This window comes from Cyprinus carpio, chromosome A3 (genome assembly GCF_018340385.1).
Source record: "Cyprinus carpio isolate SPL01 chromosome A3, ASM1834038v1, whole genome shotgun sequence".
Classification (NCBI taxonomy): Eukaryota; Metazoa; Chordata; class Actinopteri; order Cypriniformes; family Cyprinidae; genus Cyprinus; species Cyprinus carpio.
The window spans coordinates 27069558-27120049 of NC_056574.1; the positions used below are offsets into that span (position 1 = coordinate 27069558).

General features: G+C 36.8%; 3 protein-coding genes across 4 annotated transcripts; all 3 read left to right on the forward strand.

The window, feature by feature from the left end:
- Positions 1-16474: 16474 nt before the first annotated feature.
- LOC109054657 (integrin beta-3-like) lies at positions 16475-24022 on the forward strand. The gene is made up of 15 exons (XM_042727332.1): positions 16475-16632; positions 16841-16926; positions 17043-17244; positions 17677-17929; positions 18024-18186; positions 18366-18527; positions 18913-19008; positions 19120-19209; positions 19384-19518; positions 19934-20363; positions 21659-21881; positions 22105-22202; positions 22892-23011; positions 23222-23388; positions 23901-24022. Exons 1-15 carry the CDS (start codon positions 16572-16574, stop codon positions 23964-23966), a joined length of 2352 nt encoding a protein of 783 aa, XP_042583266.1. The 5' UTR covers positions 16475-16571; the 3' UTR covers positions 23967-24022.
- A 3713-nt stretch (positions 24023-27735) lies between these two features.
- LOC109053326 (tRNA N(3)-methylcytidine methyltransferase METTL2-like) lies at positions 27736-33033 on the forward strand. Of its 2 annotated transcripts, none has more exons than XM_042727361.1 (9): positions 27736-27934; positions 28601-28689; positions 28939-29165; positions 30123-30172; positions 30271-30331; positions 30434-30573; positions 31900-32006; positions 32414-32479; positions 32649-33033. In XM_042727361.1, exons 1-9 carry the CDS (start codon positions 27858-27860, stop codon positions 32846-32848), a joined length of 1017 nt encoding a protein of 338 aa, XP_042583295.1. In that variant the 5' UTR covers positions 27736-27857; the 3' UTR covers positions 32849-33033. The 2 variants fall into 2 exon arrangements, with proteins under 2 accessions (XP_042583295.1, XP_018926275.2); XM_019070730.2 differs by having other exon boundaries at positions 27774-27954.
- A 1159-nt stretch (positions 33034-34192) lies between these two features.
- LOC109053325 (serine/threonine-protein kinase tousled-like 2) lies at positions 34193-48464 on the forward strand. The gene is made up of 21 exons (XM_042727344.1): positions 34193-34273; positions 35151-35235; positions 37225-37296; positions 39337-39403; positions 39538-39581; positions 39704-39805; positions 40895-40999; positions 41087-41179; positions 41489-41599; positions 41754-41890; positions 42594-42746; positions 42835-42901; positions 42991-43088; positions 43181-43262; positions 43566-43657; positions 44328-44417; positions 44619-44788; positions 44909-45044; positions 45225-45336; positions 45452-45559; positions 46999-48464. Exons 2-21 carry the CDS (start codon positions 35155-35157, stop codon positions 47170-47172), a joined length of 2094 nt encoding a protein of 697 aa, XP_042583278.1. The 5' UTR covers positions 34193-34273; positions 35151-35154; the 3' UTR covers positions 47173-48464.
- Positions 48465-50492: the final 2028 nt, after the last annotated feature.

Below are 50492 nucleotides of genomic sequence, written 5' to 3' on the forward strand. Positions count from 1 at the left end.
GGATCTTCCATCAGGACAGTGATCCAAAACAAACATCAAAATCAATACAAAAATGTGTCACTGAGCACAAAATGAAGTTTCTGCCATGGCCATCCCAGTCCTCTGACCTGAACCCTAAAGTGGGAGGAGAACTGAAGAGTCTGAAGTCTGGATCCTTCAGTAATCTGAAGGATCTGGAGAGATTCTGTATGAAGGAATGTTCTCTGATCTCTTGTCAGGTGTTCTCCAAACTCATCAGGCATTATAAGAGAAAACTCGGGGCTGTTATCTTGAGAAAAGGACGTTGCAATCATTGTGGCCAATGTGAACTAGAGAAAAACATTTATTTCATAATGAGATTTCCCTCCACTTTCCATTGTTTTACTTCAATGATAGGTTATAATTTTGTGAATTTTTTAAATGAAAGATCAAAAAGATAAACGATGCAGATTTATTTTCACAGCCACCTTGGCTCATATTTACCAAGGGTGCCAATATTAGTGGAGGGCACTGTATGTGTTTTAAAATAGAGAACCCACCCAATTAGGCATTGTTCAGCACACTTCCTTGGAAAGCTGCTGTAAATGCAGTGAGTTTGTGTGTGTAGTCTTAAACAGGCAAAGCCAAGGGTTCAAAGCCTAGAGAAATGAATATGTGATAGTCCTTGCTTTCTGGTGTTCATGATTTAAAGGAATAGTTCACCCAAAAATGAAAATTTGCTGAAAAACTATTCAGGTCATCCAAAACAGATTTGGGGAAATTTAGCAGTACAACACTTGCTCACCAATGGATCCTCTGCAGTGAATGGGTGCCGTCAGAATGAGAGTCCAAACAGTTGATAAGAACATCACAATAATTTACAAGTAACCCATTAGTTAATAACTTGTGAAGTGAAAAGCTGCATGTTTTTAAAAAACAAACAAAACAAATTTATCAAGATGATTTTCACTTCAAACCGTTACCTGAGGGTGAGTCAATTTTCAAGAAATTTTATTTTTTTAGGGGTGAAATATTCCTTTAATACAGGGGTGTCAAGCTCAGTTCCTGGAGGGCCACAGCTCTGCAGAGTTTAGTTCCAACCCTGCTCCAGCATACATAACATGTACTTTTCAAATAAGCCTGAAGGACTGGATTAGCTGGGTCAGGTGTGTTTAATTAAGGTTGAAGCTAAACTCTGCAGGGCTGTAGCCCTCCAGGAGCTGAGTTTGACATCCCTGCTTTAATTGAACATTTAAATAATTTCTGATACAGGAGAGTCAGTCATCCAGCTGATTCAAAGTGTAATTTACATTTTAATTATTGGCACAATGCACATTAATATTTTTGTTGCTAAATTAGTAATTTGTCTTACCATTTGATTTAACCACTTGTGAATTGTTTTTTTTTTCATTACAAAAGTTGAATAAAAATAACATGAATTGCAGAATGCCTTGGCATTTTGATTGTCATATATTTTGCTTTATTGACAGCTGCACTCAAACTGGATGAACTGCACAGATTTATGATAAACCTGGTGATCGCCAGCATGATTCAGGATCCAAAGAGCATCTTGAGAGACACATTGTGTGTGTCACACATTTACTTATTGGATTAATAAAGTAGAAAGAGTAAAGACTCTGAAAATGATTCTCTTCGTTTTGCATCTTAATGTTTTTCCTAAAACATTTTTTTTATTTTTTTATTTCCAGGTTTAAATTTGATCTTGAATGCCTGATTGTCAGACTTTTGGACCCAGGGGCCAGTCATTGAATCAGTGAGTGCTTTGCTGCAAACAGTAGCAAACTTTTTGAGGCATGAGAGTTTAATAAAAGCGCTGCATATTCCCTTCAGCGTGCTCCCACTCTCCTGTTCTCTCACTCATTTCAATGCTCCTCTCCCAAAACGATCACACCCTCCCCACAGTAACACCTCAAACACTGTAATTAATCAAGACGTAATCGTAATCAGGAGGAAGAGCGGCTATTTTTAAAAGCCCTGTTACTGTGGGGGCATTGAGAAACAAGATGAGAGAGAGAGGAAAAACAAGACAGATTCATTTATTATGAGTGCGTTTGGCTCTGAGATATCACGTAAAACATTTAGCTCAATGTCTTCCATTTGAGCTGCTTATGTCTTCACACTTACTCTATTAAATTCTGAATGAGAAAAAAAAATCAATGAAAGGTGGTGATAAGAGGTATTTAGATACATGAGCCTTCCACTTCTAAAACAGTTTTGTCTTGCTCTTTATCTCATTTCATGATATCTCCATAGAGACAGTCTTCACTCTTTCACAAACACAATTGCCTTGAAAACTTAAAGCAGTAAATTCCAGCTCGTTTTTGCAGTAGTTTTTAACATGCAATTGTTACCTAACAGAGATATTTTTTGATCATTTGATCCCTTTTTTAGCCTACTGTACACTTTGTTACCATTTAAATAAAAAAATAATAGATCTACAGTGTTTTAAGTTTGAATGTTTGATTTATGTTTCATGCTTTCAGCAACTTACGATGCAAAACACATTTGGGTCAGCACAAACAACACTGTAATAAATTATTGTGCAGTTTAGTTGTTTACAGTTAATTTTTTTTTTAAGTTGATACAACTTGCAGTTTCTGAATTTGTTCATTCAACTTGACATTTTAAGTTTTCACATGTCTCCACTAGTTTGTAAGTTGACTGAACTAAAGTATTTGCTCCCTCAACCAAAAAATGTGTTGAATAAATTTAATATCGTTCCCAACATCACTTATCTCTGTATGATTTCAACATGTTTGAGAGTTTGTCCTTAACATTTGTTCATTTGCAAGGGACAATGAAGTCATTTATATGGAAAAAAAATATTATTTATTTTGTTGACTGTGCAATTGCAAGTAGAGAAAATATGCCACATTAAGTTCAATAAACTTACATTTTAATACAAATAACTTGAAAATGTAAGTTACCCTATTTTAACTAAACTTTGCAAATCCATTACTTGAAACAAATAGCTGGGTCAACTATTTAATGATGTCAACTGAACTTTTTAAGTTTTGCCCTTTTTACTATTTTGTAAATTAATTTAATTTTTAATTTATTTTTGTTTCATTTTTAGTTATGATAATATTTAGTACTTCAACTCATTTACATTAATTGCCAATGCAACATTTCAAATTTTCTAAGTTTTTTAAGTGTAAGAATCTTAATTATTTCTTTTTATGATTTTTTTTGCCATTTTGTCGGTTGTCACAACAGACTGTTTTGGATCACGACCCACCAGTTGAGATCCATTGCCTTAAGGTACCTCATCCTCCTTGCACAAATGTTTCAATGATTTATTGATATTAAGACTTTAAAAAGTGATGCATCATTTAATAAGTGCCAGGCGTCCCAGCAGGATCTCATGTTAGAGACTGAGGTCAACTTTAATCACTATAACACTGTGTTAGTATTTAGTACTGTTTAACTCAACACTAGTCAGTTTGTCTGTGTATTATGATAGATCAATGCAAGATACTGACAGCAAATGATGAGGCATTGAACTTTAAATGTTATTTACAGGCTTGTTTATAAAGCTTTAGATTCATGCCAAAATATGGATGTCACCGTTCCTTTCCTTATCAGTATCTCTAAAATAAATACCATAAAAACCCATTATTTGCTCACTCACTGTTCAGATCAGTGCTTAGGTGTAAACAGGTTTATGTATTATAACAGAAGATGACTAGCCATCATTCACTTAGTGTCAGTGACTTTTTGACACAGACATCTCTCTCTGACACACACACTCGCACACACACCCTGCGGCATGTGCCCAAATATACGGCCATTATCTCTTTTGGTTGCTATGGTAATCCTAGCCTGCGATTGCAGACTTTAGGTGGTGATGATACTGTGAGTGTGTATGTGTATGTGTGTATGTGCTTATATGTTGGTATTGGAATACTGAGTTAATTTAGGTTTACTATTTTAAAAAGTAATGATCTCCCTCATGTGCCTTCAAAAACAGAGACAACCCACACACTTAGCATGCATAAACATAAAAAATACACACACATAATCCACTATCATAATATCAGTTTTGTCCACTACAGACTTCTGTCAGTGAACGTGCCATTTTGACTTGAACACACGCTTGTTAAAGCAGTCAGCTGTGTCTGACACTGATGTCTGTGTGAAGTCTTTGTAAAGTCCAGAACTGAAAATAAATGTTTTTTTTACTTTGTTTTTTTTTTTTTTTTGCAGATAAGGTCGATCTTGATTGATTTATTAGGAATAACAAGTACTGAATTCATCCATGACTCTCTTTTATCTCATGTGAGCATCGTGTTCCAAGTTGGCGAGTTAAATCCTTAAATCCTTTGAGGATGTTTTTTTGGCTGGGTGTCTCACATTTTGTTCTGCTGAACTGATGTTGACCTCCATATTTTCTTCTTCACTTTTGCTTCCTAAGACATCAGGTCCCAGTGAAGGAAAAAAAAAACAATTTAAATTGCCCCCAGGAACTTTAACTCTTTATGAATTCAAGTTAGATTTTTTTTAAGCTTACTGTCTTACATTGTCTGCTTAGAGACTTTACTGTGCCTGACAGAGAGTATTCAGAGTATTGAACGATGGAGTCACTGCCTGTGACTGGTTTTCAGTGGTTCAGTTTTAGATGGACTAAAAGTGACCTTTATGGTCTTGGATATGCCTACAGTTCCCTTACAACACATCCTGGAAGCCTTGTAATGTTCTGTTGGCTGCCATAAGTACCTGATCATTGACACTTTGAAGAGACTTTGACGTATCTAAATTGCCCATTCAAGGAACCCATTAGTCCTGTGTAACCAGGTTTAAATATTCAGGGAAGAAGAAACCTGAACCCGGCGAACATTCAAACACTTAAAGTATAAAATGAACAACCAAACGAAAGTAGTGTAATGCGACCTGCCCCTCACAGACGACTGCCAGGTAAAAACATAAACCACATATAACATAAAGTCCAGGCTTGGTCCTCTCTCGTTCTTCACTGTTGTTACTTCTCCTTTTATCCTTCTGGAGCTCCTCCGTGGGACTCGAGACCAGTTAGTGTCCCAGGTGTCGCTCATTATCATTTACTCCACTGGCCTCACTCCTTTCCCACGGCTCTGGGCCCTGCCCCACTCGTCACATCCTGATTGAGAATTAGAGAAGTACAACCCTCTTCTGTACCCTGTTAACCATGATTAATGTCTTTGACTGTTCAATAGCATGAAGAACTTTTGATTCACATTCTATAATCTGTGACTGCTTTTTTATTCTTTCATACTTTTTTCAGTCAAAGGACCCAGAAACCCTGTGGAAGCAATTTTCCAATCCAAGCAGGAGAATGAGCATCTTTCAGATCACTTTTAAAACATTTTTTTAAGAACTGTATCTTTTTTTCTGTGCAATACTTGTAGAAATGTTCAGTAGCTTTCTGTAGCCAAGACCTTAAAGGATTAGTTCACTTCCAGATTAAAAATTTCCTGATAATTTCCTGATAACATGACACCATGTCATCCAAGATGTCTTTCTGTCTTCAGTCAAAAAGAAAGGTTTTGGTCACGTTGGAAAGGTCATGTGTGACGCAGGCGGAAGTACCGACCCGGTGTTTACAAAGCAAACGTGCAAAGAAAGTCAAACACCCTTTACAAAACAAGGTAAAACAACAATGTCGTGCGATTTTGAAGTTGGAGGAGAAAATGAAAGTTTTCACCCTACTCTACTTTTTTGAACCAGAGTACACAGACGAAGAGCTAACCACGCGTGACCTTTCCAACGTGATTATGTAATGTGTGCCAGTGAAATGTATCACTATTGAAAAATTAAGGGTCAGTATTTCTTTATTTGTTTGAAAAAATTTATACTTTTTTTAGCAAGGATGCAATAAATTGATCAAATGTGATCATGAAGATAGTTGCAATCTTACAAAAGATTTCTATTTCATACAAATGCTGTTTTTTTGAAGTTGAAACAGAATCTGTTACACAGTTTCTTTTCAACATACATAATATATAATAATAAGAAATGTTTCTTGAGCAGCAAATCAGCATATTAGAATGATTTCTGAAGGATCATGTGACACTGAAAACTGGAGTAATTATGCTGAAAATTCAGCTTCACATCACAGGAATAAACTACAATTTAAAATATATTACAATAGAAAACACAGTATTGCAATAGTCATACAATATTACTGTTTTACAGTATTTTTGATCAGATAAATGCAGCCTTGGTGAGAATAAGTGAGGTCTTTCAAAACATTTTATAATATTATCGACCCCAAATTTTCAGTAGTGTTCACTGGAGTAACTAGCACCAGTCTCTCCTACTGTATTATAAAGCAATCGTTCAACCTTTTTCTGGCTGAGCCACATACCTGTAGTAGACTATCAGACAGAACAGCCCCTATCATGAGATCTCAATAATTCTCTTATGAAGGATAGAGGTTGGGAGAAATAATTAGAGGAAAAAAGGTAGACCGATGGGGCCTGATTAGATCAATGCTAAAGAAACCGCAGATACCACTGGACCCAGTGACTCTGTCACACCATCCCTTCTGTGTCTCTTTTTTTTCCTCTTCCCCTCTCTGGCCTGTTGCTTAGTTACTGCCTAGTGTGCTGGAATTGTGTGTGAGATAGAGAGGTAGAGGGATAAGCCACAGTACACATGCTTGATCTGCGCCATTGTGTGCACATAGGTGTTTGCGTTTCAGTTCTCCTGACAATACTTCCTCAATAATCTCCATTACTCACCTGTGACTCCTCTTTCATTCATGCACTTTGTGTTTAGAAAGAAATGCCTAATAGATCGCCGGAGCTCTCGATCCGAGGGTCAGCATGGGCTGATAACACACAATGTGTGTTTGGATTGAGCTCTGCTGGAGAAACTGATCTTTGGGCGCATGAAGCGAGTGTGTGTGGTGTGTTATCCAGGTAGAGGGCTGATACGAGACAAAAAAGAAGCAGGAACCATTAATGCAGAAGGAAGAAGGCTGGTATTAGTGTGTGTGCGCAGAGCAAGTCTGAACTCTGCAGCAAGAGTTCTCCTTACAGAGCAAGTCTGTCTTAATTAAAGCATCATTATCTGCTGATCTCACTGAGACACGCTGCGTTCTTAAACTAGACTAAATAATACATAAAATATAAAAAACATATAAAGAAACTATATTTCTAGTCTTGTAGTCTTAATGTTTAATATATTTTCTACATATTCTATAAAGCTTGTTTGTTTGTGTTTGCATTATTAGCTCTGGGAAAATGTTGCCATGAATATAGCCATTGTTGCTGATATGGCGCTAAAACATAAATAAATAAATAAACTACCTCTGAAAAATTTTATTTTATTTTTTTTTAATAATTGAAGTCAGCGATGCCAAGTCTCTCACACAAACTCTAATAAAGTCAGAAACAAATGTGAGTGCGCACAGCACCATGCTGCGGGTCCTCTGGTTAGCACTAGACTGCTAATGCACTCGCTGGGAGATCTCAGCAAAGTACCATTTAGATTGAGAGGAGGTTTGAACCCCCCACAGATAACAAACAGTTGTAACAATAAAAACTTAGTTTTCTTCAGAATCAACTGCACTAATTGTACTAAATGAAACACATCGAGAATAGTGCATCTTATTTAATGTGCATATTTGTGAGCATGTCAGGCATGTTCAATTATGTGTGTCTTGTTGCATTGTTGAACTTCATCGCTTTCTGTGTGCAAGTGTATGAGCAGGAGGAAAAGGGAGTGAAGCCTGCTCGGTTGCTAGGGGACATCTTCACTTAAATTTTGTTGCTAGGCTGCCAATTCCCTCAGTTAAGTGGAAACATTTCCCCACTTTTCTGACCATTCACCCTGCAACCTTCTCTGTTTCTATCCATGTGTCTCATTCCTTTCCTCTATCTGTTTTTTCCAGCCAAAATAACCAACCATCTGTCACTATGCATAAAGGTTGCCTGTTGCTAAGGAGTGTGAAGATCCATCAATATCTAAGTATTTCGGTCATACGCTGGACTCATAGGAATAGCAATGTTAGATTAGTCTGCGTGTCTCAGGATGATGAATAATTGTGCGTTGTGAACTGCAAGAGAAAGCACAAAGGAAGTTAGTAATGTGTGAAGTCCAGTGAAACTGCGTGGGATATATGCAGCATGTAAATTTACACTCTTAAGCTTTCCTTATGTTAATCCATGCAATAAATGATGAGAAGCACAAAACGTGGCACTGCAGTCTTATTTATAGCAACAACTGGGCTAACTGCATTCTAAACAATAATCTAATTTGACCACATCATAATGCTGAAGGTTTTGGGGATTAAAGTCTGTCTGTAAGTGACCTTTGCACAAATTAATTAAACACTTTTGTTAAACCAGCAAATCATTATTTTTTCAGGCAGGCTGCCTGACAGGTAGAAAGCAGACATTTGCTTGAAAGCAGCTAATACTATAATCCTGTTATTATATTTTTGCGCCTCAATTAATTAAAATAGGCTTTTTTCTCTCTTTTGGCAAAGAAAGTGAAGAATCAATAGTGTGCGCAGAACAGCTCAACTTTCGCAGAAAAGTTTGCTCTGGATTTATCGACACTTTCTTCCTTTCTTAATTTATCCCCGTCTCTTATCTCCCACGGTTTTCTCTGTCATTGTGACATTTGCCAGCCACCGCCTGCACGCTCTCAACTCACATGGCAGCATCTCATGTGCTGTCCTCACTTTTTCAAATTATTGTCACAGTTTAACTGGACAGTACTGTACTCTGTGCAAATCAATGTTTGTTTCATAATTTTTGTGATATTTGGAGCTGCACTGGTCTTATCTCTTGGGAAACCAGATGTCAATTTCATCTGCTCAGACCCTAATTATGTGCAAGCTGGCCATTTGAAATAACATTGCTTTATTTCTCCTCTAAATGCAAGAATAAACTATATTCAATGAAAAAAAATGCTTGTCTATACAAAAAAAAAAAAAAAAAAAAAAAAATCAGTGTTGTCCAATGTTGTGGACATTACTTATATCCATGGGTATGGCCAAAAGAATACTAGAGCATTCTTCAAAATATCATCTTTTGTTTTCTGCAGAAAAAAAAAGGAAAACGTATTTTGAATGACACAAGGGAGAGTAAATGATTTAGTTTTGGGTGAATTATTCCTTTAAGATGTACACTGCAAAACTGACAGCCCAGCTAGCAATTTTGTTGTTCTAAGAATGTTCCGAAAACATTATATGTTCTGGGAATGTTTTCAGCGGCAAGTTTTATTTTAGTTCCCAGAATGTTCTGCTAAATTTAGAATAATATTCTCTAAAAACATTCTAAAAATGTTTATTGATAACATTATTAGAACATTATCCCCTAACATTCTAATTAAGATTTAAGCGGGAAACTTTCCATTGGATTTGGTTGAAAGTAAAAACCCAACCTTTGCCAACTTCATTAAATAACTCCCAAAAATAGTATTCCAACTTCACATATTTACTTTATTTCTGTCATACATTTACAAAAGATCTTATTGAGATTAACAGAGATTTAGATGTTGATGTCTGTATAAAAGTAATTGTTTGGTTTGATGTCACCATTATGGTAATCAGTGTTAGATTTAGTTGGGACAATTTGACAATTGACTTTTTAATGCATTTCTCTAGCTGCTGTTGATTGTTATTGCCAAAACAGCAAGAGAATATGTGATTAGATGATGCTGTTGCTTGCTGGTAATGAAGATATCATCACGTAGCAGTCTGATAATCTGGTTTCACACAGTCTTATCTATGGTATTAGTTGCACATTACTTATTATTATAGCAATGGTTTAACAGACTGAGACCCAGCAGAATTGAAATCAGATCGCTTAAAAAAAAAAAAAAAAAAACTACTTTGTCACAAACATCAAGAATCAGTATATGAGTCTCAACAATGGTGACATGCTTCATGCTGCAATGTATTCTGGGTGCATCTCGCAAAACTCCTCCATGGATCCAAAAAAAAACTGAGACATGAAGCATGTCACCATTCTCTAAAAACACACACAAATTCTTGATGTCTGTGTGTGTCCAAGCATTCAGTAGTTCAAAGTGATTTGCAAACAATTTGACTTATAAAGTATAGAAATAAATACAGATTATCTGATTAAGACTGTTGGATCTTATGCTGTTGAAATGCATTTACTAAAGTCACTAATATGAAATTAATAGAATAAATTAGACTCTAGATGATATCTTATTGACATCAGCAAGTAGTCAAAGTCACCTGATCACATTTTTGCTCCGTTTTTGCTGTAACAAACAGTTACAGCAGCCAAATGAACACTAACATTGAAAAGTTTGAGTCAAACTGCCTAACAACTGATCACCATAATGGTGATGTAAAACCAAACTATTATTTTCAATAAACCATCAACATCTAAACCTCTGTTAATCTCAATAAGACCTTTTGTAAATGAATGTCAGAAATAAAATAAAAAATCTGGTTTATAAGTGAAGCTGGTACTGCTGTTTTGGGAGTTATTTATGCTGGAGCTTGACATCATAAAAAGGTTGTGTTTTCACTTTCAAACAAAATGTGGCTTCTGAGCTATGTAAGTCCACATCTAGTGTGATGAGAAGCTTTATTAGAATGTTAGAGGGTAATGTTCTAACAATGTTATCAATGCACATTCTTAGAATGTTTTTAGAGAATGTTATATTACCTTTTAGCAGAACATTCTGGGAACTAATATAAAACTTTCCGCTGAAAACATTCCCACAAATTTCGAGATGGGAGGTGCTGTTTCTGCTTGATTTGACCATTAAAATAGCTTTTGATGGCGTAAGTTTAAATAAATATTAAGTAAATATAATCATTACATTATATTTTGACTTGATTAAACCAGTTAATATAGCTAGATGTTATATGAAGCTAGGTTTTAGGTGACCTACCTGTAGCAAAATATTTTTCCTGTGACAGCATACTTCTTTCACATAAATTAAAACCCGCCATCTATCACAATGAACATCATTTTAAAATGTATATGTCCTGTATAAGAAATTACAGTAAGACCAGTTGCTATTGTTTTCACTTCTACTTTACAACTGTATTATTAGTATTATTTTGGAGTACTTTAACCACATAAATGCTACTGTATCACATTTACTACATGAATTTCTTAGGCATCTAAATGATCAACATGATCAAAAACCTGTTGTATACAATCTACTACATGCTTTCTGTTGTCTGATAGAGTTTATACTTTTTTAAAGGATACATATCATGAAAATCTGACTTTTTTCATGTTTAAGTGCTATAATTGGGTCCCTGGTGCATCAACCAACCCAGGAAATGTGAAAAAGATTAACCCGGTAACTTTTTTTTGGCAAGCCTTTGGTAAGAAATATAGAGTGGGTTAGATTTCTCTCCCTTTGTGACGTGGCAAAGGGATCTTATTATAATAGCACCGCGCCTTAATCTGCACATTTCCACCCACGGCGCAGCCACTGTGTTTTCACAAGTGACAACGGTGTACCAGTTCTACCAGTTCAAACCTTTTAGTACTCACATGCTGTGTGACAGCCGCTTTCTGTGCGTGTGCTTTGGATGTGTGCACTCAGAAAACCCTATAGCAGAAGTTTAAACTAAAATGGCTTTTAAGCACATGATTTCAGCATGACAGACATAATAATCAAAATCAAACATATGTTTTATTATTATTTTTTCTGACATATGAGCTGTAAAGGCACAGCGCTATTCTGGAAAAGGGGGCAGGGAGCAGCAGCTCATTTGCATTTAAATATACTTTACTGCATTAAGCTAACTGAGACTTGTTATAGCACTTATATATCATTGCTCTTTTGTGGATTTTGATTACTTCCACTGTCCTCATTTGTAAGTCGCTTTGGATAAAAGCATCTGCTAAATGACTAAAAGTAAAATCTAAATGTAAAAATACATACACAAAAACAGTGTGTTTCTGCTTTCTCTAAAAAATAGACACTTTCAAAATGATATAATAAATGATCTGTGGGGTATTTTGAGCTGAAACTTCACAGACACATTCTGGGGACACCTGAGACTTATATTACATCTTGTAGAAAGGGGCATAATAGGTTACCTTTAACAAATAAAAGGCCTTGTCCTGGTACACATGTTTTTGCTGAGAAATGTTTACTGATTTTTTTTTTAAATCATGATAAAATATGAGTATCAAAATCTCTCAATCATCATCGTCTTGTATTGCATTACCCCCACAAAAGCTTTATTCATAAAACTAAGCATTTAAATATCATCTTAGGACATATTATTGGGAGACACAGAGTGACAACTGATATTTTTATGCATTTTATTTAAGTAGTCTGCTAAACATAAATATCAGCAGAGTGCATAGGTTTACTCAGTTTGGGCCTTTGAATAAGAATTATTTTTGTTTTATCCTTCTGGAGTATGATACACTTATGATATATGAGCCATAAAAGCTGGATGTATATTATATGATATTCACCAAATAAATAAATAAATAAATAAATAAAAATAAGAGAAAAGTTTTTGCACTTGGCTTCACTTCAGAAACGCTACAAAAGATGATGTCCATTGGAATAAACGCTGGGTCTGACTAGGTCTAAATGAGTTTGAAAGTCTTCCAAAAGCACTTTACTTTACAAATCATAGAGTTGCGTCCAGCTCAAGGCGTAGGCTTCTGGTGATTTGGGATGACATTTTTGACCATTGGATCCCATTGATTAGAAGACCCTCTCGAGCTCTGCTGACAGTGAACTGTCTCCGTGGAGACATCCAGGCTGATGGCGCGCGCTCTCGCTCCCGAGCCCCCCACCCACCCTCTTCCACATGGAGCACAAGCGCGCACCAAACCTGCGCGCAGGTCTCAGCTGAGTAGCATTTGCTTTACAAGTGCCTTGAGCGCTCATCGTGCTCGTTAAGACATCTATTGACTGCTAGTTGTGAGAGAATCAAGCACTATTTTGTCCAGTTCGCGTGTAGTTTGATGGTATGAACCATCAATTGATTTTAGGAGATACTTTTATTACTTTTTTCCCTTATGAAACTTACTCGATTCAACAGGCAGTTGCAGAAAGTGAGTTGATGCCATAAGAGGCTCGATTGTCTTCAGCTTCTGTTTTCTGCGTCTTCGCTCAGGATGAACGGAACGTTTTTTAACCACACGGTGTTTACGCACGGCGTTCTGCTCAACCGCAGTCAAGAGCTCGCGGGGACACTAGTTGATTGCTGCACGGGGAACGGGAGCGAGGTAACCGCAAGCGACGGTGGCGGGTCTTTAGTTCTCGCTCAGGAAGAACGCAAGCTGTTCGTTACGCGCGTGGTGCAGATCGCGGTGCTGTGCGTTCTTTCTCTCACGGTGATGTTCGGGATCTTCTTTCTCGGTTGCAACCTCATGATCAAGTCCGAAAGTATGATCAACTTTCTGGTCAAGGACCGGAGACCATCCAAAGACGTGGAGGCGGTGATGATCGGACTGAGTTAGCCGCGGGTGTCACCTGTAACCGGGCTGCGGGACCGCGTGACACCCGGTTGTCCTCAGACTGGGAGCCGAAGATATGCAACTTACATTTTCACTCCCTTTGCGTTCTGGAAAGAAAAGTCGAGGTGGAGGAACTGAAGCAAAGAGGACAGATAGAGCTACAGCTGCACGTTTACGAAATGAGAATGTATTTATTAATGTTTACGTAGCTTTTTGTATTTGAGGTAATTTTGCTTGTGATTTTTTACAGTGAAGTGTTTACACGTTTTTACCTCAGAAAAAAAAAATCAAAGTATGTATTGCATTATGTTTATTAAAGTCTGCAAATTATAGGCTGACGAAACGAAAATTGTAGCCTACTTTGGTGCAACTATTCTAAAAGTTGATTATCTAAAATACTTTTAACAAGTGATAAACTATAACTTGTGCTTTTTCGAAGTACCCGCACAAAATTGGTCGTAATGGAAAGTATATGAGCAATGTGTTGCCATGGTTACTTCCTTTGGATTAGAAAAATGTAGAGACATTACAAAACGGTATAACTTTTATTATTACTGAAAACCCTGTTGAAATTTATATGCTTGCATTAAAAAAAAAAATTACTAAAACCCTAAGATTCTTATATATTGACTCTCTTTTGGTGGTGAGGGGTTCTGACTTCCCCAGTCCCACCATCCTGATTTGTAGTACTAGACAATCACTTTCAAAAGCATGTTGATTTGTGAACGGTGACTTTTGCACCTTGAAATACAGCTTGAATTGTTTTGATTTTGAAGATGTCATCTATTTTTCTTCTATTTTAACTTGTGGCCGAGAGCACGTGAGGGGGGAGACGCTCATCTGGTGGCGCACTTGCACTTCCCCGATCACACCGGCTGACGTCTCTCCCTCTGCATGCGCGGTGCTCGGTGTGTCAGGCACTTTCTGGGTAAAGACCTCAATGCTGCATGGAGTATTTTATAATAAACTGTTTTGACTTGCAAACCTGAAGTTGTGCAGCATGCTGAATTGAATAAAGCTGTTTAAAACATTTCATTGCATTTCTTTATTTATCTTTAAAGGTCAGACATTCAGAACACAAATAACTGGCCAATTATGAAAAAAAAAAAAAAAATATATGAAAAAAAAGGTTGCATAAAAAAGCTAAATGGTTAAACGCATATATTGCATATTTGCTTCTTCATGCATCTTCAATAAGTTTTTGTTATTCAATGATGCATTTTATCTGTGGGAATCCTTTTTTCTCTTCATTTTTTAATTATAAATTGGACACATGGACATTAAGAAAACTCTGATTTTAGGAAAGAATAGCATGATAGTATTAAAAAAACAGTTAAAATTTTATAAGTCAGAGAAAAGAAATTAATATTTTTTTTAGCATTCTACAAAATTATAGTCTATATTCCTGAGGTAGAAGTATAGGCTATATGTAACCGATGATATATTTGCATTACATATGTGTACAAAAATGTATACAAAATGAAGATATTTTATGCATTATATAAAAGCAAAACTTGAGTGAGTTGTGGAGTATGATGCAACTTTGAAATGTTTACAGAAGGGCTGTGTTTAGACAGAGTCAAAAGTAATAATTCCATTGCCTAATTTTTCCTTTTAACTCTCTAAAGCAAATAACAAGGCTTATTCACTCGGCTTTGATGAGAAAAATGAGAAAAAAAAATATTCTTTGATCATAACTGATTTAAAATAATAATAATTATGCTGCATGCAAAACATCTCACCATCTAAGGCAGACTCGCTGTTCCTTTTACAAGAGATGTAAGCATATCAGACTAAAGCCACTATATAAATATAACAAAATTATAGTGTAGTGAACATTTTAAACATTTGCATTTTAAAGATCAGTCTTAATTATTCTCTGATTCATTTGGCGTACCATGCACACAGATACAAGTATCACGAAGACCACAGAATGAGTGATACACAACATTATACATCGTAAACATAAAGCAATATTTACATCTGTTAAACAAGCAAAGGTGAAGGAAGGAAAACAGGAAGAGGGAAGTGTGAGGAAGGCATATAGCATTATATTTCTGTATAGAGGAGATCTGAGAACTGTCTCAGACTTCTGTCTCCTGCTCAGCGCTGAGATATGAGTTTTACTGCCCTTTTATACTTTCCTCCATTTCCACTTCTTTTAATGGACTGTAAAAATGGAGATGAGTAGAGGGATGGAAAGAGAGAGAGGAAAAGAGAGAGATTCACAGAGCTAACCTGTTTCATAAAAGATTAAATTGTACAAGCAGTGAATCAGCTGTGCAGTGTCAGCGCTGGATGGTTATATAAAATAATTGGCCAAATAATAAAAAATTCAGGAGCATGCACACATGAATTAGTGCACAATTCAAAACATCTGTCTATGATTCTCTCCTTGTGTTTACTGAGTTTACTACTTTTCATTATTTTCTCTCTTTTATATATCTTATATATGAGTCACAATGTAAAAATCTAATTCATACTCCAAACATAATAATAATAATAATAATAATATATGTAATATGTTACATATTTTATAATACATGACCATGCTATACTTTTTTACTGCTTTTATTTACTGCTTTATCTGACAAGTTTTGAGCTAAAATCATGTAAAATTGTCACCCGATGCAGGAGAGAAATGCAGAAATTTACTGTGAATGCAGTCAACATAGTGGAGGTGAATGTTTGGAATGCTTTTCTGCAACATTAATATGACCACTAGATGGTACCAAACAGTTAGTTCAACTTTCATACATAATAAATGGATAAATAGAACAAACAAGCAGAATACATGTCCCACATTTAATAGGCTGTTGTGCCAAAAAGAATGATTTGTTTTGATGATTCTTTGTAAGGCAGTGACTTGTATAAAACAGTGGAAGCTGTTGAATAAAAGAACTTATTGAATTCCACACTGCACTTTTATCTGTATGTGCACGTAAAATGTAGAGTTCCCAAGCTGTCATTCAGTGTTTATTTGTTGAGTATTAACTTGCCTGTGGTTACACATTTCCTTGCATCTTGATGAAACAGATTGCGTTTGTGAAATGCTGAAACACATAAGGTCATGTGTCCATGTATGTCACAGAATGGCAGTTTAAACTCTAGGTTGTACATCAGAGAGAAAACAGAGCTGCTACAGCAGGAGGCCTTCAGTAGTTTGGATCTATTATAATGGGACTGAATTTGTTAGAAGTTTGGATGCCAGTTTTACTTCTAATTTCCATAGCTGCGGGTAAGTTTGCTTTTTGTTATTGTATCTTTAGTTAAAATAAGAAGAATGTGTGTGTGCTGCTGCTGCATTTTTTTTCCTGCATTTGATTACTGTTTCGCTTGTTTCAACACACTTAAGAGGCTGTAAAAATAGAACCTTAAAGAAATTTCTAAACAGAAAGAAGCCACTTAAAGCATATATGTGAAATGAATGATGGTCTTGTTTCTAGGCTCTAACATTTGCAATTCCAGAGGAGTGCGTACCTGCAAAGAATGTTTATTGATGCATCCGACCTGTGCCTGGTGCTCTCAGGAGGTAAGAAACTAAATTCCCTCCACATACATGAATGAACACTCCTGCATAGACACACAGTTGGCTGCTGGAAATGCTTCCCTCTGATTATTTTCAATATTTGTATGTGTATCTGTCAGATCTTTGGGAAGGGAGGGTCGAGTTTGTCCCGTTGTGATCTCAGAGACAGTCTCATTCAGTTTGGTTGTGGCGTGAAGTTTATTGAGTTTCCAGTTAGCAATATGAGGATACTAGAGGATGTACCCCTGAGTGACAAGGCAGGGGGTTCAGATGACATCACTCAGATCCAACCACAAAAAATCCACCTGACCCTCAGGCCAGGTATGCTCTTACTACAAAACATAATATGTGTTCATAACAGATACATATACCCCTGAACTCATATTTCCCAGTGCAATTCAATGACATGTTTTTCATTGCAACTTTTTTAATTTGAACTTTTCCTACTTGTATGATTTCATAAACAGATTTATCATCAGAGTATTTTTACAGCATGTTATTACTGGTTTCATTTTAAGATCTGTCTATTAACTGTTTATGAAATCATACAAGTAGAAAACGTCATGTGGTGAAGTCATGAAGTGTTTCTTGAGTTAGTAAATGGGCATTGGGGCTTCTCTGACCCCAAACAGGTCATGTTATCAAAAACATTCATATTGATTTCTGCCAAAATATGTCAAAGAATGAGGTTGTCTTCAAACTGAAATCCTATAAAAACCTTTTAACCTTTTCTTCTGTCCCATTTCTCTTTAGACGATCCAAAGAAATTCACTGTCACTGTGAAGCAAGCAGCTGGTTACCCAGTGGACCTGTACTACCTGATGGACATGACCAATACCATGAAGGACGACCTGCAGAAGCTTTATGCACTGGGCAAAGATCTGGTCAGTGCTTTACGGGTCGTCACCAGTAATCTGCGCATGGGATTTGGAGCTTTTGTAGACAAACTGCTCTCACCTTACATGTTCATTTACCCTGAAGAAGCCATCCGGAATCCTTGTTATAAGTAAGCTCACCTACATTTCACAATAAAAAAGCACATGACAAATAGAGTGAGTGAGTAAGTTTCCTGTCTCCCTACTGTGTTCTGACTGGTGTAGATCTCCTAAACCCTGCCCACCTCAATTCAGCTTCCGTAATGTACTGTCTCTGACGGAGCAGGTAGAGCAGTTCACAGAAGAAGTGAAGAAACAGAAAGTGTCTAGTAACAGAGATATCCCTGAGGGTGGATTTGATGCTATCATGCAAGCAGTAGTATGCAAGGTGACTCAAAATACTCAGACAAACAGAAACCCACAAACAATCTGAGTAAATCTGTTCTGTTAATAGTCCCAAAGTCCGCTTTTTTAATTAACTTTTTAATTAACCCTAGGATATTCCTGAGAGAACATTAGCCTTCTGGGTTTGTTCTTTTTACATTTGTGTATTTCACTTTTTTCCAGGACAAAATTGGATGGAGGCCTGATGCATCTCATTTGCTGATCTTCACAAGTGATGACAGAAGTCATTTGGCTTTGGATGCCAGGCTGGCTGGAATCGTCCAGCCCCATGATGGAGAGTGCCACATCAACAACATCAATGAATATGACAAGTCCACTATACTGGTCAGCCAAACATATACTGGGCAAATCTCTCTCTCTCGCTCGCTCTCTTAAGCAGCACAGTTGTTTTCAACCTTTATAATGAATGGAAATGTTTCTGGAGAACCAAATCAGCATATTAGAATGATTTCTGATGGATCATTTGACAGATTTGCCATCAGAGGAATAAATAGGATCTTTTAAAATATGAAACTATTTATTATTTTAATAGTATTTCACAACATTAATGTTTTTACTGTATGTTTAATCTCATAAATGCAGCCTTGATGAGCATTCTTGTAAAACAAAAAATCAGAGAGAGAAAGAGAGAGAGAGAGAGAGAGAGAGAGAGAGAGAGAGAGAGAGATGGCTCATTGACAATACATAGATTTTTCTGTGTTTTTTGTAGGACTATCCTTCACTTGGTATGATCGCGGACAAATTATCTGAGAACAACATCAACCTCATCTTTGCTGTAACCAACAATATGGTGCCATTATATCGTGTGAGTTTCTATATTTTTGTCAAACACATATGTACAATATGTCTCTGTGTATAACATGCACACATTTCTACATGTTTATGGGATGTTGTCATGTTTCCTGCATTCTCACAGAACTACAGCGAGCTGATTCCTGGCTCTGCGGTCGGAACGCTGTCTAAAGACTCTGGAAATGTTGTGCAACTCATTCTGGATGCATATGCGGTTAGTCACTTTGCCAGGATTTAATACAACCTCTGAGTTATGAGAACTTGTTTGTTTGCGTTTGAATATTTAATTTGATATCTTTGACCATTTCAAGCAAGTAGGAATTAAACTGAAATAAAGAGAAAATTCAGAGAGGTTGACCTTTGGTCTCTGCGTCATTTGTCTTTGTAGAAGATCAGGTCTAAGGTTGAGCTGGAGCTGCTGGGTGTGCCGGATGAGTTATCTCTGTTTATCAATGCAACATGCCTGGATGGAGAGGTCATTGCAGGTGTCCAGTCCTGTGCCGGACTCAAAATCGGAGATATGGTCAGCATCTGATTCATAAACTGGAAAAATTATTTTTGCTTATTGTTCAGTTTACTTAATTAAAATGAGCTAAAGCAACACAATTGCTGAATATTTTTTTTATCACAATTGTATTGTGTTCAGTCCACTTAGATATGTAAAACTTTAAGTTTAATTTAAATCAGTTGTGTTGGGACTATCATTTTTGTTGCACTGAAATGGCATGGGTGGGTTTCAGTTCCCAGCATGCTTTGCATATGACTGAAATGGGAGCGTAAATGCTGACATTAAAGTGTCAGCATTTGGCAGATGTTTTTTTTTTTTAAATGCGACTTAGATTGCGTTCCATCTATACATTTTATCAGTTCATGCATTCTCTGGGAATTGAACCATGACCTTTTGCTTTTTATCTCTCCTTTATATTACTCTTCCATAGGTTTCATTTAGCATTGAGGCAAAACTTCACGGCTGTCCCAAAGAGAAGAACCGGACCTTCTTGGTGAAGCCAACAGGCTTTAAAGACACCCTTCAGGTGACTGTGGACTTTGTTTGTGAATGTGACTGTCAGCAGTCCTCTGTGCCCGCCAGCCCGTCCTGTCACCACGGCAACGGTACCCTGGAGTGTGGCATGTGCCTGTGCGATCCAGGCCGACTGGGCTCTCGATGCGAGTGCTCCGAGAATGAAGATAAACCCACCCAACAAAACAGCTGTAGCCCCGACTCAGCGGCGCTGGTTTGTAGTGGGCGCGGAGACTGTGTGTGCGGCCAGTGTGCCTGTCGCCCAGTTGATTTTGGGAAGGTTTGGGGGCCGTACTGTGAATGTGATGACTTCAACTGCCTCCGTTCCAAAGGACAAATATGTTCAGGTGAGGTTAGACATGTCTTGACTCAATGGCCTTGAAGAAAAAGAAAAACAGTGTTACAATAAATGTAACATTGTGTGTTTGTGAGAATTACACACTGCTTTTTGTTCTTGCCTCATCACAGGGACAGTGTTTCACCTTATTAGGCAATTCAATCCACATTTAGAACCAATCTTACTCAGTCTGACTCAGATCTGCTGGGTTTGATAGATGAATGATCTTCAATTTTGCATGTCTGTGTGCATCACCTGCTTAGCCTGGCCCTGAAGCCTGTTTCATGATTCAAGTTGTTCACGTCTTATTTTCTCTTCAGTTAAACAAGAAGTTGAATGCATAAAATGATATGTTAGTTTGAAAAGTGAGATTTCAGTAGTATGTGGGATAGGTTTTTCTGTTTAACTACCTTGTGAAAATTGTTTTCTCACACAATAGCTTATCTTTGAGTTGGTAGGTGGGTGTTTAATCTACACGAAGAATCAGAGTCAGCAAGTATAGCACCTGGGTATAAATAACTTAAAACATACTCACAGTAAAACACACACACAGGCACGTAATAGATAAACCAGGTTGAAAGCTTCTGGTTTTATGCTGTATTCTCTGTGTTGAAATGAATGTGTTGGCTTGGGAAATGTTGATGTTGCTTCAGTAACAAACATTAAGTGAGCATTACGTAACACCATGTTTCAAAATTCATCAGAATTGACACACTTATTGTGGGAAAAAATTAGAATAAATATTTTCATACAATACAGTTGAAAAATTTGGGGTCAGTATAAGATTTTTTTTTTCTTTTTTTAAAGAAACTAATACGTTTAATTACTGTTGATGCATTAAATTGACCACAAGGGACAGTAAAAACAACTGTCACATTTCCCACTAAAATATTAAGTGGCATAACTGTTTTCAACCTTTATTAAAATAAGAAATGGTTCTTGAATGATTTCTGAAGGATCATGTGATACTGCAGAATGTAATGTCTGCTAAAAATTCAGCTTGTATTAAAATAGAATTTTGCAATATAGGAAAATAGAAAACAGTTATTTTAAATTTTAATAATATTTCACAATATTACTGTTTTCGTGTATTGATTAAATGAATGCAGCCTTGGTGTGCATAAGAGACTTCTTTAAAAAACATTAAATAATCTTAACCCCCATCATGACAGTGAATGTTTACTTCACCTCATTTTGTGCCAACATTTATGCCATACATTTTTTCAAATGTTAATTTTGGCTGAACTTCATAATCACCATATTTTCCCATAGTTTATTAACAGCCATGTTTTTTGTCTCTGTTAGGCAATGGTGAGTGCAACTGTGGGACCTGTCAGTGTAGCTCTGGATGGTCCGGCGAGAGCTGTAACTGTTCGACCCGCACAGTCGCCTGCATGGGAAGTGGAGGAATGCTGTGTAGTGGGCGTGGCCACTGTCAGTGTGGCGTCTGTGAGTGCACACAGCCAGGAGCCTATGGATCAACCTGTGAGAAGTGCCCCACCTGCCCAGATACCTGCACCATCAAAAAGTGAGTGTGTGTTGGCAGGTTTTTCTGTATGAGAATGAATGTTCTGATATTAAAAGAATTGCAGAACCTGAAGAACAATTTTTTTTTTTTTTCATAAATAAATGAAATAATGATTCAGTTTTAATCATTTACAACGATATGCAAAAATTGTGTTTTAGGCATAGTTTAGATTTATTTATATATATAGACAGTAAGTATGTTTAGGTGCTGTGTGTTTCTGCAGGGAGTGTGTGGAGTGTAAACATTATAAGAGAGGGGATCTGTATGAGAAGAACTGCAATCACATCTGCAGAGACGAGATGAAGCTGGTGACTGAGCTGGGTAATCTCTGCCTCCAACCAATCCATAATACATATATAAATCTCTTTTAGGGTATACAGTACCATTTAAATCTTTGGGGTGGTAATTTTTTATAATGTTTTTTAAATATATATATATAAATATATATATATATATATATATATATATATATATATATATATATATATATATATATATATATATATATATATATATATATATATATATATATATATAACAGTAAAACAGTAATACTGTGAACATACTCCTATTTGAATATATTTTAAAATGTAATTTATTCCTGTGATGCCAAAACTGAATTTTCAGAGCATCATTTCTCCAGTCTTCAGTGTCACATGATCCTTCAGAAGTCATTCAGATATGCTGATTTGATGCTCACAAAACATTTCTTATTATTATCATCACTACACACACACACACACACACAGCAGCCATTTATGCTGCGGCACCTGGGGAGCAGTTGGGGGTTCAGTGCCTTGCCTTGCAAGACTCGAACCCACAACCTTAGGGTTAGGAGTCAAACTCTCTAACCACTAGACCACAACTTCCCCTGAATAATTGCATATAACAGTATATCCACTATTTACCACAGGTTCATTTATTTATGACTACTGTATATGTGACTATAGTTCTTCATGCAGTATATTTTGTTCAGTTGTTGCTGAGTTAATATCATTTGTTCTCTTCAGTCTTTCATGAGAAGAATGCAGTGAACTGCAGCTACAAGGATGAGGATAACTGCATTCAGAACTTCCAGTATTATGAAGATGCCATTGGAAAATCCTTCCTCTATCTTGTTAAAGAACCAGGTGAGAGGAAAGATAGGGCAGAGGGAGACAACATGCGACATGTAGTTGTCAAACTTCGCTCATGCTGATAAACTCTCTGTATCTGTACTTCTTTTAAAATTACTGGACAGAATAATAGATACTAAAAAGATCAATTGAAATGGAAACTGAATATACAATATGAACTTTTCTTTAAGAATGAATCTTTGGTCATGGCTGATTTATGTTCAGAGTGTCCTAAGGGTCCTGATGTCTTGGTGGTCACTCTTTCGGTTGCTGGTGCGATCCTGCTGCTGGGACTGGCTGCACTCCTGGTGTGGAAGCTTCTGATCACCATTCACGACCGTCATGAATTTGCCAAGTTTGAGGAGGAGAAAGCCAGAACTAAATGGGAAGAGGTAAGACTGTATTTGTATGGTGCTAAGTCAGGGGAAGTCGTGGCCTAGTGGTTAGAGAGTTTGACTCCTAACCCTAAGGTTGTGGGTTCGAGTTTCAGGCCAGCAATACCACGACTAAGGTGCCCTTGAGCAAGGCACCGAACTCCCAACTGCTCCCTGGGCGCCGCAGCATAAATGGCTGCTCGTGCTCACTGCTCCGGGTGTGTGTTCACGGTGGGTGTGTGTTAAAGTCACTTTTTTATCCAACCACATCCTGACAAGTGTTATCAGCATTTGTTGTAGGTTAGTCTTACTTCCTCTAAGACTGTCTACCATGCACAGTCTGATCTCAGGCAAAATAACTCTGTCACAGAATCACAGATGTGTGAAAAGATTAGGATCAACATTCTGGATAGAACACAATCTCGACACCAAGTGGTCAAAGTGGGATTTACAGATATGCTAGCGTTCTCATTATTATTTATATATATTTGCATCACTGGTTATTAATAAAAATCTCTCTCATCTTTTAGGCTAATAATCCACTCTACAAAGGACCCACCAGCACCTTCCAAAATGTAGCATATCGTGGCAGTTAAGAATGACTCAGTCTCAGACAATCACACTAATACATTAAGCACCAAAAAAATAACAAAAAAAAAATAATAAAAAACAATAACTTATCAGCAAATCAGCCTATAAGAATGATTTCTGAAGGATCATGTGACACTGAAGACTAGAATTATGGCTGCTTAAATTTTAAATATTTAAATTAAATTACAAAACTTTGGCTTTATTATTATTATTATTATTATTATTATTATTATTATTATTTTGGATTGAACAAATGCAGTCTTGGTAAGCATAAGAGACTAACATAAAAAAAATAAAAAATAAAAAAAATAAAATCCTTTCTGACCCAAACCTTTTGAATTACAATGTATATTTTGGCCAGTAAAACCTATTTTACCTGTTATTTCTCCATTGTTGTAATGTAAATATTGTAATAATAAGAATATTCTTGTATCTTACAAGATGAAAAATGCAGAACAGGATTAATAGGAGTGGCAGTTATAGTTACAGTGTGAACATGTTTAGTGAGACCTCAGTTACAATTTTTAATAACACAGAAGTTTCCCTGATGATAGAAATATTTAATAACAACAACAATAAATGTTCTTTTATACTGTATGTGTTACATAAAAAGTTGTTGTTTTATTTGAGTCATTGTGAATCTTTGCAATGCTGTAATGCTGTTGTGGGGTTGGTGTGACTTTAAAACTGTTCCATTCTTACTGTACATTCCTGCACTAATTACTTTGAGTAGCACTGCTGGTATTCATTTGCTGTATATTAAAGTATTTTTTAAACTTGCATTCTCATGTTATCATTTTATTTTTAAGGTGATGTGTATAACTTTTCCTAGTGTTAAAATACTTTCTTGTATCCCATCATTAATATATAGAGACAAAAATATCATGTCACTCACTGTGGCTATTAAAACATTCCTCTGTTTGGTTAAGTATCCCAAACAAAACCAGGGGCATTACTGTCTCATTGGATAGCCAATGGCAGACTGGTATTGTGTTTGGGAAACCTTTCTGAAAACAGTCATTATTATTGCTATTCCATTTGGTGGTGTTGTTGGTGGAGAAAGTACACAAGTCCCCTCTAATGAAACCTTTTAAGAGTTTTGACATAAATCAAATATTTTCAATTCTACAGAGAGAACAAATCTTCTTTATATAATGATTTCTATGATTGATCTAGACTCATTTTTAAATTAATTAAAGATCTAATTTGACAACCTGTCTCTGTAGTGTCACTTTAGAAATGTGATACTTCACTTTGTCTTACACCTGTCATATATTCCAAATTTTAGGATGGCCAAAATGTTTTTCAGTTTGTTTTACCTGTTTGTCAGATTTAGGTACAGTGTGTTGTGTTTAAATACTTTTAAATGATCATAAGGAGTGTGAGAAAATAAACTCATCTCTAACAAAATTTTGTAGAGAATGGGAATGGTTTTGCTACTTCCTGTTCTCTGTCTACAATGTGAAAAGAACAAAGTAGAGGGAAGTACCACTGACTCTATTTCTGCAAAGCAGATGTCTTTCCCAATGACAATTTTCAAATCCATTTCCTTGAGTCATGATGAAACGGGTATGTGAAATTCTGGAATGCATACGGCTCATAAGATTTCACTTCTCTCTGTAGAAACAGCAACAGGTTCTACTTCCAGTTTGTTTATCTGTCTAACACTTCCCATATGATTGAGCGACTGTAAAGATGCTCTGTCGAGCCATCTCACCTGTGCCTGGATCTTTCAGGAGGTAATAAACACAGTTTCATCCACATTTACAAACAAACACACACCTGTAAGTGACTCACAGGGATACACTTGTGTAAGACCCTGCTGTGGTTGGACATCAAATTCGCTTCAGACGTAATGTTATTAATAAGCTTTGTTGTGTGTGTCTGTCAGATCTTAAGCCCACCTGCCTCTGACTAATAAATGCAAATCGTGGTTCACAGCTGTGAAATATGCTGAAGGCTTCAGGAGGAAGTTAGATTTAGTTTCCCATGCCTCTGTTAGGTTAGAAGCATGAAACTGCGTACGCTATTCTGTGTCAGCCGTGACACAAAGATACGTTTTCTACATATATTTACACTTTGATTTGAATGAAAACAGCGCATCAGTGCAGCGCGGCTGACACAGAAGAGTGTACACAGAATGACCGCCTTAATGCATGATGTGTCAGTACAAAGTGCAAAGCAAGTCAGAAAAAAAAGGAAACGCTTTTACATCGCTTCCAGGTTTAGTTTGACACATTCTTGCATACAGACTGCAGCTGCCTCTGAAACTTTTGTTGCCATAGATACAAGACATGCACTTGCTTCTGGAGTTTCACTGAACTCTTCTGGAACCGTTGTTTCCATGGCAGCAGTTACACTAGAGGTTCTCTGGTGCTGTGTTAAAATGTATTAATAGCTCTGTTGGATTATATAAATATACCAAACTGTCTATAACTATAACTACGTAACACTTTACACGGTATACAAGTACTTACAAATCATTTGCTAACTGTTAGTCATTGATAATTCATGGTTTTCTTAAATACTTTACTCTATACAAATAGTGAGTTCTTCATACATTGTCACTGTAATTAACAAATTATTATGGCTTAATTAGCTCACATGTAAAGAGTTAGATAATGCTTGGCTAACAACTTAACAATAAATAGTTCTCACTTTAGATTAGGTCACAGAAAATCTGAAAATGTCATTAATTAAGTGCTTTAAACAACCCTTTACTTTTACATGTTTGCAATTTTACAACATTTACATTAATTGCATTAGTATTAAGTGTTCCTTAAAACTCCACAAAATGTATATTCTATGCCCTTACACTAACCATAGTTTTCTGTGATAGGTAGGTTTAGGGGATAGAATACGCAGTTTGTATAGTATAAAAACCATTATGCCTATATGGAGAGTCCATGTAAACCACATATGCAAATATGTGTGTGTGTGTATTTGTAAACATTTTAAGGAACACTGGATATGAATGCAATGCTCAGTAAAGGTTGGTTTAAAGCAGTGCTTGAAGTGGAAAAAAAGAAGTGCCGGCTGGATGTACTTTATCACTTACTTAACAAATGTATTCTATAAAAGTGTATAGGCCTACCAAACTTTCATAAATACATTCTGGTCAAGTTCAGGCACTTATAAGCTTTCTAAATTATAGTTTTATTATTTACACAATCAAAAAACATATAGCTACCCAACAGGTATATTTAAAAGGTAGACATCACAGAATTAATCAACTCTATTACTAATCACGTTTCTGCTGTTGTTTTCCAATTAAAAAATAAAAATAAAAAATCAGTTTCTGGAGGATGATGCCTGGAGGATATTGCAACAAGCTGTGAAATGAAATGAATACCAGATATTACAGTTTGGTTGTAAAATGTTTGATTAGAGTAAGAAAAAAAAAAAAAAAAAAAGAGAAACATATTAATAAATTCCTAGAAGCTAAAACCTAATTCCTAAAACCAAAATGGCAAAATAATAAAATAAGTTTACCCCATAAGCCAACTTAACAGTGGTATTGTGATAAAAGGAAAAAATATATATTAGTTATGATTCTGTCTTTTTAAGTTTTATCAGTTTGATAAGTTATGGCTATGGAAATTTTACTTAATATGAACATGATGCTTACGCTTATGTTTCATGCCATATGTTTTGGTAATTTTTGAGTTCTCCCAGGGGCTACTGTGGGGTTAAGTAAATATGGAAAAACCGGAAAAACACACTCGCAATGTCTGTGCAAATTATGTCAGAATGGTCGATAGGTGGCGATGTTTCCTGGAGCTGAACTGGGCGCAGACACTGGCTGAACAAACATGTGCGTCCGGTTCACATGAGCATGGCGGCTCCTGCTGTTGCTGCTGGACCTTCCTCCTCAGAAAACATGACAGAAACTGTTAATGGACCCACGGAGGATTCCGCTGAAGCCCAGAAACGACCGCAGTTCGGCACGCGCTTCCTCACAGACCCGCGACAGGTGTTTCAGCACAACGCGTGGTGTGTTAGATTGCACGTCTGTCTCATTCACTCACTCCAGACCACAATCACTGTCTCACCAGGCTCTCAGTTTGGCACTCACATTGTCTGGACATTTCGATAGGATTATCAGTTTGTTTTTAAACCTTATAAGGTGTTTCCAAGCTAAATTCACTATGCGAATTAGGTTTTTAGAGAAGTCTTTCTCCGTTTGTGTAGTAGAGAAATAACCGCTGGGTACCAACCTGAAAATATCAGGGTATCTTATCTTTTTTTTTTTTTTTAATATATATTCTTCTAGTTCTGCTCTGCTCTAGTTCAAATATCTTGTTTTTTATTATTAGTTTTATTTCTAATTTTTATATAGAATGTCTGTCAAATTCTTCTTATTATTATTTAAATCACAAAACTAAAACCCTAAAAAGCTTGTAGCTTTTAATATGATGTATTATGGAGGGATTTAATTAAAGTACTTGCATATTTACTGTACTTGCATTTTCAGAGTACAGACTATATAGAATAGCATTGATTAGCTGTAGCTTCTGTATGTGATCTATAACAGGACTGTGTGCTTCTGTAGTTTTGTTCAGTTATATTTGTGCATCTGTCTAATAGACCGGTTTTGTTTCCTGTGTCACTCGCTGTGATGGTGTTTCACTTCCTGTAGGGATAATGTGGAGTGGTCAGCTGAACAGGAGCAGGCCGCCCAGAAAAAGGTGCAGGAAAACAGTCAACCTCTCCCAGAAGAAAAACAAGGTTCATCCATCACCCGCCTGTGTTAGCTTTATAATAAAAATGTATTTAAAGATATTTAAACACAATTAAATCAAGCTATAAATAAACATGTTTTCATGATGTAATTTGAATTTTTTTTATTTTTCATCTAATATTTCCATTTTTATTTAATTTCATTTTTATTTCAGTTTTTAAAAATACTGTTTAAAATCATCCAGGTGTTGTTGTTGTTTTTCTGCTAAATGTGCTCTTTGTTTGTATCTCCTTCAGAGGAGTTTGACAACAGGGCCAATGAGTACTGGAACGATTTCTACACCATTCATGAGAACCGCTTCTTTAAGGATCGCCACTGGCTGTTTACAGAGTTTCCTGAGCTGGCCCCTCAACAAAAGCCTCCACAAGACGCTGAGGAGAATCTGATAAATGGTGAAGATGTTCCCTCGACTCACAATGACGCCGTGTTTCCTGGAGCCTCTGCATCCTATCGCATCCTGGAGGTGATTTTATTTTTTTACGTGGTAGATACATTTAAAGGGTTTGTTCACCCCAAAATCCTGTCACATTAAAGGGATACTCCACCCCAAAATGAAATTTTTTTAATTTACCCCCATGTTATTTCAAACCCGTAAAAGCTTTGTTCGTCTTCGGAACACAATTTAAGATATTTTGGATGAAAACCGGTAGGCTTGAGACTGTCCCATAGACTGCCAAATAAATAACAGTGTCAAGGTCCAGGAAAGTATGAAAAGCATCATCAGAATAGTCCATCTACCATCAGAGATTCAACCGTAATGTTATGAAGCAACGAAAATAATTTTTGTACGCAAATAAAACAAAAATAACAACTTCTGTGTCAGCCGTGCCACAAGGATGCGCTGTTTTCTTTCAAATCAAAGCATAAGTACACATAGAAAACGTATCCTTGTGGTGCAGCTGATACAGAACAGCGTACGCTGCCTGTGTTCAGCTCATATTCTCCAAAATAGCTCTACGGTGATGTGGAGAGACACAGAGGAGACAAATTGTTGAATAAAGTTGTTATTTTTGTTTTATTTGCATACAAAAAGTATTCTCGTCGCTTCATAACGTTACAGTTGAATCACTGATGGCAGATGGACTATTCTGACGATGTCTTAAATACTTTCCTGGACCTTGACACTGTTATTTAATTACTCATTTTCATTCTGACATGGACCACAAAAGGAGATATTTTGAAGAACATCCATGCTTTTTTAAATACAGTGAAAATGAATGTGGACCAGTGGCAGCTGTACTCTCCATTCACTTTCATTACTTTCAGAGTGCGTAATAGTTGATGGTTTTAATTTTTGGGTCAACTATTCTGTGATGAAAAGCCTAGATGAAAGTGAATGCCTTGTCAGTAGCAAGCCCCAGCCTCATTTTCTCCTGTGTATATGGTGTGTGTGTGTGTGTGTGTGTTCGGGGGTCTTTAGGTAGGCTGTGGAGTAGGCAATACAGTCTTTCCCATCTTAAAAACCAACAAGTAAGTCCAGATATAAACCAACTAGACCTGTCCGCAGTGTTTGTCACCCACACAGGTTAAATAACTTAATAACTTAAATAATTATTTTTGCTTTACAGTGATCCAGGACTCTTTGTTTACTGTTGTGATTTCTCCAGCACGGCTGTTGACCTTGTCAAAGTAAGCTTCAGGAAGCCTCATTCATCATTTTTTTTTTTTTTTGAAGAAATCTGCATTCTGCATTTATAGATGATCTTTATGCATGGTTCGATTTTTTGGCAGTCAAATCCTGAATATGACCCGTCGTGCTGTCATGCATTCGTCCATGATATGAGTGATGCGTCTGCAGAGTATCCAATACCAGACCACAGTCTGGACGTCATTGTCCTCATATTCGTGCTGTCCGCCCTGCATCCTCAGAAGTGAGTGTTAATGACACCCTGAGTGAGCAATGAAATGAACAATGCCTCACACTATCTGTTTTCATCAAGCATGTAACCTTTAAAACAGTGGTCCTCAACTAGGAGGACTTTCCGGGGGGGCTAATAAGACTTAAAATGATTTAAATTAGTGATGTCAAACGATTAATCACATCCAAAATAAAAGTTTTTGTTTACATAATATATATATGTGTACTATGTATATTTATTATGTATATATAAATACACACACATACAGTATATATATATATATATTTACATGTATGTACATGTATATAATCATATTCTTTAATATATAAACATAAATAAATAATTAATAAAAAAACACTTCACATAAATATATATATATGCATGTGTGTGTATTTATATATACATAATAAATATACACAGTATCCACACATATATTACGTAAACAAAAACTTATTTTGGATGCGATTAATCGTTTGACAGCACTAATTTAAATGTAGTTATATTAACATCTTAATTAAAATGGAAGAAAAAAAAACACTCAAAAAGATAAACTGACATATTTTTGAATGTATTTATTTTTATTAACACAGAAACACAAGAAGTACATTTCAGCTTAGATAGGAAGGCATGTAAATATTGTCCTGGACAAAAGGAAACCTATGAGTCAAAAAGGATGAAAGCCACTGCTTTAAAGTGATTGAAACTGGTGGTTGGTGATTGGTCCATCATGGCGTTCTTTTGTCATTTATTTTTTGCTTAGTGACTGTTAAAGCTGTTCACACCAAGAACAATAACTATAAAGACATTAGCGTCTACACTAGCAGATCATAAGTTCTGTTGATTACAAGCGCGCCCTACAATTCTGCTTTAAATGCTTGAGCTCTTTAAAGTCAGGTGGGTTCTGATTGACTGTCAGTATTTTTATTGTATATCAGCTAGAAAAGAAAAACATTCTGAAAGTGATTCCAATGATATTGTTCCTCTGTGTTGTTATCATTATAGTTGTGATGGGGACTTCACTATAATCATAGAATTTGAACAGAACTTTTTAGAACTTTATTGTTATATTTATCGTTGCTAGTTTGAATGGACTTTCTTACACTGTGGTGATAATTTCATCTCTCGCATCACTCTTGAAAAATGTTTAACTCAAGAAACTATTTCATGTCTATTTATTCCAAATGTAACCATGTAATAAGTAGGGTAATGTATAGTACATTATCACAAAATAAACATAACAGAGTAATCCGTCTGCATTATCTTATTGCATCGTATTATTGTCTGCATTCTTGATGTCGATCATAATGATGCATTAACTTCTCAATCTGTCTCTTTCAGGATGCAGAACTCTATTAATAGATTAGCACGGTTGCTGAAACCTGGAGGAGTGTTGTTATTGAGAGACTATGGCCGCTATGACTTGGCACAGCTTCGTTTCAAAAAAGGTAGATGATACGTCCATGTGAAAAGTCTATGCCTTTCAAGATAAATTTTCAAAGAAAATCTGTAGGTCCTGTCTGGATTTCAGTAGGCTGTCTTGCATCGTGTTCGAAACGCTTGAAAATGCACCAAGAAAAAATGTCTGCGTTTACATATTTTGCTGGCCAAAATGTCAATATTGCACTTTTATTCTCATAAGACAATGCTTTTTTATTTAATTAATTAGTTAATTTGTAAGATGAACCCAGAGAAACTTTCCCAATCGTTATCACAGGTTTAATTAAAAAAAATCTCTAATAGAGTTATGTATAAATTAGTTCAGTCATGGCAATAATATGGCAATAAAGCTAATGTATATGGCAATAATCTTAAATACAACAAAAACCTAATTGCTCGTTCTTTTCTTTATCAGGGAGGTGCTTGTCTGACAATTTCTACGTTAGAGGGGATGGAACACGTGTCTACTTTTTCACACAAGGTAGACGCACGTTCAGACTTGCATTGTACACTTGATAACCTCTGTTTGATGAATACACTCTGGTTTCATAATATGTCACGAAAAAGTAATTATGAAATGTGAATACAATAATAATGGGATGTCACACATTTGCAGGGATTTTTGTCTGACTTTTGTAATTTTCCTGTAGATGAGCTGCATGATCTGTTCTCCAGTGCAGGCCTGGAGAAGGTGCAGAACTTAGTGGATCGACGCTTACAGGTGAACAGAGGAAAACAGCTGACAATGTACAGAGTCTGGGTACAGTGCAAGTATCGCAAGGTCCTGCTGCCCCCTCAGAATCAAGACTGCTTATATGGAGAGACCGAGAACACCCGGGCTGAACCGTGAGAATATTGTGATATGGATGTTTTAAAGATGATGGACAGGTTGCAGCAGCATGGAGGATTGTGGTGCTGACACATGTGATGGAACATGCAGCCTACTTGGGCTGCACCTGAGGACTTTAAACTTTATCACATGTTTTAAGGACATTTTTTATCTTATGAATAAACTACATGATGTATTAAATCAAAGCCTCTCTCTGACTTATCAGCTTCTCGTTATTTTTCTCTATTTTCTCTTTTACCAGTTACAAAGCTAACATATGGCTAAAAGCCACAAAACTCCAATTTTTCATTTCATGGGCTCTTTAATTATCATGGTTTGTTTTGAGGTCACTAAATGAAACTGGATTCTCACGCATATGGAAAAGCTAGAAATATCAGGGATAATTGCAAACTGTTTTAATGGAAATTAATTAATCAAATGAGAACTTCCACATTTTTTCATTCATCAGACTATTTTATTAAAACTGACTGACACTTGATTGTAGTCAATACATTCTCATTGTACTTTTATTTGCATTTTACATTTTGCACATGCTTTGAGATGTGATACCAATAGTAATTAATCATTATAATAACTTAAGGTTTTATAAGCCCTATTTCACATTTTCTGACTAAAAAGCTGGGCAAAAAAACGTATCCACAGTATAGTTGGCAATATTTTTTTTATATATAAAGCTCCAAGTGCACTGCTTAAAACTATAATAAAAGCACAGAAAAAAAAACTAATTAATTTTTTTCTTTCATAAGTGTTTGCTAATGTAAATGGGCGTGGTTGAAAGGTAGAAATGTCTTGCACAATCTCACGAGAAAATATGAGATTTACCGATTATTGTTTACATTGCAAAAAATGAGAACCGAACCGATTCGGATTTCGCTAATCTGATTAGGAAAATGATTCTTTCATCAACATTACCTAATCTTTGTAAAAGGAGATGTTAGGGTGGAACTGAGTTTAAAGAGCCGATTTATCATTCCAAGACATGATCCCGGCTCGGTGCTGACCCAGAGCTGCGAAGACAAACGAGAAACAAAATATCTCAAACAAGACAACGATTAACTAACTTCGAAGCGAATCGCCTCGTTTTGGATGGGGAATCGTTAGGTGCGGATCTGCAGCGAGGTACCACATGCCACAGACCTGGTAGAACATAGATATCGCAGAAGGCCAGTGGAGAAAGGCGGGTTCGGAGATCAAGGCCTCGGAGGTCTCGCAGTCCTCGGACTACTATAACACGCAGATCTCGCCCCCTAGCAACAACACAACACACACAGAGCACACGAGAGCCTCGGATACTCCTAAAACCCATAGCTCAGATATCACACTCAGACACGAAAAGCGAGACACGAGACAACAGAAGGAGAACAAAGGTCGAAGAAAAGAGGTCAAATAAAACGGCAAGAGGGAGAAAGAACCCTAATACGACAGGTACAAAGACAAATGTGGCGGTTTAAGGAGGCTAGCAGAAGAATTTGCAGGGCAGTGTAGAAACAACAGACAATAGAAGCAAAACCCAGGGGTAAAGAGATACTGAGACGGTATTTAGATGCAGTTTCCTTTGTTTTGATCCTTTGCGAACATCTTCGTCCTTTAAAACGTTATTTTTTTCTATTTTTCTGTGTGTTATCCGTTTTTTAAATCAATCGAATGATGGAGCCAGTATTATAACTTATTAACCATGCCAATTCATCATGTAATCTTGAAATAATGTACAATATGCTGGAACAAGTGGAAACGAATTCCGTAGAATTAGGTGTTTAAATCATGTTAGACGTGCAACGGATGAGATTTAACTAAAATGTAAATCGGTGGTTGCTGTAACGTTGTATAGTTTGGTTGGTTAGTTAGTTAGGAAGGATATAGTTGTCCAGGGTTCATTGTATATTTGTTTTGTTTTTGTCTTACTCGTCAGCCACCTTCTCAGATCATATCTATCATAGTGCATGTTTTTTGCGCTGATTGCATTTGTTTCCTGGTCGAAAACAAGTCTGATTGATTAAAAGTCAATGTTTCTTGTTAAATGCACTGCAGGCCACGTGTTGCATGTGGTTTGACATCAACTGATCTGAAGATCTTGCATGATCATGGTGCTTTTCTCTCGGGTTATCTATAGGATATGGCTTTAGGTGGGAGTGAGTTAATGAGGGAATAGTGGTAGGGAGGCTGAGTCATGAATCTCAGAATGCTCTGGAAAACATGTATTGAGGACACGTGACTCAACGTGTCACACACATTACTGTCCCATCAATCTGTCACCATCACTATGGCTACATAATGTCATGCACACTCTCTTCCTCTCTCTCAGAGCCATGATGGAGGAATTGCACAGCTTGGATCCTCGCAGGCAGGAGCTGCTGGAGGCCCGTTTCACAGGAGTCGGAGTTGCCAAGGTCTGCCTGGTCTCAAACTGATATATTTCTACTCCTATTTCTATTTGTTTATGATAATTAGTAATTCTTGCTCATACCTTCCGCCTCATGGTAGACCTCATCCATCGGTACATCATCTTCACTCTTTCGTGTCTATGTCTAAGCCCTGGGACTGCTTCATGCATTAAGTTATATGTTAAGTTCAAGTTGCACACCGCTAACATGTTTACCTGTTGTAGCTTTTCCACATTGTGCTGACAAAATAGACACTAGTCAAAACGCATAATTGTAGAAAAGGTAATAAACGTCATTAGCTACATTCCCATGCACCCAAACAATTTGTTAGTACTGGGATTGATGGCTCAGTCGGATGAAAAAGTAAACAAATATGCATGTGATTATTTATGTCTTATGAACTGGTCAGTGGAGGAGACTGAATATTTGCTAAAAAAAACCCTTTTCTGACATATTTGTCAGCTTTCCTTTTAGGCAAGGTGAAAAATGATAATTATTCTCACAGTAGCTCTTGTGCTGTTATAGCTGAACATGGTGACTGGGGCACTTGCTCTATAGTTTTGTTCAAAATGCAAAATGTAAACACGATTCGATGATGTAATTCAAATTGCAAAGTTCATGGTTTATATAAACAGAACCTTTTTAGAATCTGAAATGGATTAATTAACAAAAATTGGTGCATGTATGCATGCCTACTGTTTCCGTAACTTTTTTTATTATTATTATTATGACAGAATATTTTTGGTTGGCAAAATTTTGGTGCATCTATTGTGTGCAAGCACAAAATGATTTTTAAATGCTCTAAAACATTCACATCAAATAGACGTCTCTGCGATGAATGTGTGTCTCTGTTTTCTTGTTGGATAAGTCATTTAAGTGTTGGAGAACCCCAGAAAGACCTTGGATATCTATCAGCAGCTGCAATATGTATCTTGGAGGGAAAGTTTTGGATAAGTTCTGAGAAAAGGACAATGATTTGTCAGTTTTTCAGTGTTAGATGTTGTTGTTTGGTCACGGCCATGGTCATGAGAGTCCACTTCACTGACTGGGCATCACTGGAGGATATTAGAAGGACCTTTTACTCTGCATCTGTTTGGTTCGGTCTGAGAAATTTCAACAACTGAGCTGATTGAATGAACCGTCAGTAGGTGCGCAGCACGGGGGTGTTTATCGCTGTGTTATTGGATTGTGGAGGGTTTAAGCCTAAACTGACCAGAATGACCAGCATCTGTCACTCTTTCTCTCTCTCTCATTGCATGTTTAGTTCAGAGCAGGAAGGCTTTATTTACACAAGCGTATTTGAGTTACCAAAGGCTCATTAATGACGTGCATTTAAAACTGAGATAATGATTCAAAAACCACTCTGCGCACATGTGCAACCTTTTCTCACAGAACTAAAGCTACTTTTGTGGGTATTTTTTGTTCATTTCTTCACCCAAACGATGAAACCCTTTTTAGTTTTAGATAATTAATTTACCACTAGGTCAACGTACAAAGGAGAGAGAATTAGAGGCAGAATTAGGAAGGAATTAGTGTTTGAAATAGGAAAAAGTGACAGACAGACAGTCATCAAGTTTAAGGCACTGACATTACAATCTGTGCCCTTCTTTTGTGCTGATTGTAGGTGAAAATCCATTAGCTAAAATTAAATAATAAAAAGTTAATTTCCAAGGTGATCTCCAAAGTACACCAAATTAATTGGATATTAAAACGTAGTAAAAAAAATTTTGGCATGACATGCACAGGTGAATAGTTAATGTAATGCATTTATTTATTGCATATTATTTATCTATTGCTTCATTTACTATTGTTTATTTGCTGCTTTATACACAATCAACAAAAACTGTAATACCAACAAAATGACATTTATGTGTTTGTTTTATTTGCAGAGAACTGAAGACTTGAACATTTTGCTGCTGTTTTTCCTCTCTTACTAGCACTGATCTTTCCTTTAGGAAATGCAAATCCTGTTATCTGTTGTCTTCCTCTCTGCAGGGTTCTGGACAAAACGAGTCATCTAACCAGAGCTTATGTAGCGTGGGCTCCCTCAGTGACAAAGAGCTGGAGGTTAGTGCACATCTGAAGCTCAAACAGTTGTTAAGTCACAAGCACCTCTGTTTCTGTCTGGAGTGGGTAACTGATGTGTTTCATGTTGACAGTCAGGGAGGTCCAGCTCGGTGTTCAAATGTTGTATTTGGCGTCATGTTTTATTTCACCCAGTGATATCACCCAGGGCTTCTGGTTGGAAAGACTTCGTTTCTTATGTTTTTCGACTAATGGATTTAGTTGCTCCTTTCTTTTAATATTTGGCATCTGGGGTTTGTTAATCAGTGAAATGCACACATCTCTAATCCTTACGTTACTCTAATCCTAAAGGTTACGTGTGTAATTTCTGGGAAGATAGTGACAACGAACAAAATTTCAGAAATAATGACCCTATGAATGACCATCAGTTTGCCTTCTCAAGTCACAGCTTTAAATCTGCAACTAACAAATGCATGAATGTGAACAGCTGGATATAAACAAATGCAAATAGATGGTAACAATCGTGACATTAAGCATTTGGGTCAGACTTGCGTGTGTTTTGGTCACATTGTTTTAACCATAGATATGTTTATGCAGATGTCTCATTAGCGACGTTATATGTAAGCTGTCCGCCATATTGGAAGTGTCAACTTGACATCACTGACCATAAATAATCAATGAATATTCGAAGATGCAACAATCCTTATATCTTTGGTTCTGCCCCTCTCGCATTCTCACCTGTGAAATGTTATCCTATTTCTTCAGGAATTCAAATCCTGGTGGTTTTTACAACCATTGGCTGTGCAGGATTGTGGCATCTTCGAATATTCGTTGACTATTATGGTCAGAGACATTAAGTTGACCGTTGCAAGATGGCGGACGTGTCTTTGTGCTTGGAGCTGTCGAATGACCATATCTATGGTTTTAACTATTTGAGGTGCTGCTAATGTTCGCGTTCTCTCGGCATTGCCAGCAAACATACTTCTTGCTCAACTAATGCAGCATCTAGTCAAAAAATTAATTACTTAGTAATATGAAAATAGGCACAACACTATACAGTATACACACCTTTTAGTTGTCAATGTTTTAAATCCGCATCTGAAGTGTCCTGCTCTGTGCAGCGCACAGTGTCAGCCTTCTCAGCCACTCCAGTAACGGACACAACCCGGAAAACTATCAGCATGGAATTTTACCGATAGTTCCAGCAATCAATTAACGATTAATCGGCAAAACGGGTACATCGGTCGACCTCTAATCAAGATGGTCAAACAGAAAGAACCCAAGCATTTACATTTTTCTCATTTATGGATGACTGTATTTTTAACACAAAGCAAAGAACCGATAATTTTTTTTCCAATTTGGAGTTGTAACGTAACATCAGTACGCAAGACTAAAGGCTTCTTAACTCCTTTAGTAAGTAAAATAATTATAAATATATCTACAAAAGAGTAACTTTAATAATGTTACCAGCAGACAATAATGTTCTGTTTATCATTAGCGCATGCTGCAGTTATGTTGTCTGTTGCTTTAAATCCTCAAGCTCTTTTAGTTCGATTAATTCTCTTAGACTAATTCTGATTTTTTTTTGTTTTTGTTTTTTTATATCTATCACTCATCAGCTGGAAGTCATCCTAAAAATTATTGTTTTTCTGTGTCTGTATCATTATAGCTGTGATGTGGACTCGCTTGTTCTCTTAGAATGAGAGTTAGATTATTAAAACTGTGTGGATGTCTTCCTTGGTGTAAATGGCAATTACGAAATTTTTAGACCTAATGAAATGAAAAAGAATATGAAGAACACTAAACCATGTTGTTTAAAAACAGCATTACTAGACATTGCAAACTAGAACAGAGGCAGTTTATTTAAAACCAGGCAGACATGCAGAGATTGTTGTGTCTGTGCTGTATTTGGATGTTGATGTGCAGTCTTTCAGGTTGTATGAGCTTGTAGCCTCAAACATTTCAATGGATACTTCTGGAATGAATGGGGTTGTGGAATGAGGTGATGTCATGGATTCTTGCATTCGCCTGGCAGCTTACAAGTTCTGTCTCACTTTCTCTTTCTATCCCTCCCTCTCTCAGACCCCAGAGAAGAAATCTAATGACCAGAGAACACGTAAAAGGAAAGGAGACCCTTTTGACAACCAGGGTGAGTTAGAGTAATGCCGCTGATGTGATTGATGCTGAATGCACTGATTCTCATAACAAGTGGATGTTACATCTTTTAGAGTGTTGTTTCTTATAATGACTATGGCTCAGATTTTTTTTCTTTTTTTTCTTTAGGCAAAGGAGGAGGGAGAGGACACAAAATTAGTGATTATTTTGAGGTAGGCGCATGTAGTTCATTCATTCTGATATTACTAACCATTTGATCCCCATTATGGTTATAAGTTTTGTTTTCATGCTCATTTTCTCTGATTAAACTTCTAAATCATTTGTTTGTGCGCAGTTTGCAGGGGGTAGTGGTACTGGTACCAGTCCAGCGCGTGGCATTCCTCCAGTGGCTTGGTCCTCTCCACAGCACTCTCTCTCAAACCCTCCTGTTGCTGTGAGTCTCTTTCTTACTGCCAAACCTCTTGTTTGCTCTTGTTGATATAACTATTGAAAGGATAGTTCACCCAAATTGTGTCTCATACTCACCATCATGTTGTTACAAACCCATCAGACCTTGATTAATCTTCTAAACACAAATTGAGATATTTTTAATGAAACCTGAGAGCTCTCTGTCCCTTCGTTGAAAGTCCAGGTAACCAAAACTTCGAGAAATGTCATAAAGGTATTGTTAAATTGATTCAGATGAATCGAGTGGTTTAATCCAGGTCTTGTGAAGAGATATGATTGCTTTGTGATGAACAAACACATGTACAGAGTGTATCACATATGGTAAACAGAAACATATTTTTGAGCTTCCGTGTTCACCATATGTGATGTGTGTCAATCATAATAGATGTAAATAAAAGACTAAATTAAAACTTCATGAAGCGTGCATAAAGTGATAATATCTACTGACAAGACTTTCATATTCATATGCATTAGTTTTACGATACCTTTATGAAATTTTGGTTACCTGGACTTTCCATGGAGGGACAGTAACCTCTCAGGTTTCATTAATATTTAAATTTGTGTTTCAAAGATTAAACAAAGTCTCATGGGCTTGGAACGACATGAGGATGAGCAAATGATGACAGAATTGTCATTTTTGGGTGAACTTTTGGGTGCAATTTCAGCCATGTGTACATTTACAGTGGAACAAAACATTCAGCTTGCATTTGGGCAATGAAATCAACATTGTGAACAACACCCCACAACAATAAAACCTAAAGATAATTTGAATCAAATGAAACAGTAGGGGATGATCAGATGTCAGGGATAAATATAATGTACGTTGCAAATTGTACATGCTGTAGCTGATGCTTAGGAGTAAGATGACAAGTGATTGCTGTAGCTATGTATAAGCAGTTCAGTACAAGCATTATAATCACAGAAGTTATAATTATATTTGTGTTCATAGTAGAAGTTATTATTATAATAAAAAAAACATGATTGTAGAGTAGTGCAGAGTGGTGCTCTCATTTACAGTGACCCTTTTTGGTTGCGTTTGTGTTGATGGAAATATACATTTGCATCAAATAGACACTCCCACAAAAGAAGCCCCTCCTCCATCAGCTCAGTAAACGCAGACCACTCCCACTCCTCCTGTTCCCACAAGCCAGCTCCTACACACACTCAGCACCAAGCCACACAGGTAACACACTGCCACAAAAACACACTCACCTTCACAGACACTTTCAGATCCTCACTTTGACATCCACCTTCATTTGCTCTTTCTCAGTCGGAGTTGACGATGGAGAAGTTAGCAGCGCTGGAGAGCAGTAAGAGCTCGGATCTGGAGAAGAAAGAGGGCCGTATTGACGACTTGCTTAGGGTATGGCTTAGTTCACACACAGCATCGATATTAAGATCTTGAAATTTGGCAAACCCTTTTTGAGAATGGAGCCTGTGGAAAGAGTGGTGCTGTTCAGTTTATACTTCTGATCGAAAGCTCAAGTAAATGCCGAGTGGTAAATCAACATATTAGAATGAAAAAAAATAATAATAATTACCTACCCCTAACTTTTGATGTCCAAAGCTGTGACTGTAATAGGAATCTTTTCACTTGGAGTCAGATGTTTTACATGAATGAGCTGTACTGCTGAGAATACAGTGCTTATGTTGGGGTTTTTGTGTGCTGCAGGTAAACTGTGACCTGCGCAGACAGATCGATGAGCAGCAGAAGATGCTGGAGCGATGTAAAGAACGACTCAATAAATGTGTTACCATGAGTAAGAAACTGCTTATTGAAAAGGTAAATGTATGTAATGGTTAATGTGTGGTGGGGTTCTGTATGTATGTATGTTTAATGTTTTTATAATGATGATGGATATTTAGTTTTTATCCAGTTTAAACAGTGCATTGCATGTCCATGGTATTGTTCTCTGCAACTGTGGGTATGTTTTCAGTCTAAGCAGGAGAAAATTGCATGCAGAGAAAAAAGCATGCAGGACCGGCTACGTCTGGGCCATTTCACCACCGTACGACACGGAGCCTCATTTACCGAGCAGTGGACAGATGGCTACGCCTTTCAGAATCTAGTCAAGTACGTGAGTTGCACATCACACTCTCTCAAACTTCAGAGGCTGGTCAGATGTCGCATACACTCACACTTCACACTTGCTGACAGAATATGGTCAGTTTCTCTCCACTCATGCACATGTGGAGAGCTCGCCCTTAAAAGCTTATTCAGGACTGTGTTCAGGGTCTGATGATGAATGAATGTGCTGGGTGCTCACATGTGCTCCGACCTTCAGAGCCTTGAAACATGGACTTGGTACACAAGATTTTTTTCAAATGGAAAATTGATTTTACAAACTTTACATGGGTACCTTTTTTTTGTATTTTAACTTGTTCTTCACAGTGAAAACATGCTTTAATGTACATTTTGGTTGTTTAATGCATTACTGTGTTTTAAATTGTTCAGATAGGTAAGTCATAGGCTTGTTCCACTCTGGATATTCTCAATAGTACATCTCAAAATTGGGAAGATCGTGATTTTGTGTGACAAGATCGTTTATGGATTGTGTATGTTTGTGTCAGTCTGACCAGACACATTAAAACCCATTCATTCCAGTTGAAGTGTTTAACGGGCCTTTATTGGTATATGAAAGTATTAAAGTATTTAAAAAACCAAACATGCACAGAGAATTTGTTGAACTTTATGAATGATTAAACTGAAACAAAATGAAAAGGAAAAAGTAGGAAACGCTTTTTAAAAAAATAAAAATTACTTTGTCTTTGTATAGACAACAGGAAAGAGTTAATGGGCAGAGAGAGGACATAGAAAGACAGAGGAAACTGCTACTGAAGAAAAAACCACCCAATGCCAGTCAGACTCCGCCTCCCAGCCTGGAACCCAACAAACGCAAGAACAAGAGCAATGGTGCCGAGAACGAGATGTATGTTTTTCTTGCATGTCAGGCTTTGAGTAGTTTAAGGAATTATTTCATAATTCATTATTTCATGTCATAATTTATGTCCTCACAGGTTATCTTTAGCAGAATACCACGAGCAAGAAGAAATTTTCAAACTGAGACTCGGACACCTGAAGAAGGTATTCATATCACCACATTCATATTACAGGTGTGGTTAAATTTGTGTTGTCATGGAGACGAGTCTTGATGTTTTGGTGTTGTGTGTCAGGAGGAAGCAGAGATTCAAGTGGAGCTGGAACGGTTGGAGCGTGTGCGTAATCTTCACATCCGAGAGCTCAAAAGAATCCACAATGAAGATAACTCCCAGTATGCACTTTCAAAGTTTATTTCCGTAATTTTCAGAGTTTAAACACATCTGTGTCAGATTTAAATTGTGTAATTGTCGCTCCGATTTTCAGGTTTAAAGATCATCCCACGCTAAATGACCGTTACCTGCTCTTGCATCTGCTGGGTAGAGGAGGCTTCAGTGAGGTCTACAAGGTAACAGATCTGTGATTGAGAAGAATGCGTTTGGGTTGAGGGATGTACAAATCTAGATATTTTCATAATCAAGTAGTTTGTGGCTTGACTGCAAGACCTGTAAAATCATGGGACGTTCACATGGGACGCATTCTTTGTTTTGAAATCAGCTGGAGGGATCTTAATAAAATAAAATAGAAGAAAGAAAATTAGATAAATTAGTCTAATCAGTGACTAATCAACCATTCTGAGGCATTTGCTAGATTAATTGTTGCTGCTATTTCACGTCTGACTTTTTCTTCCTGTTCCTTTCTGTTTCTCCAGGCCTTTGATTTGACGGAGCAGAGGTACGTGGCTGTGAAGATTCACCAGCTTAATAAGAACTGGAGAGATGAGAAGAAAGAGAACTATCACAAGTGAGCGCAAACACCTTTTCCAACCTTGTTTCTTAAAAATGAATGCACATTTTAATTCAACATTAGGAGCCAAGTTTGGTTGGCTTCCTAGAACACGCTATTCTTCCTGAACCAGACTGTGGAAAGCTGGGGCCTCATTCATAAAGACGTGCTTATAATGATCCTTATTGTAAATGTTTGTTTCCAAAATGTTTCTATGAACAGTTTATAAAATGTCTAAATGTCAAATTTGCACATATAAAAATATTAATGCAAATTGGGATTGTCTATTTACCTTTAAACAATGTTGGATTAACCTCTTGTATATGTGAGTGCAAAATGTTTGTATGCATGCTTTTCATTTGGTGTACACCTAATATTTTTCACATCAGTTTTTGCCTTTATAAATTCTGATTTGCTCTCCACTTTTTATACATGAGGCCCCTGGTATCTGGGTTTGACTACAGATTGAAAGGAACTGGGTGGAGAGTTAAATGATGGTGTTGTCAGGACTGCTGTATTTTACAATTAACATTCATTTGCTCTGATAAGAACAACTCTTATGTTTGAAGATTTACATATGATCCATTATTATCCATCTAAAGTCTTCTGTCAAGTAAATGTTAATTCAGTGTTTTTTTTTTTTAACTGCTTGTTGAATTAAGATAGTTGTTCATGAAATGCTTTATAGGCACGCCTGTCGAGAATATAGGATCCATAAGGAGTTGGACCATCCTAGAATAGTCAAACTGTATGACTACTTCTCCCTGGATACTGACTCGTGAGTAAACTTGTGCTTGTCTTATTGAAATGTGAACAGTTTACAAATGATTGTCTCTGATTTGAAGCCTGTTTCAAGCTTTCAGTCATTTTCACTTATTTAATGTAGACAGTTTTGCAATCAACATATTTGTTTTCCATTATTTCACTCCTTAAAGTGGAGAGATGAAAGAGGCCTTGTTTTATGTGGCATTATTTCTAGATTCTGCACTGTTCTGGAGTACTGTGAGGGGAACGATCTGGATTTCTACCTGAAGCAGCACAAGCTAATGTCAGAGAAAGAGGCCCGATCCATCATAATGCAGGTCGTCAATGCCCTCAAGTACTTAAATGAGATCCGCCCGCCAATCATCCATTACGACCTCAAACCAGGTATGACATACACAGACCAGTCAACTCTTCTGTACCGGGCCAAGCATGAGAATATGCACCATTTTAATGAAGAGGGGTGCAAGATGAGACTGTTGAACACTGATCCTTGTGTTTGGCTAGGAAATATCTTGCTGGTGAATGGCACAGCATGTGGAGAAATAAAAATCACAGACTTCGGGCTGTCCAAGATCATGGACGACGACAACTACGGGGTAGACGGCATGGAGCTGACATCACAGGGGGCAGGGACATACTGGTGAGTGGTCTGCTACGACTGGGATTTGTAGACTACTTGAATTAGATCAAATGAACTGAAGTCTCTCTTAACACTTAAAACAGACTCTTGTTTTAAGGAAGTATTATAGAGTTTATAGTCTGAAAGTTTGGATAAACAGCTGAGGCCCAAATGCAAATCTCTTGCCTTATTGTACTCCAGGTATCTTCCCCCAGAATGCTTTGTGGTTGGAAAAGAGCCACCTAAGATCTCCAACAAAGTGGACGTTTGGTCCGTTGGAGTCATCTTTTACCAGTGCCTCTATGGGAAGAAGGTAAAAGACACATGTACACATGTACTTTTTCTAACACTGGCTGTGTAGTCACTGTCCACTGAGATATTAGTACCTTTCTTTCCTCATCTTTTTTATTATTTTCTTCACTACACAGCCGTTCGGTCATAATCAATCCCAGCAGGATATCCTCCAGGAGAACACTATTCTCAAAGCCACAGAGGTGCAGTTTCCTCCTAAACCAGGAGTCTCACCTGAGGCTAAGGTACTTCACTTTTTTTTTTCTTTCATGGTGTGATCTCAGAGCAGAGAGGTTTAGTCTCAGGATTGTTGAAGAATCATGAAAGAAGGGTTATTGGGGTTCCATCACTCCTTTTTACATTGCCCCATGATTTTATTTTCTCAAGTAGTTTTAGAACTACTTTTTTTTCTTTTCTCTCTTCCACATTTGACTATAAATTATAAATCCTTCCCAGCTCTTTACATTTATATTTATTCATATTTATTGGAATAGTTCAATTCATTTCACGTTCATTTGTATAGCATTTATTTATTTTTTGTATAGTGCTTTTTTTTTTTTTTTTTAATAGCACAATACATATTGTTGCAAAGCAGCTTCACAGAAAATGAAAGTTTCTACATTGCATTAATAATTACAATACAAAAGTAACTTTTTAATTACACTACCATACAGATGTTTGGGGTCAGTAAAGTCTATATATTTTTAAAGAAATCAATGCTGTTATTCAGTGAAGATGCATTAAATTGATCAAAAGTGACCAGTAGAGACATTTATAATGCTACAAAAAAAAATTGTATTTGAAAAATTAATGCTGTTCTTTTGAACTTTTTCAACAGAGAACTCTGGAGAAAAAAAATATATAATTATCAATATTTCCACAAAAATATTAAACCGCACAACTGTTTTTAAAAATGATGATGAGAAATGTTTGTTGGGCACCAAATCAGCATATTAGAATGATTTCTGAAGGATCATGTGACACTGAAGACTGGAGTAATGATGCTGAAAAAATTTAGCTTTGCTATTGCAGAAATAAATTATTTTGATAAAATATCGGAATTTAAATCAGTGATTTAAATTTGTAATAATATTTCATATTACTGATTTTACTGTATTTTTAAACAAATAAATGCAGACTTAGTGTATATAAGAGACTTTAAAAAACATTAAGGGGAAAACAGTAAGAGTGATATTTAGGGCTGCAGCTGATTTTAATAATGGGTCAATTATTTTGATTATTATATAAATAAAGAAAAAAATAATAATAGTAAAAAAAAATAAAATGCATGTCTTGCTCAGTGTTTTTCTCTTGCCTTCTGTTGCTCTGTTTGTCCCTTGTTAACCTTTTAGCCAGCAACTTGCTCAACACCAAATGCTGTGGTCACTTTAGTGGCACAAGAAAGGTTGTGGAATTCTGTCATTAATGTGGTTTTGTGTTGCTAGGAGACTTGTCAAAATAATGACTATTGGCTTAGAGAGTCAGATTGGCTAATATTTGCTCATGTCTTTGGAACAGTAATGTTTATTATCTGCCTCCTTTTATTTAAAATGTAGATTCTGTATGATTTTTAGATTAATCGCACAAACCTGCCTTCAGCTAAACTACTTCCACGCATGGCTTTTTTTCTTGAACATGTTATGATAAACTGAATACTTTCGAATGAATTTCTTGTCTATTTCAGGCCTTCATTCGCAGATGTTTGGTGTACCGTAAGGAGGATCGTATCGATGTTCACCAGCTGGCCAGTGATCCCTACCTCCTCCCGCACATACGCAAGTCCGTGGCCGCCACCGGTAACTCCAGCATGGCCGTCGCCTCCACCTCCAGCTCCTCCAACAGCAGCGCCTCAAATTGAGAGCCCCATCCATCCATGCTAGTTTTGACCAGAGCAGGCGGTGTGGGGCATTTGCATTTTGCCCCGCCCCTCTCTGCAGTGCACTGGAAGGGGTCTCAAACCCCTTACCTGCGAGCAAGGGAGCAGGAGGAAAAGCGTAAGGGAGGGATGGAGACAAAACACATCCCCTTCCACCTTTCTTCCTCTCTCAGGCATCTGGATGGTTGATTTGTTTTATTTTATTTTAATTTTTGGATGGGAGGGGACTAAAAAGCACCCCATGAGTGATCCAGAGCGAGAGGGAGTATCACCTGTGAGAAGGACCGAACTGCAACGGCTCAGACCGGTGAAAGAGACTGGTATATGCCCTGCACCCCACAACACACAAATACATGCATACACACATATAAACACACATTGATTTTTCTTACATGGCAACACTGTTATTGGGACAAGCCCACTCATACTAATGTGCATCCAAGTGTACAATATTCCTAAAGAATCTGGAGACGCTCTCTGCTGACACAAAGCCCGTCCCGGCCCATCTTCCTTTCTCTCTTTTTCCTATCCTTTTTTTTTGCCTCTGGAATGGATCTATGAACTTTTGGAAGCAATACTGTCAGTGGGTTCATTTGGACAATAGTTAACCCTAGTTTAAATGCCTTTGAACTGCCGTCAGATCACATAATAATTGCTGAGGCCAAATCAGCATCAGAACCTGTAGGTTAGCTGATCTTCTCTGCTGGGAATCAGATGTTTGTACTGTGTGAGAGATGTAATGGACAGGTTTAGGCCAGATGTTTGTCTTTATGTCTTGCTCACTTTCACCCCATTCTATGACCAAAGCTGAGCTCTACCAGTAGGTGGTGCTGTTTGACTTGCGTTTTTTCTTTATTATTTTTCTTTTATTTCTTTTTTGCTTTATGCTGTTATGAAAATGCAATTTTAGGAAGCTTTTTTTTTTTTTTTTTTTTTTTTTTTTAGATTTGGCAACACTAACTGAGAAACCCCCGTCCCCAAAGTATGTTCTTGTTTCACATCCTGTCTTTGGACAGAATCTAATGTTGCAAAAGGAGATGAACTTAGATTTTATTTTCTCATTGATTAAAAGTCTTGTGCCTCGCATCGAATCACACAGACACAAATATGTTCAAAAATTACACATTCATATGTGTTTAGGTCTGGTGATACAGCTAATTGCCTGATCCTCCTGTTTTACTGTTTGTGGGAACGAACTCTCTCGAGAGGACAGATCTAATTCAAGGGGTACAGGGCAGAACTTGGAGCGATCATTAAATGCTATTGGTTATTAATACTTTGTGTTGTCTGCTTTATTTGTCTTCTATATCGCTTGATGTTTACAGATGCTGTCTAAAAGATTTAAATTAGCCATTTTTACTGAATTATAAAAATAAAGCATAATAGAAATATATATATAATTATTTTTTTTTACAAAAACTTGAACTTTAAAATAAAAATTAAATTATCAAAATAAGTTAATTCAAAATATATTTTTTCTGGATCAGATGTTTTACTTAATAGTAGTTTGGCATTGGTAAATTTTTGTCTTTTAGTAAGAATTTTCATTTTATCAATGTAAGACATTATAGATGCCTCCAAAAAAAATTAAGGTGTCCATTATTAAACATACTTAAAGCATTTTTGGCTTTCTGTTTACTTGCATCAGGTCTGTATCACAGACCTAAAAATGCAAAACCGCACTGTTTTCACATTACAGTACTTGCACATAAACGAAACTGTTTTTTGATTATACACATTTGTTCAGTGGGCAGGATGTACCCGTGTACATCCAGGTTGTTATCCGTTATCCAGGTTGCATCTCACCTCAGGGTATCTGTGTCTGTTTTCCTTCCAGCTCCTCAGCAAAGCTGGATTTGCAGTATTTATCAGCTGTATGCCAAGATGTGCAACTGCTCCCACTGCTTGACGTTTGCAGAATGACATCACTGAAGTCAAATTCAATGTGAAAGCTGCTTGAGTAATGTTGGAAAGGCAAGGCATTAGACTTACAGCCTGTGGATTTCGATGGTTGAAGTTGAAGTGTGTATTTGGTTTATTATGCAGTGCTCGGGAATGGGTTGTGAAATCTCTGAAACCCTTTAATTTCTCTATTCAGAAAGTTTAATGGGTGCTGGATGACTCATTGACCTATTCAGTCTGAAACCAAGCTGATTGCTTTTTTACCATTTAAAAATGTTCAACAGCTGTTTGACTTCATGGTCTAAATCAATTACAGGGATTATAACTGTTTTGAACCTGTCTACTTGAGCAGTCACTGAATAGTCACCCACAACCTGCAAAGACCCTAATAAACATGAATTATATATGTATATAATTATTACTTTATTCCTTTTTTTAAAATTTAATTATAACAGCTGTGATACAAAATGAACTCTCATTTACATCTTAAGCAGCCTTCCAGTCTCTGCGACTCATCGTTTGGGGATTGTTTCGGACAAACAAAGCATGCAGCAGCAGCAGCAGCATGTTGTATAGAAAATATTGAGAACTTTTCACCAATAAAACCAAAATAAAATGCTTTGCTTATGGAGAGTAAATACTGAAATTAAGTGCTACTTTGTGTTTGTGCGTAAAGGGAAATCTATTGATATTTAATGTTCAGTTATATTTGACATTTGAAAGAGTTTCTGTTACGTTGAAGTTTCTGTCGTTACCACTGTGCAGAAGAGTAGAGCATATGGTTATGGATAACTGCATACTACCCCTATGAGGCATGATGCTTTGTTCAGTGAGCCGTAGTTTTGCTAGTGTAGTAACGTTTTTTACTTGAGCTATTTGGCTGTATACAGTCTTTTTATTCTACAAATGAACTTGGTCAAATACAAACAGACCTTACTCGAAATCAAAGACTTTTGAGAATCAACTTAAAATAAATGAGCACATTTCACTAATAAATAAAAATAAAATAAAATGTATTGTTACAATATATTTTTTTAAAGTAGATAGCTCATACCTTTTTTTACAGTGTACCTTTTCAAGAGGTACCTTATTTACCTTTAAAGGGTGCATGTTACTACCTTTAAGTTAGTACCTATACCTGTTAACATGGTACTTAAAATGTACATATTAGTAGCTTTTGTACCATTTTTTTTTAAAGGAAGGTACCAATAGCACATTAGTACATGTAAAGTGCTTTCAGCAAGTGCTTCCCTGTTTGAATCACTTTCCAGATCATTCCACCAGCAAGGAACAGTGAACAAAAATGTTTTGGAAAGAGATTTTGTGCCTCTCTGTGATGGTTCCATGAGGCGTCGCTCACTTACCCACCTCAGGTATCTGGAGGGGATGTATGTAGACTC

What these genes read in the sequence shown, in the direction of transcription:
- LOC109054657 (XM_042727332.1), top strand. Translation starts at nt 16,572, where the DNA reads ATGGGACTGAATTTGTTAGAAGTTTGGATGCCAGTTTTACTTCTAATT. An exon ending in ATATGGTGCCATTATATCGT is followed by an intron (nt 19,009 to 19,119) that starts GTGAGTTTCTAT and finishes GCATTCTCACAG; the next exon opens with AACTACAGCGAGCTGATTCC. An exon ending in CTATCTTGTTAAAGAACCAG is followed by an intron (nt 23,012 to 23,221) that starts GTGAGAGGAAAG and finishes ATTTATGTTCAG; the next exon opens with AGTGTCCTAAGGGTCCTGAT.
- LOC109053326 (XM_019070730.2), top strand. Translation starts at nt 27,791, where the DNA reads ATGAGCATGGCGGCTCCTGCTGTTGCTGCTGGACCTTCCTCCTCAGAA. An exon ending in CATCCTATCGCATCCTGGAG is followed by an intron (nt 29,166 to 30,122) that starts GTGATTTTATTT and finishes GGGGGTCTTTAG; the next exon opens with GTAGGCTGTGGAGTAGGCAA. An exon ending in TGTCTACTTTTTCACACAAG is followed by an intron (nt 32,480 to 32,648) that starts GTAGACGCACGT and finishes ATTTTCCTGTAG; the next exon opens with ATGAGCTGCATGATCTGTTC.
- LOC109053325 (XM_042727344.1), top strand. Translation starts at nt 35,155, where the DNA reads ATGATGGAGGAATTGCACAGCTTGGATCCTCGCAGGCAGGAGCTGCTG. An exon ending in CACAATGAAGATAACTCCCA is followed by an intron (nt 43,089 to 43,180) that starts GTATGCACTTTC and finishes TCCGATTTTCAG; the next exon opens with GTTTAAAGATCATCCCACGC. An exon ending in AAGAAAGAGAACTATCACAA is followed by an intron (nt 43,658 to 44,327) that starts GTGAGCGCAAAC and finishes AATGCTTTATAG; the next exon opens with GCACGCCTGTCGAGAATATA.